Source organism: Trematomus bernacchii, unplaced genomic scaffold (assembly GCF_902827165.1).
Source record: "Trematomus bernacchii unplaced genomic scaffold, fTreBer1.1, whole genome shotgun sequence".
Taxonomy (NCBI): Eukaryota; Metazoa; Chordata; class Actinopteri; order Perciformes; family Nototheniidae; genus Trematomus; species Trematomus bernacchii.
In genome coordinates this window covers 306139-378227 of record NW_022987610.1, presented here as the reverse complement: position 1 = coordinate 378227, position 72089 = coordinate 306139, and the positions used below count along the sequence as shown (strand labels likewise).

General features: G+C 40.7%; 3 protein-coding genes and 1 long non-coding RNA gene across 6 annotated transcripts; 2 read left to right on the top strand and 2 right to left on the bottom strand.

Moving 5' to 3' along the window:
- Nucleotides 1–27058: 27058 nt before the first annotated feature.
- wbp1la (WW domain binding protein 1-like a) lies at nt 27059–32671 on the top strand. The gene is made up of 4 exons (XM_034131967.1): nt 27059–27261; nt 29551–29650; nt 30971–31132; nt 31998–32671. The coding sequence occupies exons 1-4, from the start codon at nt 27187–27189 to the stop codon at nt 32447–32449; spliced, it is 789 nt and encodes a 262-aa protein (XP_033987858.1). The 5' UTR covers nt 27059–27186; the 3' UTR covers nt 32450–32671.
- Nucleotides 32672–34684: 2013 nt separating this feature from the next.
- On the bottom strand, nt 34685–48512 carry ctu2 (cytosolic thiouridylase subunit 2 homolog (S. pombe)). 3 transcript variants are annotated; one of them, XR_004555986.1, is made up of 16 exons: nt 48255–48512; nt 47022–47096; nt 46140–46218; nt 45987–46046; nt 44798–44858; nt 44585–44694; nt 44217–44458; nt 43005–43140; nt 42781–42912; nt 39793–39884; nt 39499–39590; nt 39171–39248; nt 38742–38835; nt 35610–35687; nt 34978–35036; nt 34685–34891 (listed from the first exon to the last, which is right to left on the bottom strand). XR_004555986.1 is itself a non-coding variant. In XM_034131965.1 (16 exons), exons 1-16 carry the CDS (start codon nt 48308–48310, stop codon nt 34831–34833), a joined length of 1488 nt encoding a protein of 495 aa, XP_033987856.1. In that variant the 5' UTR covers nt 48311–48512; the 3' UTR covers nt 34685–34830. The 3 variants fall into 3 exon arrangements, 2 of the variants coding, with proteins under 2 accessions (XP_033987856.1, XP_033987855.1); XM_034131965.1 differs by having other exon boundaries at nt 35610–35676; nt 39171–39249; nt 39497–39590; nt 47022–47087; XM_034131964.1 differs by having other exon boundaries at nt 35610–35676; nt 48255–48511.
- A 184-nt stretch (nt 48513–48696) lies between these two features.
- Nucleotides 48697–67672, top strand: LOC117483590. Its single transcript, XR_004555987.1, has 3 exons — nt 48697–48779; nt 66129–66253; nt 67497–67672. It is a non-coding gene; the product is annotated as an uncharacterized LOC117483590 (long non-coding RNA).
- On the bottom strand, nt 51177–54641 carry LOC117483589. The gene is made up of 8 exons (XM_034131966.1): nt 54418–54641; nt 54070–54204; nt 53625–53693; nt 53417–53511; nt 53014–53140; nt 52381–52498; nt 52069–52145; nt 51177–51627 (listed from the first exon to the last, which is right to left on the bottom strand). Exons 1-8 carry the CDS (start codon nt 54583–54585, stop codon nt 51517–51519), a joined length of 900 nt encoding a protein of 299 aa, XP_033987857.1. The 5' UTR covers nt 54586–54641; the 3' UTR covers nt 51177–51516.
- Nucleotides 67673–72089: the final 4417 nt, after the last annotated feature.

Genomic DNA, 72089 nt, shown 5'->3' with positions numbered 1-72089 from the left:
TTGCAGGACACACTATTATAGATCCCACATGCTTTTGGACTGGCTACAAGACACGACACACACAAGCAGAGCCACTGCTCCTAGTACTAGACTCCTTGTACTAGGATGGGTTAAAAGCAGAGGCCAAATTTCACTGTGTGCTCTGCATGTGTGACCATTAAAGAGGGTTTCATCCCTCCCTATTCTATTCTTCTTCTACTAGAAAATATCTCTGTCAAAAAAGGGACACAGAGTGTTGGGTTCTCCAAGACAAATTAAATAAATGTTTTATTCAGCACAACGACTAAAAATTACAAGAACATGCAAGGACAACTGAGAATAGGAAAGAAGAAAAAGGGTGGCAGATTTGACTACAGCAGTCTGTTTTAGTGCTCATTTTAAGGACCTGCCTCCCCCTTCTGAACAAGGAGCAGATTAACACGAATGTAATTTGAAGATTCCCTATACTCTCCTGTAGAGATATCTACCTGCACAGATTGTATTTTCCTAGTCACAGATAAAGCGTTACAACATTGCTAGATTCTAATGAAGAAATCCTCCAAAGTCCACAATTGTTTTCTGTGGATGACCTATGGGAGATTCTTCTGGAAAGAGGCATTACTACATTTTGTGCTTACATTGTATTACTTTGTTTACCTCCACTCTCTGTTATCGGGTTTGAGCAAAGAAATGAAAGACAACATCTGTCTCAACATCTGGACAAAACCTCCAGTAGATTAAATGTTTAAAGCAATCAATATCTGTTTAAACCACCTATCTTAAGTTGAACACAAACAATAAGACAGGCCAAAGCGAACTTCTTCATCAACATAATTGAAGGTGCAAAAGGTAACGGTAAAAAAGTTTGGCAAATCTTAAATAAACTATTAGGTAAACATACCAAACAGGAAAATAATGTTTTAGAATAAAAAATCAATGATACCCTGATGAAAGACCCTGCAGTGTTGGCCAACTCTCTCAATGAGTATTTCATAAATAGTGCTTTGGACATCACAAAGCTCTTCCCGCCATCTGAGGTCTCACCTAGCCCGACTGTGAATATACACCCCGTTTTTGACCTGGAGGAAATCACAGAGGTGGAGGTAAAAAATATAATCTTAGGGTTAAGAGGTTCTAAGGCTAGGGATGCAGATGATTTAGACACCAACTTTATAAAGACACATATCGACAGTCTAATACAACCAATTAGTATGCTAGTGAATCAATCTATCAGCACGAGGGAAGTTCCATCATCCTGGAAGGTGGCCACGGTGACACCGATCTTTAAATCTGGGGATAAGGCAATAATGTCCAACGACAGACCAATCAGCATCCTCCCCTAAGATAGCTGAGAAATGGGTGTCAAAACTAATCACCAAACATTTAGATAAAGGTTTCGCTCCACTCCACCCAATGCAGTTTGGTTTCCGTGCTCACCACTCCACTGCAGAGATGGAGTACTCGAGTCCTGGACTCGGACTCGCGCACTGATTGACGCGACTCGGACTTGGACTAGTGAATTCTCGCGCACGATGACTTGGACTCGGACTTGGACTCGTGAATTTTTCCCACGATGACTCGGACTCGACTTGTACATTGACGCTCCGACTTGGACTCGGACTCGAGCAAGTTTTCTCTGGAGTCTGATGTCCTCTATCCCTGCGTGTGCACCGGCTGCGAGGCGAGTTCACGTAATGGGCCCCGCTATTCCAGTCTAAAGATGTCCAGAGACACACCCTGCATCGTGCTGTATGCTTTCACACATTCTGCTTCCACATTGGAAAAGAGCAGCGCAAAATGCTCGTTATGTGGAAACAATATTGAAGAGAAGACTCCGTAACACATTACTCTAACCGCCCCTACACACGGCGGCGTGCGTTGACTCTTCAACGCTTCTGTCCATTCACTTTGAATGGGGTGACGTCACGCTTCGCCGAACTGCATTGTGGGAGCAAAGCGTAGCTTTTCTCCTGGTGCTCGCTGCAAAAGTAGAGCAATGTTCTACTTTTGAAGCTTCGACGGAGGCGTCAGCCAATCAAATCCCGCTTATGCATATCTGCCAGTTCAAGCGCTAGCTAATCAAACCGTGTGTATGCTGGGAGAGCCAGACCGCAGTTCATTTCCTCATATGCCAAAAAATGGAGGAGAAAATAATCGTAGCGGTAGGGAATCACCCGGTGCTTTATGATCAGTCCCTGTTCACCTACCGGGATACAAACCGGAGGAGCCAGGCATGGAAGGAGGTGGCAGAGACAGTGGGTGAAACTCAGGGCCGGCCCGTAGCACTGGCGTTATAGATGTTCGCCTAGGGCGCCAGATCTGGGGGGCGCTGCGCTGGCAGTTCTGGCAGGGAAAAAAACATTTTTGACCGTTGGTGCTCATCCTAATTTTCGGCCTTGATGTAACAATATTCATAATTAAGTAAATGTAACACCCTTTTCACCCCGGTTACACGTTTAATTTGCCCTGTACGATGGGCGCTGTAAGTGATGAAAATGGGGGATGTTGGCTTATCTGGCGCCCGCAGCTCACAGCCAAAATGCGAGTGAGCGAGGGAGGGCGCACCGGTACCGGCGCTGTTGTTATTAGAATCTGGTGCTAGCTGCTCTAACGGATATAAGAAGAAGATGTTTCTACAATGATGTGGAGGGAGAGTCCTCTCCTGTCAGACTGAGAGGCTGATAACTACAGCTCAGTGAGGTAAAGGACTCTGAGTGTTTAGATAGTTCACTTTAGTCTAAGTTATCTCACAATTGGTCACAATTTTGTAAACACATATTTCCAAGGCACTCCTTTATAATTATTGGGATAAACAGGTTTGAAATCATTCAATGTATACTATAGGACAGTAAACCAAAAAGATCCTTTAAAACTGGAGAGATAACAAAAAATGCATAAATAAATAAATGTTAACTAGGTAAAATAAGATATGAATGAACAACAAAAATAAAATAAGTTACATTTATTTGTTATTGGCTATGGTAGGTTATTGGTTATGTTCACATACTTATTTGATTATTAAAATGTAAACTGATCTTTTTCATATGGGTGTTTAGAGTTGTACCCCCTAGATCTAGTAGTGATTCTGCTCAAAGTGCACCAGATTAAAGCATTTTACTTTAAAATGTTAAAACATTTCTTCCCGGGGGGACATACCCCCGGACCCCCCTAGAGGATGTGAGATCCATCCCCCATTCTTGCGTATTCCTTGGATACTCTATTGATCTTTATCTTTTCTATTGTACGATACTCTGGCTGGGGGGGGGGGGGGCTGCCAGCTAAAATCTCGCCTAGGGCTGCAAGTTGTCTAGAGCCGGCCCTGGTGAAACTGGTAGGTTTTCGCCTGTTTGGGGAGTTTATATCCAGTGTACTTCGTTTGAATGACAGCTAGCAGGCATAGACAGTATTTAGCCAGCATGGAATGTTGCGTAAAATAGCACCATAGACATTAATGTCATAAATGTAAAACCTTTTATGCAATTGACAGCAGAGATTCATGTGATTGGTTGTTGGTCGCGTTGCTCTTGTAAACTCCCCAAGCTCAAGACACGCCCACTGCCAAGCGTCAACGCACGCCGCCGTGTGTAGGGGCCGTAACGGACCGTCCACACAGCAGCGTTAAAAAATCTTGAAACGCTTCTGCCCATTCACTTTGAATGGGGTGACGTCACTTTGCCTCACTTTTCGCCGAACTGCATTGTGGGCAGGCGAGCGGAGATTTTCAGGATTTTCAGGATTCAGGATTTCAGGATTCAGTTGAGCAATGTTCAACTTTTGAGGCTGAGGTGGAAGCGTCAGCCAATCAAATCCCGTGTATGCAAATCTGACAGTTCAAGCGCTAGCCAATCAAACCGCGTGTATGCTGGGAGAGACATAGAGGTCATTTCCTCATATTCCAAAAAATGGAGGAGAAATTAGCGGTAGGGAATCACCCGGTGCTTTATGACCAGTCCCTATTTACCTACCGGGATACAAACTGGAGGAGCCAGGCATGGAGGGAGGTGGCAGAGACAGTGGTAGGTTTTCGCCTGTTTGGGGAGTTTATATCCAGTTTACTTCAGGCTTTTTTGCTTCGTATGTCGGGGGCGGGAGATTCATGTGATTGGTTGTTGGTGCCTTGCTCGCAAAAAATCCCCAAGCTTCAGATACGCCCACCTCTAAGATTTTTTTAACGCTGCTGTGTGGACGGGCCGTAAGGATCGAGTTCAGACCAGGGTTGCATTCGAATAGTCCATTTAGCTTAGGAACCTTCCTAACGGAGTGAAATGACCCGGAAGTCCCTCAGTGGCAGCCATGATAAGTGCCGTTCGAATTCTCTAAATTAAAAGGAAAGGAGGTTTCAAACTTCCTTTATAACCTCCTTTAGCCTAGGAACCACTGGACCTCCCTAACCGAAAGGAGAGGAGAAAATGCTGCCCCACAATGCCTTGCGGCCGCAGCATTTGCCGTCACACAACAGTCGGCCGTTCACGGAAACAACCGATTATGAACGAGAAATGATATCATGAAAGTTACGGTGCTTATTAAGCATTTTAAAACGTATGTGGTAAGTTGCCAAAGTGCTTTGTTTTGAACGTTCATCAGTATTATAATCAAAAAGAGAAATATGAACGTTAGTTTTTACTGAAATGATCAAATAAAGTCAACATTTCACAGTCTTTACTGAGCTGTGTGGGGTTTGTTCAACTTTTAAAAGATGTTTGAATGGTGATATACACAGTGATAGATGTTAAGGACTAACGTTTATAATAAATACATTTGTATTGATTTTAAGATCTTTTCATACAATCATATGTATTGGGATCATTTGTATTAATGAGGACCGGAGGGAGAGGGTGACGAGCATAAGTTTCACTTTCCTTTTTTATTTCAATTTCAACTTTGGTCATGAAGAATATGTTTCTCTGTTGTCCCCGTTCATAAAGCATAAAACAACAGCATCAGAGCACGGTGCAGAGTCTCTAGATGAGTTTACAGTAGTCCCTCGTTCTTATTAAACATCCATGTTGTAGTCCGCTGTATAGAAAACTGTAGTTTCCATAGTTTCCCCACAGCAGCAGGCGCACATTTATGACCTCTGCTGGCGCATCATAAACACGTCGGATAGTGAAAGTGCAGTCGGATTCTCTAAAGTGCCGCAGTCTCTTCTCCTAAATCCTTTTGAATTCTCCTATCCACTATCCCTTAACCCCATGACGTTTCACTCCGAGGTCAAGGAATAGACGATAGGGTTAGAACTTAGGAGCTGTTTTTTTGGAGTATTCGAACGCAACCCAGGCGCGCCGGATTCATTTTAGAAGTGGGGGGGCCAAAAAGGTGCGTGTGTATGGCCCAATCCCAAACCACGCCCTACACCCTACCCCTACACACTCCCCCTCCGTGACGGAGTGAACTCCGTGGAGTGACACATGAGGCTCCCTCATGTCAGATGGAGGGAGTAGATACAGCGGCAAGCTTTGGGACGGCCTCCCCTCTCTCCGGCAGAAACAGGAAATGCCGTAACTGTATGTAACAACGGTTTCAGATCAGCATCTCTAGACAAAAAATGTAAATTAATAACTAAAATAAAACTCCAAACATCTTTAATTGTGTTACTTTTTTGTAAAGCTCTTTTAGTTTTAAACCTGATGTTTATAAGTTTCTTAGTTTTTGCAACAGTCTGTAAATATACACAACTTTATAATAAAATGCACACATTTACCTTTTTCTAGACTAAACACAGGTAGATCCTCAGTTAAAAAAATATGAGGTTATCATGAGGTTGTTCACATCGCAGTTTATCAGTGGATGTTTGCTGGAACTACTTTTTAACAGCGTGTTTCCTGACGGACACACAGCGTGACTCCGGTCAGGTAGAGACCGGTCTCAAGTCAGCACCGATGCAGACTCGCTGTTTGAGGGCTTGATAGCCCACTCCCCCTCCACACCTCTCCACACTCGTTGGTTTGGAACAGCACTTAATGTGGCGGACCCTCCGCGCGAACGCGCAAACGGAGGGGTAGTGTGTAGGGGTAGGGTGTAGCATGTCGTTGTGTCCCCGAGACACTTCACCCCAAAGTGCCCCTGTGGGGATTGCCCACAGTATTGAGTAGGTAAGCTTTGGATAAAAGCATCTAACAAGTGACATGTAATGATTCAAAAAGCTTTTGGTGGCCATATTGAATAACAAACCAATGTGGTTTACTTGTTATCCACAGTTTAGCTGCTAAATGTTACCTTTACAAAGCTACGCTGAAAACACAGCAAAGTTCATATAACGGTATTAGGTTAGTTGAACCTAATATTTTTATAGTTAAACTCAACACTTTTGTTTGTGCTCCACATATCTAAATGTATAAAGTGTGTTTTCACCTCCGTTCCCTCCTGTTTGCTGCAGTATGGCAGCAGCGGTCAGGATGGGATCCTCTGTGATCAGATAGTGGTCCTGATGGTGTCCGCTGACCGGGCGCAGGCTGCCTACTCTCAGCGGGGGGGAACTGAACGTGGAAACTGTGTTTCTCTGAGGGATCCTCCATGTAGTCTGAGAAGCCTTCTGAGGAAACAAGGTCAAACTATTTAGGATAATACTATGAGAAGGAACAATGTTTAGAGAGTAAATAGAATTTCAATTACATTTCTACTTAAATGTGCAAAAATATTAGAACATCAGTCTTTGTGGCATGCAGGTAATCAACTGTTTAAGCTTTTACCATTAACATGTAGAATGAATGTTGCAAATTACTTGAAATTATAGCAACTACAATCTGTTGTTTACCTCTATGCATTAGCCACAGAGGTAGCATTATGTCCAGCTAGCATGCTAATTGCTAACGATATATTATCGTTTTATCCCGGAGGGGAAAACTAGTTTCTAATCCTGAGAGAAACACCTCGCCTGAAACACACGATTAGTGCCATGAGTTAGTGAAGCAAATTACAGAACATTGCACTTATTCACAAGTCAAAACGTGTTCATAGCGGGCATGGATGAGAATAGCTAGCTAGCTAGATGTTATTAGCCAGCTTGGACCTAACGTTAGCAAGTTCTAGCATGGCTAGCTCGATCTACTGAGCAAAGAAAAGTACATCTAAGACCAGTATTGTGCAGATTAAAACAGTGCAGTGCATGTATTTTATTTGACCTTCGTAGTCGTCCCGACATGACTTTGCCAGGTCTGCTAACTTTGCTGATCCACTGAAACTGCATGCAGTAGAAGCTTCAGAATGTGGCGCTTCGCGTCCTTCGAGTAAATCGCCAGAAGCGCAGACACATCCTCATCACTCCAATTGATTTATTTAGTGTTGCTATAATAACTGCTTTCACAAAAGGAATCTCTTCGGATGTGCTGTCCAGCGAGGAAATACAATGGCCGCTTACAACAAAAAATTCTGAGTCAAACGGGCGTGGTTTGAATTCCGCACAGCCAATCAGACGTACGAACTACATTCTCCCACGACAGACCCTGCTCTGTAGCAGGGACTGAAAAGCGAGTCTCGCGAACTAAGTTGAGCTACTTTAGTTCCTGGGGCTTTTTGGTGTGAACGCAAATATATCGTAGTTCTGATGAACTATTGTGGGAAAAGTACACCAAAGTACTCCGGTGTGAACGCACCTATTAGGGGCGTTCACACCAAGTACTTTTCCCACAGTAGTTCATGAGAACTTTAGTTCATGAGAGCTCTTTTAGTTCTGATGAACTAAAGCAGATCGCGTTCACACCAAAATGAGTTCCTGGGGGTGGATTAGGCAAATGAGCCGCTGACGTCACTTCTTCTTCTTCTGCTTTGGGTTTACTGGCAGGCCGCAAACAACTTCACGGCGAGTACAGTAGGTGGCGGTATGCACCTTAAAGTTGCAATTCGCCAAAAAACCGAGAGAAGAAGAAGAAAAAAAACTTCCGCTTCCGCTGTATGCTTCGGTTTACCTTCCGACCTCAGACACGGTATGGAGTTGACGTTTTGGTGGTCGTGTTATACAGCTTCGTAACTGAGTTATTTAAGCCAATAACTCAGCCACAAATACAAATACAGATCGACCATTCAAATGCAATAGAAATGCTGAGTCGGAGGCGAAGGCGGTTAAGAAGCCTTAACAAAAGGATTGGACGACGAAAAGCACACGCTATGGACATGTTTCGTCGTAGGACAGCTGAGCATGATGACCGTTATCACGCCCAAAGAACAGCAATGGTACCTTCATTAAATCACATTAATACTATCTAATGTAGGATTTATGGAGTTATGTAGGGCTAATTTGTGTCTTTGTATGTGTTCCAGATATGCGAATACTACGGAACGCGTCGTGTCCCGCGCTCTCTCTGGGTGAACAATAGAACATCGGCCTGGTGGGAGGTGGTGCCAACGTACACCAATGTGCAGTGGATCAAAGATTTCCGAATGTCCAAGGGCTCTTTTCAACTCCTCTGTATTCGCCTGGAAGCAACGTTGGGGAGACGCAACCTAAAAAAATCGCCGGGGGGCAAGACACGCGCACAGCCCTTATGAGGCATCTGAACAGCATGGAAATTGTAAATTGACAATAAAGCTGATCTTTTGTACAGTTCATTTGGTTCTCTGTTTTATTTACCACAGTCAACATACACAATTACAATAGCGCAGACACACCTTAGTGCAAAGATTAAATGTCAGTATCAAAACAGTACTCATACTGTATATTTGTATATTAATATGAGTATATTATTATGTTAAATGTGTGTTAAAGACAATGGGATGAGGTTGAAAGCTCTTTAAAAAGCTTTTGTCTACCATCTTTACTGTGATAAATACATACATGTTAAGCATACACACCTAAAGAACTACGTTACACACACACACACACAGGTTAGTCTGTGTACCGCTGCACTGCTGCTGGTTTAAACAAAGACAGTCATGATGCTAGTGCCGTGCATGTAGGTTCTCTTTTATTTATCAGCAGCAGATCAATAAGTGTCAGTAGTATCAAAACAATATAATAACAGTGGCAATATATATATATATATAATAACAATAGGTAGGCTCAGCAGCAGACACACCTTAGTGCAAAGTTAGGTGTCAGTATTAATAACAGTGGCATATATATATATAATCACAATAATACAAAATGAACTGTCCCAGGTGTAGGCAATTTGGGGTGAAGTGTCTTGCCCAGGGACACAACGACATCCTGACTGCAGTGGGGTTTGAACCTGTGCTCCCCTGATCCGAACACCAACGCACCAGACCACTGCACCACACGCCTCCCAACAAGTCATTGTACAGTTTATCAACGACGACAAGTTTTTCTTAATTTTTGTATTGAAGGCCTGTTGGATTTAATCAGCTCGCTTAGCACTGCCAGAAGCCCAGCCTGAAAGGTATTTTGTTGCTCCATCTGGCACCATGAGCAGCTGGTCGTCCGATTCCTGGGCCTTGTGTGAATGCAGCAGCCGTTCGTCGTGCATCTCCTTGGCACGCAGGTCCTCATTCTCCTTGCTGACCATGGCACGGCGGTCCATCGCCATGATGGTGTCAAGGAAGCTGTCCTCGCGCGCCCACTTTCCTAAGGTGAAATATGCAAGATACAAGCTCAGTTTAATCGCAACAACGAGACAACATTGTCCAACGTTGGACATGGTGCAGGCAGGGACAGTGTACAAAATGTATTGTTTTGTGCTTAATGTATGCTTGAACTTTATTTTATAGGTATTAGTGGACATCAGTTAGATGTGTAACGTTCTTTCAAGGCCAGAGTAGTTACAGTGTAAGTGGATTGACATCTAACATAACATGGCTGAGTACAATTATAACAATCAATAAAAAAAAGGAAAAATAGAATTTCAATTACATTTCTACTTAAATGTGCAAAAATATTAGAACATCAGTCTTTGTGGCATGCAGGTAATCAACTGTTTAAGCTTTTACCATTAACATGTAGAATGAATGTTGCAAATGACTTGAAATTATAGCAACTACAATGTATTGTTAGAGGTAGCATTATGTCCAGCTAGCATGCTAATTGCTAACGTTATATTATCGTTTTATCCCGGAGGGGAAAACTAGTTTCTAATCCTGAGAGAAACACCTCGCCTGAAACACACGATTAGTGCCATGAGTTAGTGAAGCAAATTACAGAACATTGCACACTTATTCACAAGTCAAAACGTGTTCATAGCGGGCACGGCTGAGAATAGCTAGCTAGCTAGATGTTGTTAGCCAGCTTGGACATATGATAGCAAGTTCTAGCATGACCTCAAATACACCTGAACATCAGCAGGAGAGGACTCTTTAAAGTAGAGACATTACATACTGATATACACCTGAACATCAGCAGGAGAGGACTCTTTAAAGTAGAGACACTACATACTGATATACACCTGAACATCAGCAGGAGAGGACTCTTTAAAGTAGAGACACTACATACTGATATACACCTGAATATCAGCAGGAGAGGACTCTTTAAAGTAGAGACACTACATACTGATATACACCTGAACATCAGCAGGAGAGGACTCTTTAAAGTAGAGACACTACATACTGATATACACCTGAACATCAGCAGGAGAGGACTCTTTAAAGTAGAGACACTACATACTGATATACACCTGAACATCAGCAGGAGAGGACTCTTTAAAGTAGAGACACTACATACTGATATACACCTGAACATCAGCAGGAGAGGACTCTTTAAAGTAGAGACACTACATACTGATATACACCTGAACATCAGCAGGAGAGGACTCTTTAAAGTAGAGACACTACATACTGATATACACCTGAACATCAGCAGGAGAGAACTCTTTAAAGTAGAGACACTACATACTGATATACACCTGAAACGTGTCCTCTTTAAATGTGCACCAGCCTCTTTTCTCCCACAGCTTATTATCCGGTCTTAAATCTGACGAAGGCACAAAAGTGTTTCTGTTTGCAGGAGAGTTATAAATTAACTTCGCCCTCACATCAATCTTCGTGTTTGAATGACAGCCGAAGTTTACGGCATGCTACTCAGCTGTCAAACTGCTAATGAAGATCTCTGACCTTCTCTGAAAGTTGAAGAACAATTAGACTCACAGCCAATGATAAGGAGTACGAACGACAACGGAAAGAAGAAACCTCTGCACTCAACATCCACAAATATTAAAACAAAATACTTATCTGGGATGTTGAGTGCCAGGAAAACACACACAACGAAATGGCTCAAACCAAACAGTCCATCTATAGAGGATTGGTACGATATCATTTATGAAATCTTTATGTGTGTCTTGGTCTGCTGAGATGCTCTTTCACATCAACCTCATCGTGTCTCTGCTGTAGATGTTTGCAGTGTATGTGCAGGTGTGTTTCATCTGTGTGAGCAGTATCAATTGAAATCAGTCGCTTGGTAGATTAGGAGGAATTATGGTTGTTTTTTTTGAAGATTGTTTTTTTATAATATATTTTTAGATGCTTGGAATGTCAAAAATTTAAAAAATCCATAGTTTTAGCTTTTAATAAATCCATGCTATCTTGACTTTGGAAAGATATAATTATTGGTTTTAACGAAAAGGGTGTAAACCAGGGGTGTCCAAACTTTTTTCACAGAGGGCCACATACAGAAAAATATATGAAGGGCTAGGCCACTCCCTAGAGGAGAGGTATATCGGCTCATAAGATCAGTTATAAGTTGGAAAAATCAATCAATAGTAGGTCAATTATTCTTGATACTTGAAAATGCGTTTAAGATAAAAGAACAGCCTCCATCAAAGCTCTCCATAGGGTTTCATTTATTTTGTTACAATAAGTGTTGGCATGCTCATTCCTTAAAACAGAGGCTTCAGATTGCTTATGATTAGAGGAAATATGAAGGGTATATTTCAAGGTTGTTATGTACATTAGATTTGTTAGAAAATGTTTTCAACTTTAATTGACTGAATTAATTTGAAAATGTGGCTTATTTACACATGAATACTGTGTAATATATTTGAACATGTATATTTAAGAAGTACAATACAAGGCAAGCAGAAGTTTAATTTGTTGGCCATATTTCATTATACTTTTTGAATTTGCTGAGGGCCGATTCAAAATGGTCCGCGGGCCGCATTTCAAGGTTCAAGGTTCAAGGTTCTTTATTTTTCAAACGAACATAGTTACAGTGTAGTTATGTCGATGAAAATCTTGTGTCACAGACTTCTCCAACACAAAACACAGATAAACAGAACAATATAGTGCAAGTAAATAGTAAATACAAGAAGAAAATAGTTTAAAAAAGTGAAATAGTGATAGTGGTCCCCTGGGTTGTAGTTTGGACCCCCCTGGTGTAAACTAACTGTGTGTTTCACATGTCTGTCCTCCTGTGTTTATTTTGTGTGTGTGGTGTATCTCCAAGTCACCCTTAAGTTCCATCAATGTAAACAGTTATCCAGGGACCTGCCTCACTTTACAGTGGCCTGCCGTGTAGAAAATAACCCAGCAGCAGGAGCGCATCAAAGCCAGCTTATATTGCTAACAGGGAGGAGAGTCCGGATGTTCTCCTACCAGTAATAAGACCCGATTCGCAGCCTGAGGCAGAAAAACAAGAGCACTTCAGTGAAGAAACACGACTGTTCCGTCTATATGTCTCTGTACTAAATGCCTCATGTTAGTTGGCAGATAAACACATATCTCAGTGGCTCGGGCTGTGCATCGAGGACCAATGCAGAGCTTGCTCTCTGAAAGTAAAACAAAATTGCAAAACCAAGAATGTACATTTAAGTGAGGTCTGGCAATCTTTTGTAGTGGACTGTCGTATAGGCCTCCACTGCTGTTGCATAAATATTTCATTCATCTAATAAATCTATCATCAATAAAAAAAAAATTGTTAAAGCTCCCATGTCATGCTTTTCCGGTTATTACCCGTCCCCTTGTGTGTTATGAAGGTTTTTATGCATGTAAACGGTGTGCAGAGTCAAAACCCTCAAAGTACACCCTGTAGCGAGTAAAACTCTAACACAGAAAATACCTCCCCAAAACGCCTCGTTGGAGATACATCACTGCCCATTTGAGTCTTCCATTTAGTTCCGGGTACGGCCTGATGTCATGCGGTACCCGGAACGAAATGGACCAATCCCGAAGAGCTATGGCCACACCCTCTGCCAGCCTAACATTTACTGTTGGAAGCTCTGGTTCAGTTCACAATCGATCCAGTCATGCCAATGCCAAGGACCTGTTTCCTGAAATGTGAGGAGAAATCTGAGCTGTTTGTCCTACCGACGGAAAAACCACGACGAAGTCAGTGGTTGAAATTTCTTTTTAACACTGTTCCTCCAGAGGTTCGAAGAACCGGCATTTCACAGACGAAAGCTTCCAAAACATTGCCCAGTTTAAATATATCAACTACAATGTCAGCAGATGGCCTTACATGTTTGTCATGGCAGGAGAATGTCTGCAGTCACACACACGGAATACTCATACAGTATACTCCGGGTGATTTACCGTACATTGTGACAGTACATGTACATACTGCATGTATAGCTAACGAGGCTAGCTCTATGCTAGCGCAAAACAATGTATTCATGCAAGTTACAATGTATGACCGAACGTAGCAGAATACCCGTATAATATTGCAATTATAAACACGTTATTGCTAGCCTAATATGAACCACTAGCTTTTGTTCATAGTAGTTTTATTACACTCCATTATAGTTGCCGGTCCTCCAAGCTAACGTTCATATCGTGTTAGCTACCAAGGTAAACAAAGCTAGGTTAGCTCTCTTTGCCCACAGACCCCCAACGGACGGCCTAGAGACCTCCAAGAGGTGTCCCTGAAATGGGGACTCTGTTTATTTCACACTTCCAGCAGAGACAACGGGGAAATCCCCTCTCTTTGCCCGCTCACAGACCCCCAAAGGACGGTACATTACAGTTGGCTTTCCTCCGACGCTGATAGCATGTATAGCTAACGAGGCTAGCTATACATGCTAGCGGGAAACATTGTATGACCGAACGTAGCAGACTACCCGTAGAATAATGCAATTATAAACACGTTATTGCTAGCCTAATATGAACCACTAACTTTTGTTCATAGTAGTTTTATTACACTCCATTATAGTTGCCGTTCCTCCAAGCTAACGTTCATATCGTGTTAGCTACCAAGGTAAACAAAGCTAGGTTAGCATATTAGCAGGCAAGCTGTTCATTAGATAGATCCACACTCCTACCACAACTACTACTAACGAATCTAAAACAACTAAGTTTCTCTAATATTTTGTGATTTGCATTTTATTTCGTCCAGCCAGATCCTGCCGGACAATACATGACTGGACGACCACACCAGGGTTGCCAACTTTGGGTACCTGGCTGGAGTGAGATTTTGATATCATGGGTTTAATTCGGTTTAATTACACATATGCGCACGAAATGACTGCTATCGTGTCAGCAGCGGGACCTGAGCATATATATAGGATATATATACAATATATACAAATACACAATAATGGACACAGACTATAAAGGGCACACAGTTTCATTCACTAATGAAAGTCAAACATGTTTGTTTCCACTGTTTTATTGTATGCCTGTCGCGATAAGCAATTTAATTGACTTATCGTACGATAAATAAAAATGAACTCGATAACTTTTCTGACCTCGATAAATTGCCATTTACATGAGGATGTGACTAGCAGTTTGAAAGGATGTACTTGAATTATTATTATATATTATCATTATGTCAGTGGTCTAAAATGGTCATACAACGGTGCAGACAATATTATCGTTCATCGCAATAATTTCTGGGAAAATGTATCCAACAAAATTAATTATCGTGAGAGGCCTATACATGAAACACACACACACAAACAAATCTACAGACTTACTCCAAACTGCCAAATATATTAATTAACACACTCTCACTCTCATATACTCTTTGACTCTATTTTGGCCTAGTAGAACAATAAGCAGCAGACTTTTACTTTTTTATCATTTCTACTGGATCTTAGATCTGCGCATGCGCTCTAGAGTATTTTTGTTGGGTAATCTATGGTAGGGCTAACCCATACAGTGGTGGGGCTCAAGTCAGTATTTGCAATGTAATTACATACACGCTCCCCCCGACAGTGAAACGCCACGCGTGAGGTTTAGATTATTTCCCTGTCTCAATCCAAATTGAACTGTATGAAATAAAAAGGCACATTTGTCTTGTAGTAAATAAAAAGGGCGACCTGGAGCCAATCCTGCAATTTCCCCACAGGTGAAAGAGTTGACCTGCTGAAAACCCAACCCCTGCAGGGGGGTCTGGGGGATTTTCCCCCAGGAGATTTTTTGAAATACTAACATAAAATACACATTCTGGTACTCTCTTGAGAAGAAAAATAAATAAATCTATTACTACACATTTAAAAAAATGAATGCCATATTAGTTTTTTGTTACTTTGTTCTGAAAGCTGAACCTGCTGCAGCAGTGCTGCTCCTCACAGAGAGAAGAGGCTGTGTAAATTACTTTACATTGTGGATAAGGGTGGATAGCCCCCATTGTTCTGTGTGTCAAAATGAAAGACAGCCCACACACCTATCAATCATCAAACCGTGGGGTCTTATTTCATTACGTGTTGATTTCTATCAACCCGTAATGTTGTATCGATGTATAGAGATGTACTACCGCAAAAGTATTCTCCGTCGGGACTTCCTGCAACAACACCACGCCGTTATCGTGATTCTGATTGGCCAGAAGACATTATCAAAGATGTTCTATTGAGAAGACGATCACTACGTGACAAAAGTTTTCAAAACCGTTTCTAGTCTTCGTATTCTTGTTTTTGGCGTGAGAATAGTTTGGGCAGTGTGAGAGCGTGAGATTGAGAGTGAAAGCGTGTGTCACACGCCAGATGCGTGAGAGTTGGCAACCCTGACCACACTGAGGCATCGTCTCAAAAAGCCCCGGCTGCTATAAGCAAGATGCCGACAACGGGGAGTAATTGACGATATACCGTGTATATATGTATATTTACGTTCATTTTGTGAGAAGAAGCGATTTGAGAGGATGGTTGGAAAGCAGGCGTCAGCTGGACCTCCTTCAATCCTCGCTCAACAACTGAGAGAAGCATCTGCGTACGACATGCAGACATTAAGGAGGGAGAATGCTGACATCAGGGCTAAGTTCCTTGTCCTGGAGAGAGAACATGACAGAGAAAGATGTGATCCCCGCTCTCTCTCTGCGGGCCATGAAGAGATGCTGTCAAGGACAAATGATAGCATTTCTGACAATCAGTTTACCATCACTAATCTACAGTGCATTGTAAATGAGCTCAAAGCAAAGGAGTCAAAGATCAAGATGAGACAGGCCGATCTCGAAGAAGCCCTCAAACAGGAAAAGACAAGAAACTCTGAGCTGCACCATACTGTTCATCAGATCTCCTCCAGTTTGGACAAAGAAAGGAGCAGGTGTGAGAAGCACCGCGACGAGCTTCAAGAAGCTTTGAAGAAGCAGATCACAACTCTGGAGGAAAACAACAAATTTACCTTGTCTCTGCAGAAGGCTCAGGAAACCTTCCCCAGGCTTCAGGAAAAACAACGTGCAGAGACAAACTACAACTTTGGAGACATCAGTGACACTGAGTTCAGGCTCAGGGAGCAGAAAGATTCCCTGGATGAGAGCAATAAGGCGCTGTACCACCTGCAGCAGGAGTACACCAATCTGGGGAGGAGGCACTGTGACATCAACGCTGAGTATCGTGAGCTGCTCAGGACTCACACTGCCCTCCAAGTCAGACATGAGAGGCTCAGCTATGCTCAAGGAAACCCACGCCCAGACTTCAGTCCATATCTCTTCCAGTCAAATTGTGCAGCACACTAGAAAATGATCCTCCAAGGACATTTTGAGTGTGCGACTGGCTCCGACGCAAATATGTTTTTTAGTTATAATTTTGAATATGTTTTATTTTTTTTTAATGTATTATCTTTTTTATTTTCACACTACATCTGTTGCATGTCTGTCCGCTATTGCTTTCCCCTATGTTTTTTCCATTTGTCCACACGGTAACTGTCAGGTTTCTTTGGAAATTGTTCCTTGTCCGATGTGAGGGTCAGAGGACAGAGGGTGTCTTTTTATGATATTTATATTCTGTACGAACTGTAAAGTCCCCCGAGATAAATGTAAAATGAGTGATATTGGGCCATACAAATAAACGTTGATTGATTGATAACGTATGGGGGCTGGGAAAAGCGTCACCAATAAAAAAAGGGAAGTCTCAACTGCACATTGATGAGAAGAAGCTTCAGGGCGACAGAGGAGCTAACAGCAGACTGAAGGAGGCCATTAAGAAGGAAAAGGCTCGTTTCTCCAGAGCCTCAAAGAAGATCCAGAGCCAAGAGAAAGAGCTGTCTGAGAAGAACCTGGCTTTAGAAGAGAGCCTGACAGCCGAGAAACTCCCAAGGTCGTCTCTCAAAAGTGAGATTTGAGAAGATGGTTGGAAAGCAGGCGTCAGCTGGACCTCTTTCAATCCTCACTAAACTCCTAAGGTCGTCTCTCAAAAGTGAGAAGAAGCGATCACAAATGGTCCGTTGTCAAAGTCCCAGGAAATGTGAAGTTTAGCCAACAATCTGGTCCTTTGAGTAGCTTTAGTGGTGATATTACTAATACCACATTATTGTTGTTATTACAGTGTTATAGTTGTCTCTTTGTAGAACACTGATTTAAATTATTCTTAAACTATGATTTTTTTTTATGCTGTGTATGTAATTTGTTATATGTAGTGTTGTCTTTTATCTGGACCCTGAGTGTAATAACGTTGTTTTTTTTGGATTGATTATATGTTTTATTTTCATGTTTGTCAATTTTCTTTAATCAATAAATGTTGAGTCATCAACCATTAAAATGTCAAGAATTTGTGATGGATGTTTTTCTGAAAGTGGCATAGTGCAACAACATAATAAAAATATCGGTTGAATTCAGCCTTCAGTTTCTTGTTGGTGTCTATCCACGCCGGGATCCTGAGTCGTGGCTGATCCTGTTGCTGTGGTCCTGGATCCTGAGTCCTGAGTCCCGCATCCTTAGTCCTGGACCTCGAGTCGTGGCTGAACCTGTCTCTGCGGTCCTGCCTGACTCTCATCATACTACTTCCCTGATGGCTCCCACAGGATTGTTGACATACTCGTGGATTCATCTTCTTATTATAGACACATGCATTTCCAAACATTTGGTCTACCTATGTTGCAAATGTATTATCTCTTTGATTTACACACGGCATCTATTGCAGGTCTGTCCGTCCTGGGAGAGAGATCCCTCCTCTGTTGCTCTCCCTGAGGTTTCTCCCATGTTCCTTTAAACTGTGGGGTTTCTCTGGAAGTGTTTCCTTGTACGATGTGAGGGTCTAAGGACAGAGGGTGTCGTATTGTCATACTGATATTCTGTACAAACTGTGAAGTCCACTGAGACTAATGTAACATTTGTGATATTGGGCTATATAAATAAACATTGATTGATTGATTGATTCAGTGAGCAAATCTCTACATCTACATTTCCGAGGAAAATATTTGTGTACATGTTTTGTTTTAAAGGTCACCTATCATGCTATTTGTAGGCAATAGCATAGGTCTCAGATATAAAAAATATATAAAAAACATGTCTATGAAGTGTTTTGCTCAAAACACCAAACAGATCACCCATTCTAGCCATGCCTCATATCCCTCTATTTCACTTCCTGTTTCAAAAGTGCTGATTCTGGGTATAAAGCTTTAAAAGAAAAATTGATAAAAAAGAGGGGCGGAGCTCATGCGGGAGATTCTACCGGCCGTGATGAAACGCCATATCATGGATTATCAAGGATTATTTCTGAAACAGTATGGAGCTCAAAGGCTTTCTCTCTTGCCGGTTATACCACAAGGTGAGTTCCTTTTTATTTCCTGCTTCTTCACACACATGCTCTCCAGTACAGGTTAGCTCTGAGTGTTAGCCATGCTAATGTAAACACCGACCATATTACGTCCAAAACAGTCGGGCATTGTTTCTGATAGCAACTTTTCTGATAGTGCCGTGGGTCCGCGGCCGATATGACGTCAAACCGCCGCAAATCTGGATCAGCTCCGTTGTACCTCAGTTTTTAGAGATTTGGGTACGGAGGAAAAGAGAGAGGGTTTTATTTTCTGACGCTGCGTGAGTCTCCTGACACACCGGGGACACATATTTATGTATAAAAGACATCAAAAAGTGCATTTTGCATGATAGGTCCCCTTTAAAATAACTGCCATGTGTGGAAAAAAATAAAATAAAAAAATGTTAGAAAGAAGAAACCAAGATATTTAGGATAGAGAATGTGTCCTCTGCTGTGCATTGAAATAACAGATGCATGAAATTAAAAACACAACTCAGTGGAAACCATGTCCCCACGTGGCTTAACCTCTCCTTTCACTGATTTAATATCAAACTGTGTCCTTCAGGAGCAAACAACAGAAGAAGATGCATTTATTAATTAAATAAAACACAGTGTCCTGCAGCGGGGGGGAGAGTGTCCTTTCAAACACTATTAAAGAAACACATGTGGTCGATCACAGAGCCCAGTTTGTATATATAATGAGGATACTGAGGGGTGCGTTTAGCATGAAACACTTGAAATAACTAACGGAGAAGTTAACAAAGAAAGTAGAAAGAAAGTGAGGTCATAGAAAACTATTTCTTCTAAAAAGTGAGCAATGATTGAGAGTCAGAGCTAAACCTTTCAGACGTGTGTATCTCACTCTGCTCTGTGACTTTCACTCATGTACCTTTGTTATTCATGTTTTATTATCTTTTGCTTGAAATTAGTGTTTTTAAATGCCATTTTATAACATGTTTCTTAATGTCTTTCATTTTTGTAAAGCACTTTGAATTGCCTTGTGTTGAAAGGTGCTATATGAATAAACTTGCCTCGCTGCACATCTAGAAACTAAAACAAAGCCAAGAGTAATATTTGGAGCGGATGAAAACTAGTGAAAAGAAATGTCAGCCGTCTCAAAGCTCTACCTGATGATTGCACGAAAACATAAGATAAGATACGATAAGATGTACTTTATTGATCCCAATGTGGGAAATGTTTGCGATGAAGCAGCATAAAGAACAAGTCATTGCACATAAGTAGAAATAAAAAAGTAAACATTAACATACGTGTTGTTTTAAAAAAATCATGTTTAGGACAAATGTGACTGTTAAGAAGTCACACCAAAGTCTTCAAATGTTTGGCCCTGATCCATTCACGTAGGATGTTGCTCGCTGTGTGTTACGTCTCTCAGCGATGGCCGCCGTTCATCTGACCTGACAGGCAGGCCGGAAGTGTCGCGTGCAAAGACGCTGACCAGCTGACCGCTCTGCAGGGTGTGTGTGTGTGTGTGTGTGTGTGTGTGTGTGTGTGTGTGTGTGTGTGTGTGTGTGTGTGTGTGTGTGTGTGTGTGTGTGTGTGCGCCAACACATGTGGTGCTCTCCATTACATAAGAGAGCAAAGAGACATGTTGTGTTTGAGGAGATGGTATTGGGCGCTGTAAAATATAAATGAGTAAATATGTGAAGTCTGCAAAAACAAAAACTTCTGCAGGGTCTCATCAGCATACTCTGGAGGTCCTTCATTTGTTTGTATCTTAATAAATATAATGCTGACTGGGGAGGATCTTTGCCCTCATTCATACTTTAGTAGAAGCTTTATAGTTCAATAATAACAATGCAATATAACTGAAAGACTTGGAATAAGAGGTAACTTTGCAGTGTCTTAAAAAGGTTTGTGTTGTCCCAAGTTAACTTTTTTTTAAATGATACTTTGCACGTGTCTCACAGGAAGCAAAAACACTTCAGTTCTCAATTACCACATCCACACAAAAGTATTTAATCTGCATTACAGAGGCTCTGTCACCCTTTCACTGTGTGTTCTATAGGTCTGTGTGCATGTTCATGGTCTGCAAAGGCTGCAATCCTACAGGAAATGCACACAATAACATGAAGATGAGCAGAATATGCTCTTTACAAAACACACTAATCAACAGTGACATGTGACAAACGCAACAACACGCCAACGCAACAACACGCCAACGCAACAACACACCAATGCAACAACAGGCCAAAGCAACAACACGCCAAAGCAACAACACACCAACGCAACAACACACCAACGCAACAACACACCAACGCAACAACAGGCCAAAGCAACAACACGCCAACGCAACAACACACCAACACAACAACAGGCCAAAGCAACAACACGCCAAAGCAACATTACACCAACGCAACAACACGCCAACGCAACAACACACCAACGCAACAACACGCCAACGCAACAACACACCAACGCAACAACAGGCCAAAGCAACAACACGCCAAAGCAACAACACACCAACGCAACAACACACCAACGCAACAACACACCCAACGCAACAACAGGCCAAAGCAACAACACGCCAAAGCAACATTACACCAACGCAACAACACGCCAACGCAACAACAGGCCAACCCAGCAATGCAACAACAACACACCAACGCAACAACACGCCAACGCAACAACACGCCAACACAACAACACAATACAAACGCGAGGTCACTTCCTGTTTACCTTCCACGGTGACACAGATGTAAAATTAAAAGACAAGAAATAAACATTTTAAAATGTCAACATCACAAGAGCAACTCTGGAGAATCCTATGGGTGACATCACGGACCCTACGTCCATTTATATATACAATCTATGGATGCAATGTAAGAACAATGACGTGCTTACCTGTATTTATTTATTTTTATTTTGTGGGTAATAGCCTTTCTCTGGTTTATTGGCAACTTGTCATTTCCTACTGTGCTCTCAGAAGCAACTGCCAAACATTCGGTACATTAATATTCATTGGTCATCTTGTATTTGGCAGCGTTTAGGTGAAGTGAAATGCAGTCCTCAAATGATAGTTTCATTCTGATGTTTAGTTTACCCATCGTGTGTAGAAGAAAGTCGTTGTAATTCCTCCTCTGGATGAGACAGAAAGAGAACAGATGCTGTTGTTTTGTATGTGTTTACATCGATCCTGGATGAGCAGACGTTTCATAACACCTTCGTCCATAAAGGAATGAAAGCCTGAGACAGAGAGAGAGTTTGCTGAAGCAGAGTGTGAGTGATATATTTATAAAGTGCAGAAGAAGAAGAAGAAGAGAAGTCAGAAATAGATCTACTGAGCAAAGAAAAGTACATCTAAGACCAGTATTGTGCAGATTAAAACAGTGCAGTGCATGTATTTTATTTTACCTTCGTAGTCGTCCCGACATGACTTTGCCAGGTCTGCTAACTTTGCTGAGCCACGGAAACTGCATTCAGTAGAAGCTTCTGAATGCGGCGCTTCGCGTCCTCCGAGTAAATCGCCAGAAGCGCCGACACATCCTCATCCCTCCAACGCTCCGATGATTTATTTAGTGTTGCTATAATAACTGCTTTCACAAAAGTAATCTCTTCGGGTGCGCTGCCCGAAGCGAGCAAATACAATGGCCGCTTACAAAAAAAATTCAGAGTCAAACGGGCGTGGTTTGCATTCCGCACAGCCAATCAGACGTACGAACTATTTTCTCCCACAACAGTCCCTGCTCTCTAGCAGGGACTGAAAAGCAGGTCAGATGAACTAATTTGAACTACTTTAGTTCCTGGGGCTTTTTGGTGTGAACGCAAATATATCGTAGTTCTGATGAACTATTGTGGGAAAAGTACTCCAAAGTACTCCGGTGTGAACGCGCCTAATAGGTTCCTCGCACGCTCCGTGCTCGGGCCCTAATAATATTAATAAGTAATGCTGTGTTCACACCGGACGCGATGCGACGTTTGGGGGCGGCGCGATTACATGTAAAGTCAATGCAGAGACGTGGACAGACGCGAATTCGCTCCGACGGCGTGCATGAAGCGGTGGACGCGGCGCGAATCACACGATTGAGGCGATTGAACGGTGCCGCATTAAACGCGAGAGTTCAATTTTTTCAACTCGAGCGTCAAATTCACATGACGCGTTCTCGCGGAAGCCAATCAGCGGTGAGGATCTCAGCCGCCGTCACTGACGTTCAACCACACAACATCAGCCGTTAGCTGTTAGCAGTTAGCACACAGAGCTCACAGCTCCTCATATCCGTTCAGAAACTGGACAAAAGTTAAACAAGTACAAACCACAGACTGTCTGTGTCATGGTGAATACAGTCGCTGCTTATTTATGTCTGTAGGCCGTTGTTATGAGTGTGGAATGAGCATATACAACGTTAGCTTAGCCTGGTTGACCCGATCTTCATTCAGAAAACAAGCATTTTAAAAGGTGTTTTGCCTGCCGTCTTGTCTGCAGACTTGTCAAAGCATTAATTCATGGTTGTTACTAACCGGTATCAGTATGTTGTTACTTCGGCATCATTTAGAAACGTGTATTACAATTTAATCACGGTAAAATATGTTCATTTGTTGTAGTTGTAGCTCCCGAGCCAGCGCGTCTTGTTTGAATGATGCGAGTAAACACAGCTGGCAGCCGCGGTGAACCTCCAAGGTTCAAGGTTCAAGGTTCTTTATTGTCAATCTGACATAGCTACAGAGTAATTATGCAGTTGAAAATCTTATGTCACAGGCTTCTCCAACAATGCAACATAATAACATAACATAATAACAATAAGAGCAAGAGCAATACAAAAATAGTAATAGTTATAAAAATGAAATAAAGTTATGATGTGGAATAGTGCAGTATGAGTCTATATACAAGTTATTGGAATGATATATATATATATTAGGTATTAGATACATACTACTGAGTAGCAGTTGAATGTTTGATGTTGTTTCAACAGTTCAATTGTTTAACAGTCTCACTGCCCGCGGGAAGAAACTGTCTCCGAATCTTCTTGTCCTTGCCCGGATGCTGCGGTAACGTCTGCCAGACGGCAACAGAAAGAACAGTTTGTGGCTGGGGTAATGGGGGTCTTTGATAATCCGTAGTGATTTCTTCCTGAGCCGCTGGGAGTAAAGGTCCTCCATGGATGGCAGCTCCGTCCTGGTGATGTGCTGTGCAGTTTTCACCACCCTCTGTAAAGCCTTACGATCGAGGTCGGTGCAGCTGCCGTACCAGGCCGTCATGCTGCCAGTGAGGATACTCTCTATCGTGCACCTGTAGAAGTTGCAGAGTATCCTGGAATCCATTTTGAACCTCCTCAGCCTGCGGAGGAAGAAGAGCCGCTGTCGAGCTTTCTTGGTGATGGTGGTGGTGTGAAGAGACCATGTCAGGTCCTCAGTGATGTGGACCCCAGCGTTTAGAGCGATGCGATAGGAGCGATTAGAGCGAAGCGAATAGTCGCATCGCGTCCGGTGTGAACGCAGCATAATAAGCTTTATATTTGTATAGTACTATTACAAGAATTGTAGCCAAACTGGCTTCACAGCAGTTCAATAGACAGATTAGTATAACATGACAGGATAAAAGTAATGTAGAGGAGCAGCTACATTTCAACACATATATCCACGAAGATTAATCCATGAAGACTTGTGACTCGGACTTGTGACTCGGACTTGACTTGGACTCTTCTTATGGCGCGTTTCCACTACACGGCCTCGCTCGGCCCCGCTCGGTATGGCTGGGCCTCGTTAGGACTGGCTCACTTTATGGCGCATTTCCATTACAGTTTAGGAACTGGGGCAGTATCTATAGTAACGCAGTGTAGGCGGAGCCGTGACGTGATCTTCAGAGGACCCCAGAAAAACAACACAGCCGTTAGCTGTTAGCACTCAGAGCTCACAGCTCCTCATATATGTTCAGAAACTAGACAAAAGTTAAACAAGTACAAACCACAGACTGCCTGTGTCATGGTGAATACAGTCGCTGCTTTATTTATGTCTGTATAGGCCGTTGTTGTGAGTGTGGACGGTCGGAGCATATACTGCGTTAGCTTAGCCAATCTCCATTTAGAAAACAAGCATTTTAAAAGGTTTTTCCCCTGCCGTCTGTCTGCAGACTTGACAAAGCATTAATTCATGGTTTTTACTAACCGGTATCAGTATGTTGTTACTTCGGCATCATTTTGAAACGTGTATTACAATTAAATCACGGTCAAATATGTCCATCTTGTTGTAGTTGTTGCCCCCTTGCCAGCGACGCTCTCTCTAGTTTAGCATACTCAGCCCGACTCAGCCTCGTTGTCTCTGGCCCTGGCCCCACGATTTTATGAGGCCAGAAAAACTGTGAATTAGGACCCGCCGGCCGGTACTAGGCCAAGTGGAAACGCAACCACAAACGGGCCGCTGACGTCACAGCCCTCATAAACCGGGCTGCGGGCTGTAGTGGAAACGCGCCATTAGGTGACTCGGACTTGGACTCGGACTCGAACACAGGTAATGATGACTCGGACTCGGACTCGACTCGGACACTCCTTGGGTGACTCGGACTTGGACTCGGACTCGACTCGGACACTCCTTGGGTGACTCGGACTTGGACTCGGACTCGATTACGACTCTCTCTTGGTGACTCGGACTTGGACTCGGACTCGAAGAGTGGTGACTCGAGAGTGACTTGGACTCGTGAATTGGTGACTTGACTACAACACTGCTCCACTGAGACAGCTAACTGTGTCTTTGTGGAAAAGGTTAAATGTATGTTGGACACGAGCCCATATGTAGGTGCTGTCTTCCTTGATCTCAGGAAGGCTTTTGACACTGTTGACCACCAAGTGCTCCTTACAAAGCTGACGTATTTCAATTTTTCGGCAGATTCTATACAGTGGGTTGAGTCTTACTTATCTAACAGAAAACAGTGTGTTTTGGTCAACGGCACCAAATCCCCCTACCTTGTGAACCCTGTTGGGGTTCCACAAGGTTCCATTCTTGGACCATTACTGTTTTCTCTGTACATTAATGACTTGCCTAATGTATGTCCTGAGTTGAATGTACAAATGTATGCCGACGATGCTGTCATCTTTGTACACGGGAAGAACACTGAAATAATCTCATGTTGTCTCTCAAATGCTTTGGACAAGGTTCAACACCGGCTGAACAACATTAGCTTACAGTTAAACGTAAAAAAAAACAGTATGCATGATGTTCAGTAAACGACCAGTCAAAATCGAAGGATCCAACGTGTTTTTAAACGGAGCAGAACTAGAACTAGTCTCCCAGTTAAAGTATCTTGGAGTCATAATGGACTCGAACTTGACTTTTAAGAAACATATTAAGAAAGTATCCAATACCATTAAATTCAACTTGCAAAATGTTAAACAAATTAGACCTTTCTTATCTGTCAATGCTGCAAAGTCATACCTTCACTGTATGATTCTATCCCACATTGAATACTGTTTGACAAACTGGTCGTTTGCTTGTGCCACCAACCTGAAACCCATAGAACAGCTGTACAAGAGAGCTATCAAGGTGTTTGACAGAAAGCCTTATTCATACCACCACTGGACCATCCTTGATAAACACAATTTCTTGAGTTTTGACAATTGTAAGTCTTTTAAAAGTATGTGTTTTTTTATAAATGTTTACATGGACTGGCCCCCCCTCCCTTAGGGGAATTCATCCACAGAAAACACACTGGACGCTGCACTAGGTCAGAAACCAGAGGAGACTGGGGTCCACCATAGACGGACCACTTTTGGACAAAATGTCCTCTCCATTAAAGGCAGCTCTTTGTAGAATAGCCTCCCAACTGAGATACGGGATTGTCCCACTCTCAATAGTTCAACTCAAAGAATGGTTGAGAAACAAACAGACGTGCAATCACCGCTAAATGCACTTTAACACAGGTATGTCCTCTTGCCCTTTATGCATCTCTTGTATCATCTCTTGCACTTAATATGTCGTTGCTGCTATAGTGTACTGCCAGGTGGTAAATACGTGTGTGTGCTGCTCTTGCTCTTTTGCATATCATATAGGCCTATTTATTTTTTGGTATGTTTACAAATGTCATGTTCTTATGTTGTATGTCAGGGACTACGGATGGAAATTAGCTCAAAGCTAAAAATCCGGCATATTTACACTTGAAGCATTATTTGTCTAAAGTGTTCATTAATGTGCATTGTCCCTATTCAAATAAACGATTAAATGAGAAATGAGAATATAGCTTTCCGCTCGCCTATTGCAGGTGATGCAAACGTCAATGAGAGCGCCTTTCAGAGTGACATCAGGAAGAGCCAATCGCTGTCCAAGGAGAAACGTCATTCAGAAGTGGACCAATGGAGTGAGAGCGAGCTGAGGGAACAGTTGTTGAAGTTGTACTGGTTTTGCTTTAGTTAGCCACCGAGGTTTTGTTACAATGCAACTGTTAATGAACAAAACTTCAGTGCTTTGGATATTTTAGAATCCGATGCTTTTGGCGATGGGGTCACTGAAGCTCAACGTTGGACAAGAGAATTCAGCGACAGCGGCCACAGTGGAAGAGGTAATAGCCTACTGAGGTTATTTCAAATTTAGTGAGCTACATTAGCTTTACCTAGCTAGCCTGTTAGCTTTAACCTGTTGGCCTATTTTGACTGATCAAGTACGTTTTTATTCTTTGCTCTCTGGCTTATTGCGCGTCCGATGTTTTTTTGTAATCTGACGTGACTTAAGTTTTGTGTTAGTTTAGGTGTTCGCCCCAATGGTAGCAACAAGGGGACGTTGCTAAAGTTAGCAGTCCTGTTAAACTAGCACGTTAGACCACTAGCTAACTCAGCAGGCGTTAGCAGGGATGGGCAGTTGGGCACTGGAAGATAAATACAGATAATAAAATGTACTTTTATTGATCCCAGTTTAGGAATATATTTTGGCACAGCAGCATGTAGACAAGCTTTGCTAATTAACTAAAAATGAAATAAAAATACAAAACAAACAAACAGGAAATATATATATGTACAGACAGTATTAAAACAAATAACCAAACAGAACAGTACATATTGTTATCTACTATCAACAGTGAAATATGTACCTAGAGTATCTCTATTGAATACACAATATACAGATTAACATATAGAATTCAAGTCAGTGTGATTTGATAGGCCAGCCCATAACTCTCAACATGTAAACTAATTACATTATAAGTTAACAAGTAATTACAGTTTAGAATAGATTTAGATGCACAAAGTACAATATATACAAATAGGTGAAGGGTTATTGAAGAGGAGATGTGGTTAAGAAAATGTGATTGAAAAATGTGTGCTGACATATAATGTTGTATATTAAAAGTAGCTAGTGACATATTACACACAGGGTAGATAGATAGAATTGGGAGGGATGAAACCCTCTTGAATGGTCACACATGCAGAGCACACAGCACACACAGTGACATTTGTTCTCTGCTTTTAACCCATCCTAGTACCAGGAGTCTAGTACCAGGAGTCTAGCACCAGGAGTCTAGTACCAGGAGTCTAGCACCAGGAGTCTAGCGCCAGGAGTCTAGCACCAGGAGTCTAGTACCAGGAGTCTAGTGCCAGGAGTCTAGCGCCAGGAGTCTAGCGCCAGGAGTCTAGCGCCAGGAGTCTAGCGCCAGGAGTCTAGCACCAGGAGTCTAGTACCAGGAGTCTAGTGCCAGGAGTCTAGTGCCAGGAGTCTAGTACCAGGAGTCTAGTACCAGGAGTCTAGCGCCAGGAGTCTAGCACCAGGAGTCTAGTACCAGGAGTCTAGTACCAGGAGTCTAGTACTAGGAGAAGTGGGCAGCTATTGTACAGCGCCCGGGGAGCAATGGGAGTGAGGGGGGGAAGGGGGATGTCCGGAAACTGACACTTAAACAGTTTAGGCTAATATACATCATTGTGACACTTATCATAGCTTAATAATATATGTTTGTATTTACAGATGTGAAAATATAATGATGACATTCATAATCTGGACATAAAATATGGTGTAAACCAGTAGGCAAAAAAGGAAATATGAAGATAGGAAATCCTGTGCAGATGTATCCATCACTCATGGTAGCATGAGTCGGGTCAAACCCATTCTGATGGTTCCGACTAAATTGAGAAAAGTGGCTTGGTAAGCACTTCTGAAAAGCAGTGATGACTGAAAGTGGCACATTGAATGTAATCACACCGGCTGCTTGGCTGTATTAAAGGGGACCTATTATGCAAAATCCACTTTTTCATGTCTTTTATACATAAACATGTGTCCCCTCTGTGTAAAGAGATTCTGGAAGTTTCAGGAAAAAAGATTCCCTCACTTTCTGTCCTGAATCGAGGTCGCGTTAACCGAATATTCGTTTCCAAACCTAACTTTGCCGAACAGATCAACAAAGGTATTTGCTTTACGCTGTGCGCGCTCCCGCGAGGTGCTGTGGGCATGCATAACACGGCGCTAACAGTTCACGAGCGTGCTCTCTCCCTATTACAAAAATTGTGTTCAAATCTTGAACTTTGTATGGTACAGCTGAAAACATGATTCAATTATTTATCAAGTAAATATAAAATCATTAGTGCCACTTTATAGAACAAATCAGGAAAGTCTTTTGACAGATTATTGCCAAATAAGATATTGGGGGTTGCCATGATCCTAGTGTATGATAATATTTAATATAAAAAAAGGGGGTGATGCTTTATATCATGATGGTAAACGTAATATTATTTTCATAAGAAAACATTTATAATGTGTTTGCTTTGCCAAAGAGTGTAATGGTCAGTCTTATGTTTAGTATGATGGTGTCTAATTGCTGCATGTTGTTTGCGTAGCTTGTGACGAGTGCTATGTGTCGTGTTTACAGGCTCTGGTGTGCCAGGGAGTGAATAACCAGAGCTACATCTGTGAGTCGGGGCACTGCTGCGGAGAGACTCAGTGCTGCAGCTACTACTATGAACTGTGGTGTGAGTGGCCCCCTCCTCTTCATTCTGACCACCTGAATGGGTTCTCATCAGGACACCTATTAAATGATGTGAAGCAAAAATAGACAGGACTAAAAGTACATTTAATTACATAAATGTGTCCATAAAAAAATCCATGCTGCTCATACAATGTGCATTTACTATATTTAACTTAATCCAACACATATTACACATAAGAGTGAATCTTCTGCAAAGGGATGAGGAAGCAGAACAAGGAGCTGTTCCTGTGTCTAATCTGAACCTGTTCTGCATAATCTTCTCTCATTAAAATTGCAGATGGGTGCTTTTGTAACATAAGGACTCCAAATGTATCAGGGCAACCTCTGCTACTTTATCAGGTTTTAAGGTTACGTTTGTTAAGTCAATGAACAACCAAGCCCAGCTGAGACCCAGGTGGAAGTTATAGTGTATAGTATAGCAGTTTGGTAACTAATACAGCATGGGTCGGCAACAGGCGGCCCACAGGCCATTGGTGGCCCACCAGCAATAATATTTGGCCCGGAAAATTAGCTTTGTTTTGAAAGAAAAGTTTTGGCTCATCGGACATTTATGAGAGAAAATCCCTAATGTCCGAGTGCAAGTGAATGCAGCAGAAGACTCGATCCTTGTAACCCCTCCCCCGGCCCTGGCGCGATCATTGGAAATGTGATTGGCGGCGATTTCATTTGAACTGGACGGTGACAGAGAAGAGACTGTCAAGTTTGGCTGTACTCAGCTTTGAATCAAAACGCACTAAAGCTGTTGATCTTAATAAGTTAGTGAGGCGTTTTGCTGAACAAGATGGTAATCGCCGCATTCAGCTGTAATCAAGTCAACTTGATGCTCTGCTCACGGATGAGCATACAACACTGTTAAGATGATGACCTTACGTGTGTAAATATATTTTTTTCTTTGTGGGGGTCTGCCCCCAAAAAACAGTTTTAAGTCCTGAGAAACTCAAATCAGACGGTGTGTCAAACTAATCCCAGCTACATTTTTTTTACCACTTTGATTGAACTAGGCCATTAGGTAAGGGCTTTCCACTGGATAATAACTGTAGCAATTTTAACAATCAATTACTTAAATGAGCCTTTGATTATGTTCTGGCCCGCCATCTAGTGGCTCAGAAATGTTTTGGCCCAAGGCCAAAGTTACTTGCCGACCCCTGTAATACAGGGTGGCAGATCTCACTACTTGCCACAGTTGAACTTGTTTTTCAGCGCTGAAGCAAAGATCCTTTGTGTATTCAAAATACTTTGTACATGGCACCATTGTGAAGACGTGTTAAGTGTGTTTGGTGGATGTGCTGTGGGCTCCCTGCAGGGTTCTGGTTGGTGTGGACTCTGATCGTCATCCTCACATGCTGCTGTGTTTGTCAGCACTGGCGCTCTAAGCAGCGCTTCCAGCAGCAGCGGCGGCAGAACGAGATCAACCTCATCGCCTACAGAGAGGCTCACAACAACTCCCAATTGCCCCTCTATCTCAGTAAGAGCTGCCTCCACACATTCCACTCAGGGACAGCAGAGGTGGGAGGAGTACTCAGATCTGCTACTTGAGAAAAGTAGAAGTATCAGAGTGTAGGAATACTCTGTTACTCTGCATTCAAAATGTCACTCAAGTAAAAGTATAAAAGTATTCTCATCAAAGTATACTTAAAGTAGCGACAGTAAAAGTAGTCATTGTGCAGATTGGTCCATTTCAGAATAATATATATGATATGTTTTATAATGATTGATCATGAAAGTGTTCTCAAAGCTGGTAAAGGTGCAGCTAGTTTGAATGACTTTGTATACTGCAGGGTAGCTTGTGAATTTACTCCAGGAGGAACTAAAGTCTGATTTAACACTTGATTATATTTCACATCATTCATCCACATCTGTAAAGTAACTAAAGATATTAAATACATGTAACCTCTAAATTCTCTGGCTTTCTAGTTAGAGCGGAGCACGACTCCTGACTTTTCCTTGTGTTTTTATTTTTATTTTTATTTTGTTTTTTATATATATCTGTTGTAATTTATTGTCGTTTATTGTGATTGTAGTAATGTGTTTTTATTACATGTACAGCACTTTGGCTCGACCAAAAATCGCTTTTAAATGTGCTATATAAATAAAACTTGATTTGATAAATTGTAGTGGAGTAGAACTAGAAAGTAGCAAACAATTAAACTCAAGTAAAGTACAAGTATCTCAAAATTGTACAGTACTTATACTTAGTAAATATACTTAGTTACTTCCCACCTCTGATTGTTAGTCTGTACCTCAGGAGTAAATCTGATCTCTGATCAGGACGATGTTGAGTGTGCCTTTCTGTTTGACCTGACTGTACTCTGGGGTGTGTTATTGTCCAGGATTCCTGCCCACCTACCTGCTGCCGGCCTATGAAGAGGTAGTGGACCGGCCTGTCACCCCCCCTCCTCCCTACACACCCCTGCAGTCAGCCCCCCCGCCCACAGACCCTGCTGAGGACTCTCCTTGCCCCAACCTCAGTGTCTCTGTTTGCAGTGATGCTGATACAATGCTGCCTCCAGAGGTCCCACTCAGCCCCCTCCACAGCGCCTCTCCCCCCAACAAGGACTCGACCCCGGGCAGGTACCGGCGCTTCACAGGGGATTCTGGGATTGAAGTGTGCGATGGCCAGGAACTGTGGGATCAGCACAGCTTTATAGAAAGAGAAGTAACGGAGGAAGAGGGGGTGGGGAAAATGGAGGAGCCATGTGATGGATTTGAACAAAGCCATGTCAGCGGTGCGGTGCTTCACAGACACACAGAGGTGGAAACAGAGCCACAGCCTCACAGCTAATGCTAGATAAAGACACACAGCAGACACTGATGCAGGACTGAAGCTGTGTGCTGAGCAGGTGTGTGGGACAGGCCTGGAGACAAATGAAAGGCAATGATACACACATTGCCCTATTATACCATTAAAGCTTGACCAACTGAAGCTTTGCAGATTCTGATACTTTGCTTTTTCTTTTTTTAAACAATAAACTATGTAACACATATTTGTACATTTACATGAAAACGTATCATGAACACATTTATTTCTGAAAGAATTGCAACCAATACCAAGCAGAAGTTAGAGTATAACATTTATTTGAGATTGTGGCTCATACACTGATACTGTAAATGGGTGGTGAGCTGATGTCAGCCTGTTGTCTAATGCTAGCTATATCAATAACCAGGACTCTTCAGCATCAATGTGATCAAGTACTTCAAGTGTCTATTAGCCCAATCAGACGATCCCAGCAGGTGTTGGTATAATAGTGCATTTAGTTGAGTTGAATGATAGCTTTGGCTCACTTCAGTCTGAGCTCCATGCTCCTCTTGGTGTTAACGCACAGCTTCTGAACAGAGGAGTGCCATGTAGCAACATGCTGTAGAAATGCTTCCACGTTTCCACCTCCCTGACAAACCTAGAAAACAACTCGTTTTTGAAACATCAATTACCTTTTTCGTAGATGCATTTGAATTCACACTTGTATCCATGAGACATCATAATGCCACTCATGGTGGCAGAGCTCAGGTCCATAGCAGCATGTGACTTGTGAAGCAGAGCCACAGCAACACAGACAAACTAATGCATGTTCTGCATTGTTTCTCAATGAAGCTCCACTCCTGCTCTCATCAAGGCTTTTACCAGGGAGACTTAGAGAAATAAGAGAGGGAGCAGGTGTACATGAACTGCATACATCAGAAGCACAACTAACTACTAATATCAGGGTTTATTGCTAAATGTCATTCTAGAAAATAGCTTCATGGTGAAATCTGTCCCTTTCAGCCTTTAAAGTGTGCGACACAGGCCTTACAGTTCCACAGCCAGCTGGGATCTGACCATCAACATGGGATGGTTTGATAAGGACATTTAACCCTATATATAAATAAATAAAGCTGTATTTATATATATATATACAGAATATAACATTATGTATAAGGCTATTGATGTTCAAGGCAAAGAAACAGCTGACCAAAGGATCCAAAAAGACACTTAAAACAGGAAGAGTTGGCAGTGCCAATAAGCAGCGCATTAACCAAATGTTTTTCTTAAGACGCACCGGTCCAGGTTATGGAGGAACTAAAGGAAGGCTTTTGTATCAGGTCCAACAAGAAGTGGGAGTGGGGGGGAATGGAAATGAAATAGGCTCATATGGGAACAAATTGGACAGTAAAATTAAACACAAGGACCTTAAACAATCTCCAAAATAGTTTGGACGGTGAGGAGAGGAGAGTGGATGATCCACAGGCACAGAGATGGAGTTCTTCGAGGAGCTGTGACTGGGCGGGTTAGAGAACAGTGTTCCAGAACACTTCCCTTTTGGATCCCTGAGCTGTAGGTTGTGATCATTTTGATTAAGGCCCCTGAGGTGCTCCAAGTATAGTCATTGTAGCACAGGATCAGTGCAGTGTGGAATAATGCTTCTTTTACAGATGGCTAGGACCACAAACCGAAGTGTTTCAAGAGAGCATTTGTTACTTCTCTCTTGGAGTTGACTCAGTTCTAAGTTCTTATTTTTTCTGTTAGGCCTATCTAAGATTTGATTTCCTCATTAATGAACCAGTATGTTTAGAATTTACTGTAACAACTCATTTTCACTACCAATTTGGCATAAACAAAATACAATTAAATGCAGAAATGTCCTCAGGTCAAAACACAAGATCAATAAACAAACAATTGACCACTGGTGTGTGGTTTCTTGATGACTCTCCCTCAAGCACATGACAGTAAAACCTGGCCCGTTGTATGACAGTATGTAAACATATTTCACCTTACGCACCTGAAGAGAACAGGCAAAAGCAAACGGGTTGTCGCTGATCACCTCACTTCGTAACGTCCACCGAGTCTCCTACCCAAAGGGCTCTTAGCACAAAATGTATTTTTACCACCAAGAAAGGAGAATATGAAACGTCAGTTCCTTATTCATAAGGTTATTGTGAAGATAATAATAATAATTAGGCGTGTGGGCATGAGGACCAAGATGAGACGTTGTGAATTTGATGTGATTTTTGAATGAGTCAACAGCACAGAAAAAGGCTTTTATGTCTTAAAAATAACTACGTTTATTATAACAGCATTTACACATTTCCTCAGTGTCACACACAGAGTTATATACTTTAAACATCACTTTCATAGCAGTCTTGCATTTTGGATATGATGAAAGTGATATGTTGACTGCAGCAGAACGTTCAGCCTTCATCAGCCTCATCCTCCAGCAGGAAGTCTCTGATCTCCTCCCTCAGCTGAGACCTGCAGGACAAGTCACATGTATCATGCTCCATTCTAAAAAGGGAGAAGCACACTTCTGGGTTCCTAACTGATTGTTGTACACTGACCTCCTGAGCCTCCTCTCAGCCTCCGACAGGATGTACTGCGGGAGAACCTCCTCAGACGACTGGTGAGAGAACAGATGAAGAGACAGGGACACCACAGGTGAACGTCAGTAGCATTACAAAAATAAAAAGCATATTTTTAATTCACGAGAGAAAATAATGAAGATCTAAACTGAACAAACGGCTAAAAGTTTCATTTAAGTGCTATGATGTGTATTCATGTATTATTATTTTGAAGTACTTTATGATGTAACTATCTATAGACACATCAGATTAATATGAAGTCAGTTATAAGGTCATTTGAGAGATGATGCATGATGGGAATCTGTTTTCCGTTCTGTGCTTTTAATGCTAAATGTCTTCGTGAAATCAAATGAATGAATTGGAAGGTGCCACAGATGTTGAATCGTTATTTCTGTCTTCACTTAAGTTATATTAGTTTATTTAGTGATTGTCATGGCTACTATTATGGTTTTTATATTTCAGAAGGACTTTCAAACACTTTCAGTGACCAATGTCTATTTTTAAAACTTCAAGAGCTTGATTTTTTCCCCTCAAAGTCAAACATTAAATGATTTAACGGACCCCCGGGACCCCTGTAACGACAAATACAAAGTTTAGATTGTGTTCCTCACCATGTCTTTGATGGTCAGCTGACAGCTGTAACACAGCAGACTCCTCAGGGGGGGGGACTCTGAGGCTCTGTCACACAACAACACCACAGCATTTATTCATATTATTTTGTTTTTGTGTCCGCTTTACAATTGCACCCAAAAAATATAATGATATCACGTGAAAAGACACAAAGACTACGAGGCTGCACAAGTAATGACATCAGCCACAGCTTTATCTGTTCACTGTTTATGTTGATGGTGCTAATGCTAACACGCTAAAGTAAGATGGTGAACACAATGATGATAATGCTACGTACATGTTAGCATGTAGCTTACAGCAATGTGAGAGCAGCATCACGGATCCTGTCTTCTAGTCTCGATACAAGACACCTCCGAAAATCCATGGCACACTATATTTAGAATACTTTCACTACTTTGCCCCGCTGCAGACTTTAACACCACTGCTGAGAGATAACAATACTACGAGCAAAACACACTTATTATAACTGCCTGCAGTGTTTCCCCTAGGATGGAGTCATAGCAGCGGTGCTAAGGCATAATGTGAGCGTGGAGCGCGTGGAATTTTTTAGTGTGTGCGCGTAAGAAGTGCGCCCCGCCAATTTGTTTCTATGTGTCTGCCAGCACAAGAAAGGCTCTTGAGGCCTAGTACCAGGGCCGGTTCTAGACAATTTGCTGCCCTAGGCGAGATTTTATATAAAGAATAAATGAAAAACCTCTACAAAAGACGAATACACTACAAAAACAGAAACTTATTGACATCGGTATATACATCAAAAAGGCTTCAAATGTACTATTCAGTATTGTATGAACATGTTTGAATTGGGGGGTGGACGTCACATCCTCTAGGGGGGTCCGGGGGCATGCCCCCCCAGGAAGATTTCTTTGAACATTTTACAGTAAAATGCTTCAATCTGGTGCAATCTTTGAGCACACAATTACTAGAGACCTGATCTAGGTGGTACAACTCTAAAACACCCATATGAAAAAGATTGGTTTACATTTTAATAATCAAATAAGTATATGAACATAACCAATAACCTACCATAGCCAATAACAAATAAATGTAACTTATTTTATTTTTATTGTTCATTTATATCTTATTTTACCTAGTTAACATTTATTTATTTATGCATATTTTTGTATCTCTCCAACTTTAAATGATATTTTTGGTTTACTGTCCTATAGTATACATTGGAATGATTTCAAACCTGTTTTTATTTATCCTAATAATTATAAAGGAGTGCCTTGGAAATATGTGTTTACATAATTTGTGGTCAAAATGTTTGAGACCCACTGAGATAACTTAGACTAAAGTGAACTATCTAAACCCTCAGAGAGTCCTTTACCTCACTGAGCCTCTCAGTCTGACAGGAGAGCTCTCCTCCACCCTGGTTGTAGAAACATCTACTTCTTATATCCGTTAGCGCAGCTAGCACCAGATTCTAATAACAACAGCGCCGGTACCGGTGCACCCTCTCTCTCTCTCCCTCGCTCTCTCTCTCTCGCTCCCACGCTCGCACTTTGGCTGTGAGCTGCGGGCGCCTGATAAGCCAACATCCCCCACTTTCATCACTTACAGTGCCCATCGTACAGGACAAATGAAAAGTGTAACCGGGGTGAAAAGGGTGTTACCTTTACTTAATTATGAATGTTGTTACATCAAGGCCGAAAATTAGGATGAGCGCCAACGGTCAAAAATGTTTTTTCCCCTCCCAGAGCTACCAGCGCAGTGCCCCCCAGATCTGGCGCCCTAGGCGACCACCTATGCCAAAAATCGGCCCTGCCAGTACATACAGTGGCAATGTCTCAAGATTTAGCAAAAAATACACCTTTATTGAACATACAGTAACACAAATACTACAAATCCACATAACAAACAATCAAAAATGAAAAAGGGACGCCACTTATTATTTTAATTTAAAAAAAAAGAAAAAAAAAAAAAGATTTTTTTAGCAGCGGCGCGCATATTTCAGCAGCGGCGCTGCACCGCCACTAATTGTATATAGGGGAAACACTGGCCTGCTACTTTAATACTTTGACTTACTATTCATTAATGCAGCTACTTATTTTTTTACCATGTATGTGTACTTATTTGATTACATCTTATAAACGTATGCTCGCCTCTTTGTTTATGATGTTAGCCCACTCTTTTGTGTTTGCCATTTAAAAGGACTTCTGAGTCCAGCAACTCCCGTGTTCTCATCAAGGTAGTCTTCTGGCTTTAAAGGTCTCCCATTATGCTATTTTTAGGCATATATGATGGGTCTCAGATATATAAAAATATATAAAAACATGTCTATGATGTGTTTTGCTCAAAATACCAAACAGATCATGCATTTTAGAAATCCCTCATATCCCTCTGTTTCAGCTGTTAGAGAAACGCTAATCTGGGTCCTTAGCTTGAAAAAAAAAAAGAGGAGGGGAGCTTGTGCCTGCTCAGAATTCTACCCAGAGACTCAGCTAAACGCCATCATGTTCCAAACCACATCAAGGATTATTTCTGAAACAGTATAGAGCTCAAATGCTTCTTTTTTTGCAGGTTTACCACAAGGTGAGTTCCTTTTTATATTTCCTGCTTCTTTACACACACTCTCTCCAGTACAGGTTAGCTCTGAGTGTTAGCAATGCTTGCTAATGTAAACAAAGACCATATTACATCCAAAACAGTCGGGCATTGATTCTGATACAGCAACATTTCTGATAGGGCCGTGGGTGTAAAGCCAGCCCACATTTCCGATATTACGTCATATCGGACGCAAATCTGGATCAGCTCCGTTGTTTTAGATTTGGGTACGGAGGAAAAGAGAGAGGGTTTTGTTTTCTGACACTTTGTGAGTTCCCTGACACACCGTGGACACATATTTATGTATAAAGGACATTTAAAAAAAGTGCATTTTGCATAATAGGTGACCCTTAAAGGGAGCACAGAACAGCTTCAGTTGCCTTTTCTGCATACCTGTTGCTGCTGTCCTGTCATCAGCAGCAACAGGCTTTAGTTCCGTTTTCTACTGTATGTAAAACTGACTATGGAGAGGTTACTCAAACAACCTCCCTATAAACAATCTGAACCTTTTCATTTGGTGTCGATAAGACCCAGGATTGGAATAGATCAATAAATCACTCAACACTTACTTGGCAGACGAACAGCATCCTCCACCACGGTTCCCACAAAGCTCTCCTCCAACAATGGAGCAGCACTGTGAGGCGGGAGCAGTCCACTCTGGAGCTGTAATGAAAACACAGGAAACTGAAATCAACGCCTAACGTAAGAGCTCATCTGCATGGGGTACTCAGTGTGTATATACACTGTATATACTACAATATCTGATTCATATTCCATCACTGACAGAAGCATCATTCTATGGCTCAAACTGGACTAGTGAAGTTTGCTCATATTGATCAACTTTCTCCGTATCCAGATTGACCCAAGGCAGAGTGTGTGTGATCATTGGCTAACAGTATATCAGGGTGTCCGCGGGGTCTTCAAAAGTATTAAAAGTTGATTACATCTTACATCTTACATTTGACTTCAGGATTCCTGCATATACCCTGTATATGTACCTTGCCTGCTCTCTCCTGGAGACTTAGTCTGCGAGAGCTGCTCTGAGATCAGGGTGGCGCTGAAGGCTGAAGCATTCTCTGGACAAGAGAGGGACACGAAGACAGAGAGAATGAAGAACGCTGTACGTTTCTGAACGTGTCCACTTCAACGTCACATAATTCAATCAAAGAACAGAGCTCCAAATGTTTGATATCTTGGTGCCATTATCTGTGAACAGAGATGTCTTATGATGTCTGCAGAAGATAAGTAAGACTTAACTTTTAAGTTAAAAAAAAAAAAAAAAAAAGTAGTATTAAAACAAATGAGAACATGGTGTGTGGGGCTCACCAGCAGCAGTGTCCAGGGCGCACACACACAGCAGACACCTGTCCCCCTCCGCTGAGGCAGAGCCCTTGCAGCTCTGTAGCTTCTCGCTCGTCCTGACACACACACACACACACACACACACACACTTTAAGTCTTCACATGCAAGTGCATGCAAAATGTGACAATGACTGCATATTGCCAATAGTGTATAATAAATGATAATAAAAAATGATTTTAACGATAAAAAGTAGGCAGTATACCGTTTAGAAAATGTGCAGCATCCCTAATTGAAAGCCCCGACACATGCTCACTGACCTGTAGATGGTGCTGACGGTGGAGGGGAAGTCTGCCTGCAGCTTAATGACAAAGCTCTCTGTCAGATGCTGGATGCTGGACTTGTCTGCAGTCTGTGGGGGGGGGGGAGATAACAAACTGAGAGTCAATCACAACAGACCAGGGGCCTCATTTATAAAGGGATACACGCTCAAAAAATGGCGTACCCCAGTTTCTACGCAATGTTTGCGATTTATAAAATACTAACTTGACGGGAAAATGTGCGGCCCTCCACGCAAACTCTAACCCATGCGTACGCACTAAGCACACAAACAGGAGAGACGAGAAACTACGTCACCGTTGGCAGAAGGAAGAATGGAGAGAAATATGTGGAAATAATACCATAAATAAAATGTTACCTCTCATTTATCATATATGAAGAATTCATTTTCAAACATTGATTAAAGCCAATCTTAAAATGATTAAACAAACGCCTGTTTGAGACTCCTCAGTGCACACAAAAACATAACTTGGAGAAATAAATAAATACGGATATGTTATTTAAAACCACCTCGAATATGTTGTGTTAATGTTATGAAATGTTTTCTCATAAATGATGCGGTAAGCAGGAGGACAGAATGACGTCTAAACTGACGCCGTTTTGCTTTCCTATAGGTTGTAGATACGAGCATGGTTTTATATACTATCACGTTTAATTGTGTTTTATGCCGTTTGCCAAGACTTGATAAGTAGCTCGTAAAACACAGGAGGTATGGAAACTAAGAACACCATACCTATTTTTTTGCTTTGTACTACGTAAGCAACCTTCCCACGTCAATCCTACGCAAGGCGTTATAAATGAGGCCCCTGAACAGACAGACTACACACACTTTGATATCACAGTACCCACTAGGTGCCACTAAACACCAACATTTCAGCTCAACTACAAGCAGACTCTGGATGACAAACGGAGAAAGATACAGCATTCGGAAGCAGTAAAAGGTCTCAATGCAGCACGAGAAAGAATGCAGGTGTATGACCATGAAGAATCGATTAAAGAAGAATGGAAAAACTTGCAAGAGAAGGATCTGGTAAGTAACCCAGAGGCCCAAGACGGGATCTAAGGACAGCTTTGATCTCAGAGAGTTTGCAGACTTTCTCCGTAGTTACGAGGCTGCCATGGTCCACATCAAGGCAATAGAAATCTTGAATGACCGTAATGCAAACAGGCAAATACATTCAAAGTTACCAGATTGGCTAACTGCAAGATGGAACCGGAAGGTTATTGAAGTGGAAGAAGAGAGTAACCAATTCCCCTCCTTTGTAATAGTAAAGTTTATAAAAAAGAGAAGCAAAGATTGCCTGCAAGCCTGTCAAAACATCATTGCAATCACTAAAGCAAGATGAAGCTGAAAAAACAAAATCTCAAAGACAACAAAGCTTTGCAGCAAAGTCACTGACCACAAGTTCAGACGAAAAGACAGTCAATAATCCAGAGTACTCTCTACTGTAGCCTCTGTGTATGATCCCCTGGGGTTCATGGCACACTTTGTCCTTTTGGGTAAGCAGTAGTCCAGCAAATGTGCAGAGACAAGATCGGCTGGGATGAAGACCTACCAGAGAACCCACCTCAGTGGGAGTCCTGGTTCTATTTCGTATATGGCTTCGCCCTCTAAGGCTATCGCTATTGGGTAATCCCACTGCGCACCCGCGCAGCACTGAAACACTTGTAGTCCACGCCCGCCCGCAAGGTGGGCCTCACCCTCAGGCTCCCTTCCGGTATAAAGAGGAAGGAGGCCCGACAATCTGCTCCCTCTTTTTCTTCAGCACCCCGTTACTGAAGCACAAGAGACACTTCAATTGCAGAGTAAACATGGGTGACAATTGTGTGAAAGATTGTCCCTCATGTGGCTCTGGGTTCATAATGAGTTATGACTAGCACACAGTGTGTGAGTCCTGCCTGGATTCACATGCTGTGTGCCCTCCTCGGCCGGGGGGGGACGGGCACAGTGGGTGCATGCACCTGCTGTGCCCGTCTCCCCTCGGGCGACAGGAAGCGGAGAGCGGACACTCTCGCTGCTGCGGCACCAGACTCACAGGATAACAAGTGCAAACAAGCTGGGTTTGCACGTGTACAAACAGTTGGGGCTTTGTTTACAATTGATTTTATTTATTTGGTGGTTTGTGCTCCAGCTGTCGATCAGCTGTGCGCAGCGTCTCCACTGCAGCCTGTGCGTCTCAACCCCCCCGCAACAACTCTATCCCCCAGTTAAAGGAAATAAAACTAATGTGTTGTGTTATATCAGCTGTACAATTTACCAAATATATGCTGTTCTTAGTTTCCATACCTCCTGTGTTTTAGGAGCGACTTATCAAGTCTTGGCAAACGGCACTAAACATGATTAAACCATGCTCGTATCTATACAACCTAGAGAAATGCAAAACGGCAGTTTAAAGTAATTCTGTCCTTCTGTTTACTGCATCATTTATGAGAATACATTTCATAACATTAAGAGGACCTAATCGAGGGGTGATCAATAACATTTCCGTATTTATTTATTTTGGAGTTGTGTGTGCACTGAGGAGTCTCAAACAGGCGTTTGTTTAATCATTTTAAGATTGGCTTTAATCCATTTTTGCAAATGAATTCTTCATATATGATACATGAGGTAACATTTATTAATAATGCTATTAATTCCACATATTTATCTCCATTCTTCCTTCTGCCAACGGTGTCTCAGTTTATCATCTCTCCCGTTTTTGTGCGTACGCATGGATTGTGGTGTTTAGGATAAGAGATCAAACCAGAGCTCCAGACTGATCAGCACTGAGGAGAATCCTTCCTACAGGATTTTGTGTGGATGTCCAAGGGGGAGGGACATTAGGTTTAAAGAAATGGTTTGGAATTGCTTGTTTTATTTTCTGCATCTGTAATATTTACAAAAACGTTTTTTTTCAGTTTTCTCTCCTTTCTACTTGTGTGTTTCCTTGTGAAACTGTGTTTTCTGCTGTGTTTCTGGCACATCTTACCTTAGTGTCCAGGCCCGCTGTGAACACCGACGGCACGCTGAACATACGGTTGTAGTAAGCTATTTCTTTAGCTGAGTAGTCCCTCATTGGCCTCACTAGTATGGTGTCACCATACCTGGAGTCTGAGAAACCCTGTAAACACATACCCATTAGCATTATTTGTTTTGGTCAGATTTCACACCCAATATGTGAAACCCAAGAATAAAAGAAGAAGGGGGTCTCACTGTGTCGTGAGCCAGCTGAGCCCCTCTGCCCAGTGAGATGCTGCTAAGCAGTTTCACAGCCAGCCTGGTGCAGCTGTCCCCCAGCATCAGCTTGCTGTAGCCTGCAGAGCGCGCCGTGTGCACCAGCAGGTGCTGCCTGTGAGGAGAACACACACTCAGCACATCTCCACACAAAGTACACACTGGACTTTCTCAACATCATCATCTGTTTAATCAATGTCTTAACCCTCCTGTTGTGTTCGGGTCAAATCCGACTGATTTATTATTTGATTGCCTCAAGGCCTTATGACTACAGTAGGCATTTGAACATAAACCATTTCTAATCACCACTTTCATTGAATTTTGAGGTTTAGTCAACTTTTTAACAAATATGGTGTTCCTGCTGAAAGATTATGTTCATCCATCAGATCGTACACACCCAAATCCACCATGTTCATTTTGGACTACATTTTCTTTATTTTATTCACTGCAGTTATTCATGTGAACGTGTAGTCTGAGACATTGTTTACAGCTTAACCTGTTAAGCCCTGAGCCTGTTTTTCAGGTCTCAGGCTCGAAAATGACATTCCCAGAACAAATGACCATATCTTCCCTTCTAAAAGGGTTACATTAATAATCTTTTTTCTCAAAGTAATGATAAACCTGTGAGTTGGATGTAGAAAAGTCAGAATCAATATAGATGTTTTTTATTTTAAAGAAAATTCAGATTTTACATAGTAAAAAACTGTAAATTATAGTGTCCGTCTGCATACACTCTGGTGGCTACCATTAGCAGCTAACTTTTCCGCTCCGATTTTTACATAAAAAATGGAATTATGGATTATAAATAATTTTTTAAAAGGCACAGGTACATTATCAACCTATGGATCAACAGTTGTAGCATTTTTGTTTTTCGTTTTAATGCCATTAAACACGTCTTTTGACCTAATTGACAGCTACGGTGAGACGATCTGCCGTAAAAGCTCCGTAAAGGTACGTGTTGTGATGTCTGTGTTTGCTTCCCCTGTCGCAAGTTTGGATCGCTCAGTGATGATACTATACCTAAATAATCAGTGGAGTCTCAGCTTTAATCGGCTATATTGTATGTGCAGCTATGATAAGTAATAAGGGTATCTTTATCTTGAATTGTGTGCCGCAGTGAGTTAGAATTTTTTCGCTCAGGGGTCATTTAGACGCTTCTTATGAGACTTGTGAGGGTCCTGCTGTAATGACCTCAGTATGTTCAGCAGCTCCTCCCGGGCTGTCAGGGTCCTGGCAGAGCCCAGGAGCCGCTGCAGGGAGTGTGTGTGGGCCTCCTGGACCTCAGGCGGGGGGGTTTCCTGCTGCTGCCCTGCAGTCACACCGCTGCTGCCGTTGCTGAGCAGGAAGTGATCCACGGCTGCTTTGTAGGCGCCGGCTTCCTGTTCTGGAGCTCCCGGAGCCGACAGAACAACTGAACTGGGAAGGTCCAGAACCTGAGACAATAAAAAACACACACTCCCTTCAGACTGAGCTCATGTTATATGGACATGTGTGTTTACTGACATGTAAACTGAGGTCACATGTAGCCACGGATTGCATGTGGTTAAGGCCACACTGACCTGCTCCAGAGGCACCATGAGGAAGGGGAAGCCTGTAGCTCTGAATACAGCCCGGAGCTCCTCCACCGTCCTCCGTCTGTGCTCCACCGACTGACCCACAGCGCCCCCCTCTGGGTCCAAACACACACACAATCATTGCAAAGGGTTTGGTACCGAATCATCCATTAATGCAAACACTTATACACTTAAATAATAACTTCCGATTTGATTTACCGTCAATGTAGACAATGCCGGGTAAGAATCTCAACTTCTTGTGAGCATTCTGACTCAAACCCTGAGAGGAAGCAGAGGTTCACAGCTGTATTAATGATATCCAAGACAATTATCTATTGGATAATTATTACCATCAGAATATACAGTGGAGTTCTGAAGGAGCATTTCAACATCTCTTGAATCATTTCATTAGTTAATAAAAAGCATCCATTTATCCACACACAGAAGGTGACTAGCTCAGTGCTGAACATTATTGTGATACTGATATTCTGTACAAACTGTGAAGTCCACTGTGACAAATGTAACATTTGTGATATTGGGCTATATAAATAAACATTGATTGATTGATTGATTGATTGATTAGCCATGTGCTGTCAGACTTCATAGTGTCCGGTAATAACCTGCTATACTGCTAATGTTAAATGCCCACAATAGCCGCGTTCACACCGGAGTACTTTTCCCTGTACTTTTCGCGTTTAGTTCCGTTAGTACCCCTTATGTCGCGTTCACACCAAAAAGAATACTGAGTGCCGGGAACTTTTACCCCCATTTTTAGTGCCTGCTGAGAGATGGTACTTTCCTGGGGGGAAAAAGTGCCCCAGTTCTGATTGGCTGGGCGAATTGCAAACCACGCCCCGTAAAACTCTGAAATGTTTTGTAGAGCCGCCATTTTATTATCCTCGCATTAGCATCATTAGCATTAGCATTCGCCCAGCGCACAAACGCAGAGAGACTAACTTATGGCAACACAAAATAAAACATGGGAGCGGTGGAGATGAGGTGTCGGCGTTCTGGCGATTTACTCGGAAGGCTTCAGTAGAAGCTGCTGGGAGTCCCAGGAGCTTCTACTGAAGCCAGTCCCCAACTCCGGGGACTTCCGGCCGGGGACTTCGGGTGGCAGTATACACCGTGAAGTGGTTTGCGGCCTACCAGTAAACCCAAAGCAGAAGAAGAAGAAGTGACGTCAGCGGCTCATTTGCGTAATCTTCCCTCAGGGAACTTATTCCGGTGTGAACGCGATCTGTACTAAGTGCCCTGGGGTAATAAGTGCCCTGGGGTAATAAGTGCCGGGGCACTAAGTGCCGGCACTAAGTACGGCAAAGTACTTGGTGTGAACGCGGCTATTGAATTATGGGCCAGCACATAGTGACACTATACTTTGGGTATACATAGACTCAGACGGGGTCACCTCTTGGACTTGACTGAGCATGGAGCAGGAAGAAGGCCCTCCAGACACCGCCAGCAGCACCTGCAGCACAATCATCACAGCCTCACTTCAATCACTGTTCTGAGGGAGGGCAACACAACGTCAAGTCAGTAGAGCAAAAAGAACAAAGCTTACCTTTTCTCCAGGGAAAATCAGCCTATTTTTGCCCAGCATGGCTCTGAACTTATGAATGAAGTACTCCTTGAAACAGCCCCTGACAAACCAGAAAGGATCTGAGTTAAGTCGGTGAAACACAGTAAAACCATGGATCATCTCTGCTAGCAGCACTGCAGTTCTATAAAGACCTGCTCATTTACCTCTTTTTTTACAGAATAACAATTTAATTTACTATTTTTAATTTCAGTCACTCCCTGCACAGGTGTTTCACAATGAAAGTTTATCGGCTTTTCATCGGACATTGAGCACTTCAGTACTTTGTTTTACACGCTGCTGCAACGAAAACATTTCATTGGGATGAATAAAGTCAATGTTATCTTATCTTACAGCTGAAAGTGAATACTGGCAGAGGGAGCAGAAGCAGTGCATTTGATAACAAATCAAACAAAAAGAGTGCTCACCTGGTGTCAGGATTATATGATTTCCAACTGATAATGATAGCATTACATCTTGTTTGACTAAAAGGACAATAAAATACTGATTTGGCTGGACTACGTTGACTGATGACAAAAACATTATTCATGAGAAAAATAAATAGTTTGGGTTTTATGGGACTAATATAATATTACTAATATTCACAGACCTTGATTTAATAAAAACAGGTTTAGTTTAAAAAAACTATTTAGGACATTTGCATGTTTATTTGTTAGTCTTTCTTTAGCGATTCCACTCACAGGTACTGCACATGAAGCCAAGACAGTATCCATTTTCAACAGTTTCTGCAATCTTGAGCCAACTAATTATTTCAGTAGTGCCAAGATCACAAAAAAAGATCTAAAGCTGGAGGATCAGTGCTTATTGTGTTGCATAAATACCTTCAGTGTGTGTTAACATCCTTACCTGCAGTATGCATCTCCTGCTCGGATCACCACCGCTGCACTTGCCTCTTTGCATTTCACACATTGCCTAGAAACACTCAAAATGGAGGAACAGACATCTTAAAAGCTGCTGTGAATGGATTTAGATTTGTTGACACATTTATGTGCTGTCATCTGTAATATTATGTAAAGATACTGTGGACAAATAAGGGTTGGTTACACAAACACAATTCAAACAGAAATGGAGAGGTTCCAGAGTAACCCTTTACTGATTCAAGCTTTGGATTATGTGAAGTCTGTCTAAGCACAACACTGTTTCAGAGTTGTTGAAGAGTAGACAGCACGCTGAAATAAATATGATCTGTCCTAACAACAATGAGCCTCAAAGCAAAAAAAAGTACAATTTTGAGAGTCTTGTATTTTATGTAGCGACAAAACTCCCATTTAATGAAGGCGCTGAGAGGCTAAGTTTGGTTCATATCTGTGACTCGTTCCCAATGAGCAGTGTGTACTGGACATTTTGTTCCATCCAATTTAATAACTCAAATAAACAAACAATTACAGCAAGACCATAAGGTCTACAAACGGTATCGAACCAAATCTCCCTTTTCCATCACACAAGCCCGGCACACATCAGGTTTACTAAATACCTTAAAGCACATCCATGTGACAGGATGTGACTTATTACAATTACAACAGTGTGCTGTAAACTAACAATAATAATACAATTATAAATAATCAACAATGGCAAAACCTGCATTTTGGCTCTTACACTTTACTTGAGTATTTCCATGTTATGCTACTTTATACTTCTACTCCACAACAGTTCAGAGGTAATTGGTGTACTTTTCCTCCACTACATGTATTTAATATCTTTAGTTACTTTACAGATGTGGATGAATGATGTGAAATATAACCAAGTGTTAAATCAGACTTTAGTTCCTCCTGGAGTAAATTCACAAGCTACCCTGCAGTATACAAAGTCATTCAAACTAGCTGCACCTTTACCAGCTTTGAGAACACTTTCATGATCAATCATTATAAAACATATCATATATATTATTCTGAAATGGACCAATCTGCACAATGACTACTTTTACTGTCGCTACTTTAACTATATTTTGATGATAATACTTTTCTACTTTTACTTGAGGAACATTTTGAATGCAGGACTTTTACTGTAACAGATTATTCCTACACTCTGGTACTTCTACTTTAACTTAACAAGATCTGAGTTACCAACGCTGTAACTTACCTGGGCAGCTCCTCGCGCAGCAGCGGCCCGTGGTACTCCTCCTCCACCTGGCACATGACCTCTGACCTGGGTCTGGGACTGTACGTGAGTGAGTGGCGGGAGTCTGACTCTCAGCCTGCTCACGTCCTGTCAGCTGTAAAGCGGCTACATTTACTCAGGGCACTTTGTTCCACTTTCTGTTAGCAGCTGTCTCGTGTATATTTTCATGGATGTCTAATCGTGTCTAATGCATAAGAATCATGTCTCTTTCTGATGACGTAGAGGATCTTCTTTCTGATACTTGCAGTGCGATACCGCCCCCAGCTGGTGTGGAGGGTGGGTACAAATATGACTGAATAGAGGAGAAGGGTCCAGCTGCAGCCGCAGCCGGTGGAGGTTGAACCTGAAGGAAGTTGAAGTTGTACTTCCAAATATGGTCAGAAGAGAGCTCGCCCAACACGTGAGACGCTGACGCAAGGATATTTAATCAGACATGGAGGTTTATAGAGAACAGACAACAGACAATATATGGCGCACCGAGTACAGGTAATTAACGTCTTGTGGATTTAGATATAATTACATACAATTTAGGTTCTCGGTTGTTTGTCGATTTGGCTGTTTAGCGCAGTATAATTGTGTTTATTTTGCTAATTTGTATTTTAAATATTCAAGTTAAAGGAATGGAATACATAAATAATATATATGTGTATGCTAACTGAGCGAGCATGTCCTATTAGCATACATGCTAACTGGATGAGCATGTCAAGCTAAGAGCTAAGATATACATCTTAGCTAAGATATATGTATATCTTAGCTTGACAGATGGAACAATGCATGTACTCTAATCTTTACAAGAATCTGATTTTGTGTAAGTTTTAAATATTCATTGAAGGAGTCTTTCACATTTGAATGTTTATTTATTTAAAACATTTATTAGTTGCTATACTGTGTAGACATGTAGGCCTACATATGTCTATGATTATATTATTATTTTAAGTGTGGTTTAAAGGGGACCTATCATGCAAAATGCACTTTTGTACGTCTTTTATACATGAATATGTGTCCCCGGTGACCGCGGTGAAGTTAGTTTTAGGTTGGATATTCGACGGACATTCGCGGACCCGCCAGCAGCGTCAGTTTCCCGGACCCGCCAGCAGCGTCAGTTTAACGGGGAGATCTTCTCTGCGAAACGAGGCTTTCACTTAGGGACCATCAACAAATGACTTTTACAATTACACAAGAAAAATGTTATTTTTAATAAATCGACAGCTTCTCGATCGTGTGAATGTGAAGCAAATTCACTCTAGAGCATACATTTATTGAACACACCTCTTTTTATTGCATTTTAATACTTTAAATATTTTATATTAATATTTTGATGGAGAAATTAGCTTATTTCTTCAATACCTTCCAGGTCATGTGACCTAATCACTCAAAATCAATGCTGGGTCAAAGAACTACACTGGCTGCATAGGACACACCTCTTTTTATTCCATTTTAATACTTTAAATATTTTATATTAATATTTTGATGGAAAAATTAGCTTATTTCTTCAATACCTTCCAGGTCATGTGACCTAATCACTCAAACTCAATGCTGGCGCAAAGAACTACACTGGCTGCGTAGGACACACCTCTTTTTATTCCATTTTTAATACTTTAAATATTTTATATTAATATTTTGATGGAAAAATTAGCTTATTTCTTCAATACCTTCCAGGTCATGTGACCTAATCACTCAAAATCAATGCTGGGTCAAAGAACTACACTGGCTGCATAGGACACACCTCTTTTTATTCCATTTTAATACTCTAAATATTTTATATTAATATTTTGATGGAAAAATTAGCTTATTTCTTCAATACCTTCGAGGTCATGTGACCTAATCACTCAAAATCAATGCTGGCTCAAAGAACTACACTGGCTGCATAGGACACACCTCTTTTTATTCCATTTTAATACTCTAAATATTTTATATTAATATTTTGATGGAAAAATGAGCTTATTTCTTCAATACCTTCCAGGTCATGTGACCTAATCACTCAAAATCAATGCTGGCTCAAAGAACTACACTGGCTGCATAGGACACACCTCTTTTTATTCCATTTTAATACTTTAAATATTTTATATTAATATTTTGTGGAAAAATGAGCTTATTTCTTCAATACCTTCCAGGTCATGTGACCTAATCACTCAAAATCAATGCTGGCTCAAAGAACTACACTGGCTGCATAGGACACACCTCTTTTTATTCCATTTTAATACTTTAAATATTTTATATTAATATTTTGATGGAAAAATGAGCTTATTTCTTCAATACCTTCCAGGTCATGTGACCTAATCACTCAAAATCAATGCTGGCTCAAAGAACTACACTGGCTGCATAGGACACACCTCTTTTTATTCCATTTTAATACTTTAAATATTTTATATTAATATTTTGATGGAAAAATGAGCTTATTTCTTCAATACCTTCGAGGTCATGTGACCTAATCACTCAAAATCAATGCTGGCTCAAAGAACTACACTGGCTGCATAGGACACACCTCTTTTTATTCCATTTTAATACTCTAAATATTAATATTTTGATGGAAAAATTAGCTTATTTCCTCAATACCTTCGAGGTCATGTGACCTAATCACTCAAAATCAAGGCTGGCTCAAAGAACTACACTGGCTGCATAGGACACACCTCTTTTTATTCCATTTTAATACTCTAAATATTTTATATTAATATTTTGATGGAAAAATGAGCTTATTTCTTCAATACCTTCCAGGTCATGTGACCTAATCACTCAAAATCAATGCTGGGTCAAAGAACTACACTGGCTGCTTAGGACACACCTCTTTTTATTCCATTTTAATACTTTAAATATTTTTATATTAATATTTTGATGGAAAAATTAGCTTATTTCTTCAATACCTTCCAGGTCATGTGACCTAATCACTCAAAATCAATGCTGGCTCAAAGAACTACACTGGCTGCATAGGACACACCTCTTTTTATTGTAAATTAGCTTATTATCTTAGCTTAGCTTATTTCTTCAATATCTAATGACTCAAAATCACTTTCTGAATTGAATACTAGTCTGTACACAATAGAAACAGCTCTTTATATCGGATAATATTACATCCTCTATTTAATATTAATATTTCTATGGAAAATTCAGGGTTTTTTCTATAGCTTCCCTGTCATGTGATCCAGTGATTATCAGAAAGTAATACAAACAAGGCTACACAGGACACATGTTTTACTAATCGTCATCATTGAGCACATTTCAAGTATTACTTGCACAAAGGACATTTCCAATATCCTGTCTCTGCCTTTTTAAAGTCTCTGCTGTCCATTGCCAGACACTGGGCATGGTACCATCGCTCACAGTCATCACACTGAATCTGTTGAAGTGAAAGAAATAATGTATTTATATATTTGTAGCTTAGATTACCATTCAGTTGTCTTAATACTCAAGTGTTAGTGAGGAATCAGCTGACACAATCATCTGGTCCTTAAAACCCACTGCCTGTGTTTTAACATGCTCTTGTTTTGTTTTTGTTTTTTTGTTTTATTGTTCTGACTTTTAAATTGTTTTATTTAAGTATTCCAGTAATGTGTGTTGCATGTTTTAAATGTATTGTATTTACTTGTTTAAAATTAAATGTGTTTTAGGTTGACTTTTAAAATCTGTCCAGGGACTATAGATGAAAAATAGCCTCTTGGCTAACTCTGGCACATTTACAGAGATGTTAATTAATGTGCACTGTCCCTGTTAAATAAATGAATACATTAAAAAATAAATGTAGACATCACAATTCCACATTTTCTTCACAACAGCTCACCCAGTTTGTGATGGGAGATCCAGATCCTGGAGGCCTTAAGGCAGCACACATAGCACAATAAGTGTGCTCATCAAGGACTGAAACAAGATAACAATACATGTATGTCAGCTTCTATATACATACATATACATACATATATATATATATATATATATATATATATATATATATACATACATACAGACACACATATACATACATACACATATAGCAGGTCTCCCTTGAAAAAGAGGTCAATGATCTCAATGGGATACAACCTGAATAAATAAAGGTTTGAAATGAAATGAAATACATATATTCATATTTATTTACCTGATGCCTCAAGGATTTCGAGAGCCAGTTCTATCCTCTCCTGTTTCATGTATTTCTTCGAACACTCGAAATTCACATTCGGGATCAGAGGGAAGGACTCCATGACTGCCTTTGCCATCTAAACAAACAACACTTATGTTATGGAGGTTTTTTCTTCTTTATTGTATAGTAATACAGATACAGACAAAAACATGAGACACATTATAGAAGACATCCACCCTTGACTAGAATGCCTCCCAAAACTTTTCATTATTGATATAGACCGGTCCTATTATTGGAATTTTGAGATATTCGGAAGCGAAGTTTTGTCAATGAAACTTTCTGTGTTCAAGTGAATACTACATTAGTGTTAAATAACTGTTAATTTAAGTTCAGCAATGTTGTGTCATAATCCAATTGTTGTCAGTTGTGAAAAATACAATAAACAACAACATGATATCGGCATTATACTGTATATTGTCCATTGGCCAACCTGCCTGCTAAATATTATGGCGATCAGCATCGGCCTTTAAAAAACCCTTATCGGTCGACCACTACTTTGACAGATTTTTTAATCCGTCCTTGCATTAAACTGTCTTTCACATTAAAAACTCTGCTTGTTAACTGGATGAAAACAGAATATCTTCAGCTCACCTTCACAACAACGACACCACAGCTACATCCATCCTTTTGAAGTGGGTGGCCCATAACGCCTCCCTTCCACTTAACATCCACCCAGTCTGTTATGCTGTGGCGTGTCCTCCTCATCTTGAAGTACTCCCTGAGAAAGGATAATGTTAACACACTTTATATTTCTAATTATGTGGCACCTAAAGATAATGTAACAGACATTTATACTGTTTGTATTCACCATATGACCATTTATTTATATAAGGGTCAGCTATAGATATCACTGTCTGAACACAGACTGTATCAGACTGTTTAAAATGCTTTCAATGCTGTTTGTGAGTATGAATGTAACTAAATGTGACACATTTTTTACGTTTAAATATAGTTTTTACTTGAATTTTCAAATATCTATTGAATTTTTATTTACTGTATTCTTTTGGCAGCATGTTCGGAGTCATCAAGCTCTTTGATGCTTTGAGCTGGATCCACCAGGAATACGGTGCTGGTTTTGGCATGAATGTACTGTGAGAGAACAAAAAAAGTAAAAGCACTTTTCATCAAAAAAGATTTTTGGTTTCACTATGTAAGTCTTGTGCTTTAACAGAAATAATACAATAACAAAAATAATTACAAACCAGCAACTTCCAGTGGTTGTTGTTGACAAGTACAAAGGACAGGACAGCTTCATAGTTGTCAAAGTTTACCTATAATGGCATCAAATAAAGGATTAAAACAAACTTGAAGGCTAAGGTAAAAATAACAACAACATTAGTCTGACAATTATGTTCTTGTGCCATTCATTTGTTGTGCTTAAAACAAGTGTTGGTATGGAAATTCAATAGTAAGTAGATTTATCAGGTGATTTAACTAATGAGTATAGTTTCAGAGAGGATCAAGTAAAATAATCTCAGCTAATTTCCTATTTAAGACCTGTGGATTCTCAGCCAATGCTTCACTCCATGTACCTAATGTGTGAGTGTGAGCCCACAAATCAAATCCACACCTACTTCCCCCTACAGCATCACCATGCACAAACACAACACACCACACACATAGACATACACAGACCACACACATTACCTTTGGTAAACTGTGAGATGTTAGCTGAGTTCTGTCCCCGAACAAAATGACACCTGCTGTGTAGTGATTTAGCAAGTACATTTTGTTCACAACGCCGAATTTGTCGGCAGCAACATGAAACACGCCTTCAATTACCTTGCAAAAAAGATCATAACAATTAGCCAATTAATGCATATTCCCAGTTTTACTGAACTTTCATTTCCTGCAACTTTGAGAATCTTGTGACTGACAAAAGTATCTAGACATTTTTTTCAGATATTTTTTGGGCAGAAATCGTTAAATGCAAGATAAAGAAAATGACACAGTGTAGAGTGAAACTTCAGACACTTGAAACATGTAGTCACGTACCTCCCCTGTCAACCACTGGTGGGGTCGAAGTGAGCATAGCTCACAGTGGCGGATAAGTAAGATGCGTCCTTTCATCTGTGAGGGGAGCACTGCCACGACCACCTCAGTGTCCTTTTTTTTCCACAGCCAGGTCAACTGCAAGTCAGGATTGAGGGGAAATAAATGCATTCTGTTTAATATGGACACTTGAGGAATCTTTTAACCCTCCGGTATCACTCTGGACATTTTTGTCCCGAATGACTAATTAGGGTAGTGCATTTGAATGATACCAGAGGGTTAACAATCTTGAATTTTTGGGTGAAGGCCTTGTTTTTGTATATGCACCATCAAAGCTACATACACAGAATATAATTAAACTGTCCATGTTTATGCATTTAACCTTTTTCCCTTTTAGAGTTTTCACTAAATGACATTAAACAGGCTGCTCAGGAACAGAAACTGTAATTGCAGTTTCAAGTCTGATTTAGAAATCTAGTTTCTGTTATAAGTTTGTATGCTGTATTTACATTTACATTTTTCATCTTCATATTCTCCCCCTACAACATGCACTTAATCATCTTGGGTTATAATACTTCATGTCCTTTGTCCTTCACCTCACTCTTTACCAATTTAGTCCATGCTTTACTTTCTGACAATATTTACTTATTCCATTGTTACAATTACAATGCTGGAGAACAATTTACACACTTTGAACATAGTAAGTCTTAGAGAAACTCACATTTCCCTGTGCATCTTTTTCCTGTTGGTCCACTTTTCTTTTCTTCAGCTTTGTGGCAGGTGGGCTCTTGGGGTTGGGTAGTGTTTTTGGTGGATTGAAGTACTTGGACTTGGACTTGGTGTGACCAGCAGAACTTTCCCGCTTGTTCCACTGTTCCTCGTGGTCATCATCTGGCCTGCTAGGATGTCCAAAGTTTTTGTCCAGAATATGCATTGGCAGATTGTGTTGCTCAATGTGCTCTACATATCTTCCTTGTATTGAGGCATACATTTTGGAGATGAACTCTGCTGGTCTCAGGTACTTTTTTTTTAAAAGGATGGAGTGTTTGACCAACCCAAACCAGAGCTCAACATGGCAGTTGGTATCCCTGGTTTTATGACTTCCATCTTTTTTAGAGGTACCTTTTCTATGTCGCGACAGATCCCCAAGCAACAAACCACTCCACAATGGGAAGATCCCCATGTAGTTTTTTAACAGTGCATCAATGACACCAGGACAGAGGTAGTGGTTTTTTACACGAACAGCATCGTCAGAGAGAATGTCACACTCTGCTTGGTCCCGCCTGACTTGAAAAGCTCGTGTAAAAGGGGACTTTCCCATAATGCTATGAGCATTTTTTTCCATTTTGCTTTCCTCCTCTCCCATTACATGTCCACTTTCTTCCAGTTTCACGTCCCGAGTTTGCAAAATGCACTTGTCAAGGTACATTTTGCTCTGTTTCACCAAATGAGTGTACTCCTCTGCATCAAAAAGCACACACATATGATAAAAAACATCAATGGCTTCCTGCATACTTGTGCAGTTCAGGATGTACGCAAAACAGAATGTTGCATATTCCTGTGTGCCTCTGTCTACAGTTTTTTTTCCAAATGCTTGTGACACAGCCTTCATGATATGAGCAGAGCACAGATGCAGCACAGTGAAGTTAGGAATCAGTTCAGTTTGTCCAGACACTATCTCAAATGCTCTGTCAAGGTACACTGACATATTTTCCCTGTTAAAAGACAGAAGCACACTGTTTATCAGAGCCCAACTATAATCTGTCTCAACCTGTGCTATCTTTCTTTTTGTTGTGTAAGACAACTTTCTTTTAAATTCCATGAGCCAATGGGAAATAGATGGAATGGAATGGCTGTTGGTGATCAGTTCTGTGACAGGCAAGGGAGGCTTATCCTTACCCATTCCGGGCAAAACCAAAGCATAGTACAAGACCCGCTTATTTTGATCAGGACTTTTCTGTATCACGCTGCCTGTGGCATCAAGGTAGAGAGTCGTAGGTGTTGGCTTTTTTAAGTGCTCAGTCAACATTTTTATTCCAGCATCTGTGTATAAATGTACAGCAAACGGATCTATTTGTAGGTGCTGAAGATAGCCTTTTGATGATGCATGACTGCTGCTCTCTTTGATTATTTTTTGAGTCAACATGAGTTCAAGCATCATGTCATCGTGGAGCCTTGCACTTTTCTTCACTTCAGAGGATATTGTCTTTAACACATCTTTGGTGAGGCTTCTGCTTATGTTACCAGCCATTATTTCCTCTACTGGTGTCTGTCTTAACATATTGTAATAATAATTGCTGACACCACTGGTTAAGGCTTTGGAAATGGTTCCTCTTCTTGTGTATTTTGCTGGTCTAAATCGCCTTTGATTTTTATGGTGTATAACTTCACCAATACGCATGACTTTTAAAAATATTTTTGTATCCGTTGATTTTGGCCTGTTCTTTTTTGAGAAACTGTAGACAGCGTTGCATCCATTAAATGTGCATTTTGCAGAGGCACAGAAAAATGGCGAATTCTTTTTACGGCTATCCTTTGTCTTAACATGCTGGTATTTGAAAGCAAGTGTGCAGCATGGATTCTTTTTCAAAAATTCCTGATAAAATGTATCAGTCCAGGGGGGACGGAGTTTTTGTTTGCCATGTTTAGGTTTAATTTTGTTCCATTGTTTTCTTGTCATGGCAATGTTGAACTTTTTTGGCCCTGCTTTGCACTTTCTGTTAATTTGTGTTGTCATTTCGGTGGCTGTCTCTGTACTTTGCTGGTCTGACTCTTCTGTGTCTATCTCAGACTGTGGCTGTGCGTTACTCATTTCCCTGTCATCCTGACTTGTGTCCTCGTCTTCCTCACCTGTAGGTGCGCTGGAAGACTGTTTCTTGATACTGTGCTGTCCATCTCTCCCTCTTTCACTGACATATTTTCCTAAATACAAACATTACAAAAGTAAAAAATCTCATTTAATTACTGTATCTCTTATCTTAAGACTACAATGCAACTTTAAGCAATCTGCCATCCTTGGGTCAATTAGGCTACAGTCAATTATGTTAACATCCTACTGTGATGGCTGTAGTATTTAATTAAATAAGTACATTAACCCTTATGCCTCCCTAAGGAAATGTATTGTCCATATCACTGTTTAATTTTGCGAGCATTCTGATTGTGTTAAGAATATGTCACGACATTTGGTAAAGATGTGAGTTTTTTGGAAAACAATTCTTAATAAGTGTATGTGTAATCAAAATAGTGACTTTCAGATCCCTAGCGACAAAAATACAAATGAATGAACATTTGATAATTATGATCAGCACTGAATTGGGTTAAAAGATGTAAGTAATTGAAAGTGGAAAAAAAATATTAACATAGCCTATAATATCTTTATTACAGTATTTTTAGATGCGGACATTTTTGTCGTTAGTGTTTTCAGAGTAACGTTTTTAAAAGGGATTCACAAGGGTTAAGCTTCAACTTAAAAGCCTCTGGGGCAGAGTCCTGCATGGGTCCAGTTTTCAAATCCGCACCCACCCGAACCCTCGCAGCTCAGTACCGCGAACCGACCCGTTACACGCAATTATCTTCAAGTCAAGTGTCGGAAGCATCCTGAGGCCACAGTGGCTTCAGAACATGTATATAGTCTATCTTAAAAAACATCTTGAATTTATTTGTAGAAAGTTAGTTTGTTATTTAACAGGGATGGAGACTTTTTTTAGTTTCATACATTTTCAAAAATACATTGTTAGAATTTCTAAAAAGTAGTCTTACTCAAACCACTCAAATAATGTAAATAAAGCAAAAGGCTCCTGAAATCCTTTCACATGTACTCACCAGTGTAACGCTGCCTTGCTCTGGTCCTAGTATATTTAAACTGCATGGGATGACGGCTACTAATGAGCACTGCACATGATATATATATTTGGAATTCTTTATTGATTGAAGTGGGGGCTGCATTTTGAATTCTTAAACAAGTTATGCTTATCAGACTGTGGCATGACCTTTGCAACACAAATATAATAAAGTGAGCATGTTTAGCAAGTTTTGATATTGTTGCATGCTGTTTATACTTTTTTTGACATAGAAAAACTATGATTACTAATGTACATATAGCTTTACACTGGTATGATCTGGAACTGTGACAGGCTCTGAAAGACTTCAATCCACTTCCGTAGTTGCACTTATGAAGGGAAACAATGGCCTTAATGAGTCTAACTGGTCACAAAAACCAAACATTTTTAGATTTTTAGATCAGGACCTGGTCTAATGTGGTCGAGATGTAAAAAAAGCACTGAAATCTCTCTTTTTTGTATTTTCACAAATAGAATTAAGGTTTCACAAATCTGAAACTGTGTTATAAAAAATGTTTAGACCCTCTGGGATAATCCAGTCCAAATAAATCGTCTATGCAGCGATTTAAGAGGTTGAAACACGGAGGATTGTTCGCTCAGCGCTGTAAATTAAATTTCCCTTAACTTTCCCCTTAACTGCCGAATCGGAAGCTCTGAATCGGAAGCCAACTTCAGCGTCGTCTATTGCACGCGATGTTGCTGTAAGTTATTAATAATAATGATTTGAATCACAACGTTATGAACAGTGGCGGCCGGTCCATAGGGGCGCTAGGGGCGCCGCCCCACCTCTTGCCATATTGAAAAAAAAAAAAAAAAAAAAAAATTAAAATTAAAATTAAAAAAAATAAAATATGTTTAAAAAAATATATATATTTTTATTTTTATTTTTAATGAACAAGGTAAATATTATATAATTGGTATCAGTAAAATGTATAATCTACAATAAAATCTCGTTTAAAATTGTGTTACGATGTCTAAAGTTACTGATAAGTCACATGTTTCCTGCCTGGCCTTGCCCATGCACCTTCTCTCGTCTGGGCGCTAAGAGAGGAGCCTTCAACCAGTGCAGCAGCAGCCACTAGCAGCTGACTGTTGCTATCTGTAACGTGTAAACTATGCCGCGAAAATATAATTTCAGCCAATCAGCGTCGTCAAAGATGACGGTCACCGGGCGCCAATGTCAGCGCCCAGTGCAGTCTGTGAGTAGTTTGGACAGTGACTCGTATCCGGTTGACGCAGTAGTTGATGAGGATGGCTTCGTGTGCAGGTGGAGTCTCCGGACCTCGGTCCCCGCCTAATTCTGTTCAAGAGCTAATCTCCAATCCTTTCGAAAGGAGAAGTTTGGCAGATAAATTGTTGCTTAAAGACCTTGGACCGGACCAACCCGATTTGAATATATCGCAGCAATCTCGTGAAAAAGACAACATTTATACACGAGGCTTCACAAGTAGCTGGTACACAAAAAAGGCTTGGCTAGCTGGATGCAAACAGGTAAATGCTGTCTTTTGTTTCCCATGCTTGGATATCACTTTATATGTAGAGAGGAGGTTTCCCATGGTTGTTAGAAGTTTATTAATAAGTGGGCATTTATCACAGAAGTGATTGTTCTGTCTACACGTTTGTTGCATTGTCTGTGATGTATTTTCCAACGGTTATAGCTCCTGTTCTGTCCCAGCAACACTACACGGTTTGCAGCTCCACCACATTTTTGGTTTATCTTCGGTGTCGCTTAAAATCTGCTTCCCATCGGACTAAAACCTCCACGTAATCTGAAGACAGATACTTGAAGTTATTTAAACCTTTTGCAAACTTTATGTTCTTTCTTGCTCTAGCCTTGCCAGTTACATTGTACATAACACATATATTATCATTATGCTAACTGGTTGTTCGTGTTAGACGATGTAGCTTTTTCATTTCTGAGTTATTGCTATATGTAAATAAGCCTGTTTGTAAATAATCCTCAGAGAAACAAAGAAAAAACACAATTTATGACATTTTGTGCTGTGGTTATTTTTTTTAAATTGCATTTATTCACAGTTCAGTTTGAAATGCTGTAGTGACTTGTATTGAACCACTTAAATATTTATAATTAATGCTACTGAAAAGATGCTATTAATTTTATATCTCACATGCAGTTCACTGTAAAGCTACTTGGTGAAGGTGTTGGTTCATAAAACATGAACAGTTTTAAGAAAGAAAAAAACAGACCAGTTCTGAGAACACAAATTCCTGGTAAAGTAGTAGATGTTCAGGTTGATAAATAATATTTTCCACACTGAAGATTATGGAGGTATTGATCAGTCTTCTCATATTTTTAAGCCTCGATTTCTCCTTTCCCCCCCCCTCTAACATCACCAGAAGTCATCATTTAAGGGGTCATTTCTCGAAAAAAAATTCAGGGGGGAAACCCCCCGGACCCCCCGGGTAAGTCACTTACGGTACGTCAAGAGCCCCACCAAAAAAAAAGACCACCGGCCGCCACTGGTTATGAATGAATCTTCATTTTCATTTCGGATTTCTCCAGAGAAAAACCACAACATATTTTTGTTCCCACCCGCTGCTCGCCTGCATTACATTTTTTTCTTTCTTCTGTCCCCGCACCCGTGGTTAGATACAGGCCTACATGTATGTTTTGCCCGTTACACAACTATTTTGCGGGTTATCCGCCGGGTATCCGAGGCAGGACTCTGCTCTGGGGCTCATCAAAGTTATTTTTTAACAGTACCTGCTTGAAGCACCTCAGTCCGGACTCCGCGTCGGTCTTCACCCCAGATGACCCTCAACCACTTAAGATGCTCTTTCTTATTACTTTTAAACACTGTAAGTGTAACTGAGGACCACTGCTCAGGTGTAACATTAACTTCACTAAAACCATGAGAAATGAAAGACCTGGTGATGAAATCTCTACCTCCTGCTTGTTGCCAGAGGTCTAAAGCTTTCTTTTTCTTGCCTTTTTTGAAGCGCACCATTTTTAGATCAAACAATGTGATCTGGTTTCTAAAATGGCATATATGTCTTCTTCTTCTACTCTCTATTTTTGGCGGATTGCAAACAACTTTAAAGGTGCATACCACCACCTGTACATGAGTGTGAATTATCATATCATTCCATCTCTTAACTCATGGACGTATCTATGATCTAATCAAAAAATATATATAAATAAATAAATAAATCAACAAAAAACATAAAATAAAAAACCTATGATCTTTCCTGACCTAATGTTAAATTATTTTTCCTACCCCAGTTTCACTCAGGAAGGTAAACAATGCCTTTCTAGTAGCTCTTACTCCCTCTCCTTCTGTTCCCAAAATACCAACCACACTCCATTCTCTGCCTCTAAAACGTTATCCTTTAGTTTTTCTCTTTCAGCTTTAAAGATGTCACAATGTAACAAGATGTGTTCTACATCTTCTTTAACTCCCACACTTGTCACTGTCACTTTTCCCCATGATACAGTATACAGCGTACCATTCAAAGCCGTGTGATTTAGTCTGAGTCTAGCTATCATGATTTCCTCCCTTCTGTTTATTTCTTTATAAACATTAATTGTAATTGTCTTTTGCACTTTGTGATACTCTTTGCCTTTCTGGTCTTCCTCCCACCTTTTCTGCCAGATCTCCATCCCTTTCTTCTTAATTACTGCTTTTCCTTCTCCTTTACCAAGTTGAACTGGTAATGTGATTTCCTTTTGTAGTGCACTTTTTGCTCATTTATCAGCACACTCGTTCCCTTTCACCCCCTCATGTGCAGGCACCCAGCAGAACTGCAGATCTATACCATGCTTTTTAATATGGACAATGAATCTGTGCTTTTTAATATGGACAATGAATCTGTGCATATCACCACCCTATCTGGTCTGACCTCTTCAACCCACTGTAATCCTATTATTACAGCAAGCATTTCTGCTGTATACACTGATAATTGATCAGACGCTCTTTTTGAGATAGATATTTTAAAGTCTGGGATGTATATACCAACTCCAACACACTCTTCTTTGTTCTTAGAACCATCTGTGTACATTTGTAGGTAATTGTAGTACTTTTAGTTCAGATACATACTTGTTTTAATTCCCACTTCATTTATTTGCCACTATTTTTTCCTTTCTACAATATTGAGTGTGACATTCGGTCACATGACAGAGAAGCTATTGAAAAAATAAACAGAATTTTCCATACAAAAATGTATTAATATTAACCCTTGTATAGTGTTTCATTATTTATGTAAAGAAAAATGATATGATACATTATTTGTTCAAACTCACACTCAATGGCGTTGGCTAATTTTCTGTGAAGAACATATATCAGAACACATTTTCAATGACCACCCACTGTACACCCCCCCCTACACATTTATATTAGATACAGGATGTTCGGGGCTAACACAAGTGTGGAAAGTGTGTGTGTGTGTGTGTGTGTGTGTGTGTGTGTGTGTGGGTGTGTGGGTGTGTGTGTGTGTGTGTCTTATCACAACTGATCAAGATGGCCAAATGATTCTCTGCTCAGAGGGCCTTGCAAATGATTTTGGAAGAGAGAGAACCATTTGATGATGATGTAGAGGAAGAGGAAGGTGTTTCAGAATGTGAGGATCACATTTCTGAGAATTCTGAGTCTGACAGTGACTTTGAAGAACAGGATTAGATTGAGCATCAGCTAGTTACAAAAAAAAGACGAGCCACAGGACCAGCCGGTCTATTGGAATGATATATTAGAGAAATAGATAAATAATTACTAAGTAGCAGATGAATGTTATGGATGTTGTTTCAACAGTTCAGGTGTTTAACAGATGTTGTTTCAGCAGTTCAGTTGTTTAGCAGTCTTATTGCCTGTGGTATGAAACTGTCCCTGAGTCTGGTGGTTTTAGTCCGGATGCTGCGGTCACGCCTGCCAGACGGCAGCAGACAGAACAGTTTGTGGCTGGGGTGATGGGGGTCGTTGATAATCCTGAGGGCTTTCTTCCTGAGCCGCTGGGAGTAAAGGTCCTCCATGGATGGCAGCTCCGTCCTGGTGATGTTCTGTGCAGTTTTCACCCCCCTCTGTAAGGCCTTACGATTGAGGGCAGTGCAGCTGCCGTACCAGGCCGTGAAGCAGCCAGTCAGGATGCTCTCTATGGTGCACCTGTAGAAGGTCAGGATTCTCTCTATGGTGCACCTGTAGAAGTTGCAGAGTATCCTGGAGTCCATGTTGAACCTCCTCAGCCTGCGGAGGAAGAAGAGCCGCTGTCGAGCTTTTTTGGTGATGGTGGTGGTGTGAAGAGTCCATGTCAGGTCCTCAGTGATGTGGACCCCAAGGAACCTGAAGCTGCTGACTCTCTCCACCGTAGTCCCATTGATGGCGATGGGGGCGTGACCCTCTCTCTGCTGCTTCATGTAGTCCACAATCAGCTCTTTGGTTTTGCTGAAGTTGAGATGGAGGTTGTTATCCTGGCAGCCAGTGTAGTTCTTTGAGCCAGCATTGAGTTTGAGTGATTAGGTCACATGACCTGGAAGGTATTGAAGAAATAAGCTCATTTTTCCATCAAAATATTAATATAAAATATTTAAAGTATTAAAATGGAATAAAAAGAGGTGTGTCCTATGCAGCCAGTGTAGTTCTTTGAGCCAGCATTGATTTTGAGTGATTAGGTCACATGACCTGGAAGGTATTGAAGAAATAAGCTCATTTTTCCATCAAAATATTAATATAAAATATTTAAAGTATTAAAATGGAATAAAAAGAGGTGTGTCCTATGCAGCCAGTGTAGTTCTTTGAGCCAGCGTTGAGTTTGAGTGATTAGGTCACATGACCTGGAAGGTATTGAAGAAATAAGCTAATTTTTCCATCAAAATATTAATATAAAATATTTAAAGTATTAAAATGGAATAAAAAGAGGTGTGTCCTAAGCAGCCAGTGTAGTTCTTTGAGCCAGCATTGAGTTTGAGTGATTAGGTCACATGACCTGGAAGGTATTGAAGAAATAAGCTCATTTTTCCATCAAAATATTAATATAAAATATTTAAAGTATTAAAATGGAATAAAAAGAGGTGTGTCCTATGCAGCCAGTGTAGTTCTTTGAGCCAGCGTTGAGTTTGAGTGATTAGGTCACATGACCTGGAAGGTATTGAAGAAATAAGCTCATTTTTCCATCAAAATATTAATATAAAATATTTAAAGTATTAAAATGGAATAAAAAGAGGTGTGTCCTATGCAGCCAGTGTAGTTATTTGAGCCAGCATTGATTTTGAGTGATTAGGTCACATGACCTGGAAGGTATTGAAGAAATAAGCTCATTTTTCCATCAAAATATTAATATAAAATATTTAAAGTATTAAAATGGAATAAAAAGAGGTGTGTCCTATGCAGCCAGTGTAGTTCTTTGAGCCAGCGTTGAGTTTGAGTGATTAGGTCACATGACCTGGAAGGTATTGAAGAAATAAGCTAATTTTTCCATCAAAATATTAATATAAAATATTTAAAGTATTAAAATGGAATAAAAAGAGGTGTGTCCTAAGCAGCCAGTGTAGTTCTTTGAGCCAGCATTGAGTTTGAGTGATTAGGTCACATGACCTGGAAGGTATTGAAGAAATAAGCTCATTTTTCCATCAAAATATTAATATAAAATATTTAAAGTATTAAAATGGAATAAAAAGAGGTGTGTCCTATGCAGCCAGTGTAGTTCTTTGAGCCAGCGTTGAGTTTGAGTGATTAGGTCACATGACCTGGAAGGTATTGAAGAAATAAGCTAATTTTTCCATCAAAATATTAATATAAAATATTTAAAGTATTAAAATGGAATAAAAAGAGGTGTGTCCTAAGCAGCCAGTGTAGTTCTTTGAGCCAGCATTGAGTTTGAGTGATTAGGTCACATGACCTGGAAGGTATTGAAGAAATAAGCTAATTTTTCCATCAAAATATTAATATAAAATATTTAAAGTATTAAAATGGAATAAAAAGAGGTGTGTCCTACGCAGCCAGTGTAGTTCTTTGAGCCAGCATTGATTTTGAGTGATTAGGTCACATGACCTGGAAGGTATTGAAGAAATAAGCTCATTTTCCCATCAAAATATTAATATAAAATATTTAGAGTATTAAAATGGAATAAAAAGAGGTGTGTCCTATGCAGCCAGTGTAGTTCTTTGAGCCAGCATTGATTTTGAGTGATTAGGTCACATGACCTGGAAGGTATTGAAGAAATAAGCTCATTTTCCCATCAAAATATTAATATAAAATATTTAGAGTATTAAAATGGAATAAAAAGAGGTGTGTCCTACGCAGCCAGTGTAGTTCTTTGAGCCAGCATTGAGTTTGAGTGATTAGGTCACATGACCTGGAAGGTATTGAAGAAATAAGCTAATTTTTTCATCAAAATATTAATATAAAATATTTAGAGTATTAAAATGGAATAAAAAGAGGTGTGTCCTATGCAGCCAGTGTAGTTCTTTGAGCCAGCGTTGAGTTTGAGTGATTAGGTCACATGACCTGGAAGGTATTGAAGAAATAAGCTAATTTTTCCATCAAAATATTAATATAAAATATTTAAAGTATTAAAATGCAATAAAAAGAGGTGTGGTCAATAAATGTATGCTCTAGAGTGAATTTGCTTCACATTCACACGATCGAGAAGCTGTCGATTTATTAAAAACAACATTTTTCTTGTGTAATTGAAAAGTCATTTGTTGATGGTCCCTAAGTGAAAGCCTCGTTTCGCACAGAAGATCTCCCCGTCGTAATACAGCCAGCAGCAGGGGAAACTGACGCTCCTGGCTGGTCCGCGAATGTCCGTCGAATATCCAACCTAAAACTAACTTCACCGCGGTTCCCCACCGCTCCAGGGAACTCACCAAGTGTCAGAAAACACAACCCTCTCTATTTTCCTCCATACCCAAATCTCTAAAAAAAGGGAGTAGCATGAAGCTGCAGCGTTGGAGACTGCACTCTCAGGACCGCACTCACAGGACCCTAGTTTTTTGTGACACTGCCACCTAGCGAGCAGGAGACCTGAATATGAATGACAACGCAGAGAGTGTGAGTAATGTGAAGTGCTTTTAAAGTTTTATTTGTTTAACATTAATAACAATTCCGGTGTCTTGAAATGAATTGTGATTAGCTAACATTAACTATGATAGTCTTAAGGCAATACAAACAAACATCTGTTAGCTTATGATAGCTTCTAACAGTATTAAAGGCACTAAAAACAATTATTCGTTAGCTATAGCTTTCGGCAAAAGCATTATTAGCAAAAGCATTAGTTTCGTTAGCATATTTGATTATTTGTTTAATGAAACTGTAGCGTGATTTTGGCAAGCCCAACTAGGTGTCCTACATTAATTGTTGATTTAATCACTAATTACAGTAAGAGTGTGAGTAATGTTGTTTGTTTAAAGTTAACAACTATTCTGGTGTATTCAATTGGACAGCAATACAAGCAACACGTGCTAAATGTCATCTGTTAGCCTATGATGACTCGCTGCAAAACCAACTGTTAGCCTTTTTGTTTATTTGTTTAATGAAACCGTATGTTATGGTTATGTTATTTAGCAGAGGCTTTTATCCAATGTGACTCACAAAAAACATAAAATAACCATAATTAACATTAGAATATCAATACAAATAGTTACATAGTCAGTTACATTACTTATTACATTTTTAACAGGGTAATTAGTCATCTGTAACCTACTACATTTAAAAAAAGTAAACTTCCCAACTCTGATCATTAATTATAGTCAGCTAATTAATTAAACTTCAAAGGATGACAAAAGCATGTCAATATGATCTGTCTGTCCGCTACATTAAATCAGCAGTAGCCTAAGTTCTGTCTTCAGTGTAAATGCTTCTTTAATAGTCATTGTATTACTATTTGAATTCATTGTAAATAATCTTAACTGTGCTGACTGCCTGTTTACTGTTTATCAGACAGTCTCATCATTCTGACATGTTTTGCAATATTGCATGAGGTGTTTTATTATTATTCTCATCATGGAGCGTTTTGAAATACAAGGGTATGAAAGCCCTTAACAAACACTTTATTTTGAGGGTCACTTGTAGATTATCTACAATCTCTCAACAAACTCAGTAGCATGTCAATAGAACATCTGTTAGTTATATTAGGTTAACCATCTACAGATCAGTAGACCATCAGTAACAAGAGCTGTAAGACTCTGGATGGCAATATCTGTTGAGATTATTAATGCATATCAATTGTGCACCAATGCCTTAGCCTTTCCCTATGCAATACTTTAGATTACATCTTGTTCTTATTGTTTCAAAGGCATGGCCAAAGGTTTGCCTTCTGGACTCTGGAGGCCAGAAGCTTGCTCGAGGGAACCCTTCAGCCAGTGTTCAGCGTGCCAGAATGGATATCTCCCAGGAGAAGGTGGTCAACAGCAGATTGAAGAATCCACAGTGTGGAAATTGTGCCCAATAAATGTATTCTGCACTGAAATGCCTCTCGGTCAAATTGCATGTTTATCTTTTGCAGCCTGGTGCATAAACACACTAACAGTTGTTTTTCAGTAATCTAGCACCTCTTCAAAGACACATTTGATTTGATTTATTTTGATGTAATACAATAAAAAAAAATATATAATAAATGTATGTCTACATACAATATACATTTACAATTATAAATAGATGATATCATTATTACTCAGGGATGCAAACCTTTAGGCGAAATTCGCCGTTTTGATTCCAAAATAGGTCGTTTGTGTGATTCATGTAGATCTGCAATAAAAATATTTTTGGGGTATGGGGGGGGTCTGGGACCCGGAGTAATCTGCGGCCGCGAGCTGTTATGTGCCATCATGACACGCATGGTGTTCTTTTTTTATATATTATAATGAAGCGCGAGCACAAGTCTTCCTGCCTGTCAGCTCTGCTCATGGATGTATAATAAGGCTCTGCTGCTCCGGTATGAGGGTCTAGCTTCAGCAGCTACATTACCTACGGGTGCGTTCGTTAATATTAACTGTGCGGTCCGGAGTCACTGTGGCACAGACTGGACCGCTGGTTAGAACGGGGTGTTCAGAGCAGAGCTCCCTGACCTGAGCGGCAGAGCGTGATGTGCACTGAAAAGTGTTTCTGTCGCAATATTATTTAATGAATCGTTGAGCTAGCTAACTAGCATACATTGTCACTATCTGCTAACGTTAGCTTTAGCCTTCGTTTTCAAATAGTTTCTTTCATAGCCTATAAACGGAGGTGGTATAAGTATCTTGTACTTGAGTAAAAGTAGAAGCACTCAGATCTTGTACTTGAGTAAAAGTTGAAGTACTCAGGTCTTGTACTTGAGTACAAGTAGAAGTACTCAGATCTTGTTCTTGAGTAAAAGTAGAAGTACTCAGATCTTGTACTTGAGTAAAAGTAGAAGCACTCAGATCTTGTACTTGAGTAAAAGTTGAAGTACTCAGGTCTTGTACTTGAGTACAAGTAGAAGTACTCAGATCTTGTTCTTGAGTAAAAGTAGAAGTACTCAGATCTTGTACTTGAGTAAAAGTATAAGTACTCAGATCTTGTACTTGAGTAAAAGTAGAAGTACCAGAGTGTAGGAATACTCTGTTACAGTAAAAGTCCTGCATTCAAAATGTTCCTCAAGTAAAAGTAGAAAAGTATTATCATCAAAATATAGTTAAAGTAGCGACAGTAAAAGTAGTAATTGTGCAGATTGGTCCATTTCAGAATAATATATCTGATATGTTTTATAATGATTGATCATGAAAGTGTTCTCAAAGCTGGTAAAGGTGCAGCTAGTTTGAATGACTTTGTATACTGCAGGGTAGCTTGTGAATTTACTCCAGGTGGAACTAAAGTCTGATTTAACACTTGATTATATTTCACATCATTCATCCACATCTGTAAAGTAACTAAAGGTATTAAATACATGTAGTGGAGGAAAAGTACACCATTTACCTCTGAACTGTAGAGGAGAAGAAGAACAAAGTAGCAAAACATTGAAATACTTAAATAAAGTACAAGTATCTCAAAATTGTACCCAAGTATAGTACTTGAGTTTATGAACTTAGTTACTTTACACCACTGGCTATAAAGATAGAAAGACAGCCTTGCACAGAGGCATGAAAATACATTTTCAAAATGCTCAACAGTGCTGCCAAAATTATAAACTGACTGCTACACAATTAAAATAAATGCTTAAATATATTTCTATTAGATGTGACTCTTTGGCGTTTCTGTTATTATTAACTGCTTTAGTTGTTCTGACTGCTAAAATCCTCTGTTATTCCTCATTTTAAAGCCGATATTCCGTGGGGTCGGGGGGCTCGGATCCTTGTCACCTTTTTCATACCTGATGAGTTTGCATCCCTGATTACTACAATATATATATATTTACGTTGTATGTCAAATTTGATAAGACAAATATAAAAGACTATCTTTTTACATCTGACATACAAAATACATTTGATATTAACAACAAATTGTTGTTGTAAAAAATAAATAAAATAAACAATAATAAATATAATAATAATAATAAAAACATTACTGCATGTAAATGTCTACTTTTGCAATTTTCATGCATTTTTAGATGGTTAATAACAAGCATTACAATGTCTACTTTTGCGGTCATCCAATCCGCTAGGTGGCGATGTTGCAAAACAACTAGGGTCCTGGGAGTGCGGTCCTGAGAGAGAGCCTCCGACGCTGCAGCTTCATACTATTGGAGTGACTTGCAGTGGTCCTCGCTTTTTTTATGTCTCTCCAACGAGTTACGCAGGTGCTTCCAGTCTACATATCCATCCCTCCTAAATGCACCTTCAGCTCCTGGGCTGGGGAAATGTCTGCACATTTGACAGAAAAGCGAAATGCAATGTAATGTAAAAAAGCGCGTCCCTACTTGCGTTGTATTCCACTCAGGGAAAATCTTCATACCACCTCAACCAGTTTGTATAAAATGTATAATAATAATAATCCTTATATTTATTATAGCGCTTTATCAATGAATCTCAAAGCGCTTTACAAATACACATTACACATACAGATCATACATACATGTAATGGTCATCTACTGTGGACAATACCCACAGGAGCAAGTTCAGGTGAAGTGTCTTGCCCAAGGACACAATGGCTTTACAAACGCAGCGGCGGCGGGTTTCACCCCCTTGATCTGATAATCATTGCACAGCGCACTGCGCCACACCGCCCATCTTCACACCTCGAAGTCATCGAGGCGCTTTTACAAGTACACATTGATATCATACATGTACTGTGGACAATACCCACAGGAGCAAATTCGGGTGAAGTGTCTTGCCCAAGGACACAACGGCCTTATGGAGTTACACACAGAGCTGAGCTGAGCAGAGCACATACACACACACATCATGCGCCTTGGTGACTGACTGGACATCTCCTTCATAAAACTAATAAAAGGGGGAGTAATCGGGCAGTTTGATGTGTGTAGAGATGTGTGTAGAGGTGTGTGTGGTTAACACGTAGCAGCCTGCAGTCCGGTCAGGCCCGGTACCGGTCCGCGGACCGGGGGTTGGGAACCCCTGCTTTAGAGGATGAAATAATTGAATTGAGTTGGTTTAGGTCAGGCATCCTCAAAGTCCGGACTCCGGTCCGGATCCGGAACCACAACTGTCTCTGGACTCTGAGCAAATGATACTTTTCATATGTATTATCTGTATTCTCTGTGTTATCTGCGAGACATCGCCACAACGCAACGAGTCAAAATTCTCCGCTATGTCCACTGCATACAGCGCTCTGCATGTCAGACTGTTCCACTGTCTGTGTGTGTCTGTCAACGCTTTGGTCCAATCACATTCAGCATCCCGTCAGCGTTTTTTCCCCCCCACCAACAGTCTGCGAATCAGAGGCAAAGTAGGGCGGGTCTTCGCGGAATGCGGGTGGGAAAAATGCGTGTGTCGTGTCGTCTCTTTCAACCTGTCTGAGTCAGAGCGAGAGTTTAAAAAAAAAGAAAGTCAGAGCGAGAGTTAACAGCTCATCTAGTTGCATCTGTACTGTAGCTAGTAGCCTAGTTTCACCTACCGGGGTGGCATGGGGTGGTAACTGCCACCCTAAAAATAGGCCTTGCCACCCCAGCTGCCACCCCAGTTGGCAGCTTTGTTTTGAAAGAAAAGTTGTGGCTCATCGGACATTTATGAGAGAAAGTCTCTAATGTCCGAGTGCAAGTGAATGCAGCACAAGATGCACGTCTTGTAACCCCTCCCCCGTCCCTGGCGCGAGCGTGAAAATATGATTGGCGGAGATTTCATTTGAACGGTACGGCGCAAAACGAGAAGCATTCGGACCCAAGTACTGAAGGAATGAGGTATTTGCAGTCTACAATGACAGAGAAGAGACTGTCAAGTTTGGCTGTACTCAGCATTGAATCAAAACGCACTAAAGCTGTTGATCTTAATAAGTTTGTGAGGCGTTTTGCTGAACAAAATGGTAATCGCCGCATTCAGCTGTAATAGACATGTCAACTTGATGCTCTGCTCACGGATGAGCATACAAAACTGTTAAGATGATGACCTTACGTGTGTAAATATATTTTAACCACTTTGATTGAACTAGGCCAGTAGGTAAGGACATTCCACTGGATAATAACTGAAGTATAAAAGAATGCATGACTGAAGTGATGGAGACCATGTTTGAAGGCAAACAAAAAGAGGAAATAACAGGTCAAATCAAGCAAATCCCCCTCTCAGATTCCACAGCAACCAGAAGAACATAAATACTGGCTGGTGATTTGATGAATCAGCTTTGTGATGGAATAAAAAATGCACAGTGCATTTCCTTAGCTGTGGATGAGTCCACTGACACCACTGACAATGCTCAGTTGCTGGTGTTTGTGAGTTTTTATGATGAGGCAAAGGGGGAGTTTGTTGAAGATGTGTTGGGCCTG

Bases quoted from the DNA above. Each gene is read 5' to 3' on its own strand.
- wbp1la (XM_034131967.1), top strand. From the start codon at position 27,187: ATGCTTTTGGCGATGGGGTCACTGAAGCTCAACGTTGGACAAGAGAAT. The intron at 29,651-30,970 runs GTGAGTGGCCCC...GGCTCCCTGCAG, and splicing joins CTACTACTATGAACTGTGGT to GGTTCTGGTTGGTGTGGACT. The intron at 31,133-31,997 runs GTAAGAGCTGCC...GTTATTGTCCAG, and splicing joins CCAATTGCCCCTCTATCTCA to GATTCCTGCCCACCTACCTG.
- ctu2 (XM_034131964.1), bottom strand. From the start codon at position 48,310: ATGTGCCAGGTGGAGGAGGAGTACCACGGGCCGCTGCTGCGCGAGGAG. The intron at 46,219-47,021 runs GTAAGGATGTTA...CTGGTTTGTCAG, and splicing joins GCAGGAGATGCATACTGCAG to GGGCTGTTTCAAGGAGTACT. The intron at 35,037-35,609 runs GTGAGGAACACA...TTCTCTCACCAG, and splicing joins AGCTGACCATCAAAGACATG to TCGTCTGAGGAGGTTCTCCC.
- LOC117483589 (XM_034131966.1), bottom strand. From the start codon at position 54,585: ATGCATTTATTTCCCCTCAATCCTGACTTGCAGTTGACCTGGCTGTGG. The intron at 53,694-54,069 runs GTAATGTGTGTG...ATGCCATTATAG, and splicing joins CATCTCACAGTTTACCAAAG to GTAAACTTTGACAACTATGA. The intron at 51,628-52,068 runs GTGAGCTGTTGT...TCACTTCAACAG, and splicing joins GATCTCCCATCACAAACTGG to ATTCAGTGTGATGACTGTGA.